Consider the following 72,089-nt stretch of genomic DNA (forward strand, 5'->3'; position numbering starts at 1 on the left):
TTTACTAGGATCTAGAATTCACCATGAATTCTTGAGTTTCACTAGAAGCCAAGGGAGCATTTAAAGCATAGTAATATATTGACTTTAGGCCTAGATTTAGGGGAGAAATCATAGGAGTTAATTGAGGAGATTCTTAATGTCTTCCATACTTGTACTTGGCCTATTTAAGAGGCATTCTCAACAGTCGCCTATAAATTTTGGGAAAAAGTCGATCTATAGCAGTCCCCTCTAGCATTCCCTAATTCCTCAGAGCCCGAAGGGTTCCTTTAGGTTCTCTACAACGTGATGGTGTTTGTTTTCACAATGGAAGGCCCCAACATGGAGATCCAAGACTCTGTAAGGTCTACAAAGCTCTTGTGGTAATACAATGCTTAATCCATGCTTTATTTGCTTAATGTCATGATTAATGGTTTTGAACTAGAGCTAATCCACTGCTCCTCAAAGGTCTAAGATCATTTGAGCTCATTCAAAGCACAACCGTTCAAAATAAATGCTCTAAGATGCTCTATATTTTGCATAGCTTAATAGTGAGTTAAGGTCACTAATTAAGCCTTAATCAACTCTAATCTCATTGTTTTCTAGTCATTGGTGGTACATCCATGCCATTGGGATTTTTTAGAAGCTCTATTAGTTCAAATCCCAAAAGCCCCTTAATCACTAATGCAACTCACACCCAAGCATGAAAGTCATCTCTATAAGAAGGGTATCCTATGTCTAAAATTCCAAGACCTCCCTTTAAAATTTAAAAAAAAACTTAAATCACAAGGACAAAGCTTAAGGGACACGTAAAATAGAGTCTTACGCATGCATCATGTTTGACTTATAGACTAGGCTTTTTAGCAAAAAAGCTTATTGATCATAAACAACTAGATGCACAGATATGCTTGTAAATTAGTAATGTCATGATCATAAACAACTAGATGCACAATTATAATTATAAATTAGTCACACCGATGATGAAGCACAATGTCACTTTTGTACAAAAGGCATATGTGTGGAAAAGTATAAATCAAGAAATCTAATGACTAACGGTACAAGATGCTTATGTCAATTCCTCTTAGTAGTTGAAACTCAATATCGAGCCCAAACTTGATTTTTGATGAGCCCCCTTGCCCTTCAAAAATCATGGGTTTAACAAAAACATAGCAAGTTTTTTTGTGTTTTAGTGTAATTTTTTACGAGCATTTTAAATTTTGCAAGTATTTTACAACCAGAATGCTCACAAACGGACGTGACGCTCAACAAAAAGCACCTATGCCAAGACCGACATGGTCGAGGATCAACAAAACAAGAATCTCAACCATTAAATCTGCCTACTACAAGAAAAATCAAAATTTTCTCCAAATAATTGAAGCTTAGAAATTGTATTAATCTATCAGCTAGTCATACCTATGTACGTCTGACAAGGCAATCAATGACAAAGCTTGAAAATGACCCCATAAGACCTTTGCAAACAAGGACATTTCTGACCATAAAACTCCATAAGGAGTAATTTGACCCATCTAATTTATCCTTTTTTGAAAGATTAACAAACAAATCATTTACAAAGTTATTGGCCATACTTAACTGTGCTGATGAATTTGAGAAGAAACGATGAAATAAAGCTTGTACTGAAGTCACGTGGTACTAATGAATAATTTGCAAATTGCTAAAAATTAGCAGTAGAATTGGTCGATTTAAGAAAGTTGAATTGGAAAATCCGAGAAAGTTGAATCAAACGTTTACTAGCCTAATCTGCATCTACGTACCCATGTATTTTTATCTGCATCCCAGTTTTATAAAAAGGTTCATAAAAACTAATAGTAGCACTTGTAGGTTGCTTCTTTTGTTGCCACAGCTAAAAGAAAACATAAATCCGCTAGTAGTTCTCATGTCTGAGCCACTACCACCCTAATCTGCATCTATGTACTCATGTATTTGTACCTGTAATAACCCTAGCCTTATTCTAGCTTCTTTTATTCTTGAAAAAGCACTTGTAGGCTACTTCTTTTGTTTCTAGCTAAAAGAAAACATAAAGCCGCTGGTAGATCTCATGTCTAAGACACTACCAGCCTAATCTACATCTATGTACCCATGTATTTATACCTGCATTGCATGTCTGAGACACTACCAACCCAATCTACATCTATGTATCCATGTATTTGTACTTGTATCCTAGCCTTATAAAAAAGTCCATAAAAATTTCCATAATGTACTATAGACTTTATATACCAGAGTATCCTCCTAGTAGGATCTAAGTGTAGTATGCACCTAAGTGTAGCCTCATCAGGCCTACATAAATTGACTCACCAATCCAACAACATAGCTCAATTATATAGTGGTGATTGTTATGTAGATCAAAATCCCTCCTAGTAACATCTAAGTGTAGGCCTGCATAAAGTGACTCACTAATCCAAGAACATAGCTCAAATATAGACTGGTGATAGCTATGTAGATTAAGCTCCCTACTATGTGCCTGTACGAACAGTATGATCCTCCAAAAGATTACCAACATCTGCAGACAATGCCATTAATGGTATTGAGATTGTTTTTACAACCTATCATCCCATACTTTGACATTATGCCTAAAGCAGCATATTACCTTTGCAAATGCCAAATCCCATCGTGATCCAGTCACTTCTATGCCCACAAATTATCATAGTACATCCAAATAGTTCATCTCAAACTTCTTTTTAAGAAGCATATTCACTTCTATGCCCACAAATTATCATAGATCATCCAAATATTTCATCTCAAACTTCTTTTTAAGAGGCATCTCCACTTCATGAATATCATCATCACTATCACCTATGATAATTAAGCCATTAACATAGATGACCACTAGCATAATCCCCTTGTTAGTCTTTATCACATACGTTTTCACATATAGTGAGAATTAGGTTTAGATATTTGGAGTCCAATAGTGAGAAGATACTCTCCTACCTTGTCTAATCATGCTCTAGGTTCCTACTTCAAGCTTCAAGCCATTTTGCAAGAAAAACAAATACATAATCCTCATATTGAGCATGCAATTGGTGAGTAACTTGCTGTATCATGCTAGAACAAAGAATATTGAGATACATTATCATTTTGTGAAGGAGAAGTTTCTAGCAGGTGATGTGGATTTGGTATATGTCAACACAAAGGATCAGGTAGTTGACATCTTCAGACAAAGGCATTAGGTATAGAGAAGGTTCACAAGTTTAGGAGCTGACTTGGTGTGCAAAGAATAGAGTTGAGCTCAAGGGTGAGTGTTGAGATATTGAGATCAACCAGTGCAGATATGAATGACACACCAGGATGACAACTCTACACTTACAAATATTGTGAGCTGTGCTATGATGTCTGTTATGCAAAGTTGAATGTCACCTAATCCACGTCATGTATTGCTCACTCTCTCTCTCTCTCTACCAGGTGCTGCTGGCTCTTCTCTACCAGTTGCTGCTAGCTCTTCTCTAGGTAACGTTTGATGTTGTTGGCAATCGCTGCCTCTCTATATTATAACATTGGACACTTCATTACTGCATTTGTAGACTGAATGGCTACTCTTTCTTTTGCTTTGTTGCTTTGACTAGACCCACTTGATGAGGTTAACCAACCATCAATATGTCACTAACCATGAGCACCCCTGACCTCCTTACTTGCATGCTTCCCATCCTTGCATGTAACTTCTTCCAAGGGTATGCTTAATTCCCTTTTGCTTTGTTTTTCTTCACAGAAAATTGGTATTGCCAGATTCCAATATTCCTTCAAAAGGATGTTATCTTAGCATGGTATGAGCTCACAAAAAGGCTTTCAAATAGCCTTCTAACTTCATGCTGCAAAACTCCATCCTACCTCCAAATTGAGGCACCTAGTCTTGGAAAAATCCAAGATAATAAAGCCACTAATGGAGAAAGTTGAAAAACATATCATTTCTCAAAATTTTTATTATAATAAAAAACTCCAAATCCAAAAATACATCACTTTTTAAAGTCATAAAATAGAACACTAGGCAAAATTTGGAGGCAAAAAGGGTCCTCTAAGAAGAGCCATGTCATCACTTTTCTAGGAAAAAGAGGACCGTGGGCTACCTTTATGAATCTTATGTCAAAACCCCCACATGTGACATGTTGTTGGAAAGCCCTTAAAAAGTAGATTCTAAATCTACCACCTCTGACAAATTTGGAGTCACTAAAACGGTAGATTCTAATGACTGTGACATCCATGTTACATGGATGCCACGACTCCAGTTAAAGAAACTAGAGTCTTTTCTTGTAAATAATAAGGACGACTTCCCTTATTATATTTGAGCATCTTTCATTGTAAACAAGGACATCCCTGATCATCTTTGCACGTCTTTCCATCTTTCTTGATCTCTCCACTATATAACCATTTGATAAACATCCCTTATCATGTTTGAATGTCTTTCCATCGTTCTTGATCTCTCCAATATATAACCATGTGATAAACTAAACATTTTACATAATAAGTATAAAAACTTGTTACAAACACATTACTATATATATCTATTTAAAAGAGTGAAACTTTAAGATAGTATAATGATGCCTACCTTTTCTTTTGATGCATACAAACACATTACTATATCTATTTAAAAGAGTGAAACTTTAAGATGGTATAATGATGCTTACCTTTTCTTTTTACTTTGTCACACCTTTGATGTCATTGATCATTGTCCATATAAGATCCAAGAAATTCTTAACTTTTGCACATATCATGGCCTTCAACAATTTTATCATATCTACATTCACACTAGCCATATCAAACCTACAGAAAATTCATCTAAAAGAGATGCAAGTATCAATCAAGAACTAGTAACACACAAAAACATAAATACTATAAAAACAAGCCAATGACTTTGAACAAATTCTTAAAGAAAAACAAAGCTATGATTACCACTTGATTGAAATATCTTTACTTCTCCCTCAATTATCATGTTTCTTATTTTTATTACTTTTCACTTAGCATTGATGGATACCCATAAACTTTCCAATCATTGTCTTCCATCATTACCTTCCATCTCTTTTCTTGTTTATGAAACATGTCCAACCATGCCACTTTCACTTGCTTTATTGTGTAATCCACAGCCTTGATAATAGCATATTTTAAATTATTTGAGGAACATAATACATTAAGGTGAGACATCACTTGAATAATATCACTCTCTTCCAACCAAGGTGGAATACATCCAACACAACCTAGCTCAATTAAGTGCCTTCTCAATCTTAAATCTTTGGTCATGTATGCAATGAAATTGTTTCTAAGTTGAAGTGGAATAAACCTGTGTAATGGGACAAACGACACTCTCTGGGAATTCAAAATCAAAGCCATTATAGACTCTTATGAGCTTCTAAAAACTGTTCTAGAAATGGATGAAAAACCAGTGGGAACCCCCGATTCCAACAACAATGAACACATCCACCAAATGCTACACTTCTTCGGGCATGAAAGAGGCGCAATGCTGACGGACTTTGTGCCGTCGTCATCAGCAGTGTAAGTGGTTTTGTTCTTACTCTGATTCAACACACAACTAAGGCATCAGAGGCTTGGACTATACTAAGGAATCAGTATTAGACTCGAGATTAGACCAGGATTCAGAACCTAGAGAATGAACTTACTGCTACAAAGTTTGCTGAAGGAGGAGTTGCTAAAGCATTTACAAAAAATATATGAGATCAAATGGAGATTACAAAGACCGAACCGGAACTAGCCCAGAGGTACATCCAAGTTATCAACAAAAGTATGATGGCTTGGTAGCAACACTAAACACTCAGGTTATAGTACCACCTCTATAATTTGAAGAATTTAGTGTTACGTTACTTACGGAGGAGATGCAACTCAAAACCTGCAATGATAGTAATACTGCATTTTCGATCAATGCTAAAGACAAAGATGCGGCATCTTTTGATGACAAGAAGAAGCAGCCAAAGAAGAAAAAGTTTTAAAGGAGCTACTATTACTATGACAAGAAGGGTCACGTCGTCAAAGAGACTATAGAAAGAAGCAAACTGACCCCAGAAGAACGACACCGTGAAGTCTCCATGGAAGGAAAAGGAGTCAACTAATAATGCCATGATCGAGCTTGACCTTTGGGTTGCCATTGAAGAGATATCCTCATCTACTGAGGCTTCAATTGTTAATGATTCATAGATTTTCAATAGTGGAGAAGCCGGACACATGACCAGTAAAAAGGGTTGGTATAGCTCTTGAAATCCTCTACAGGAAACGATTAGTGTTGTTGATAATAATGCTAAATGTCCAACCGAAGGGTTGAAAACCATCTCTTTTGTAGGTGAAAAGAAAAAGTTGTCATACGTGCTCTCTGTACCTCAACAAATCAAGAGGAACCTGTTGCCAGTTGTTGATATGATGACAGATCGTGGGCTTAAAGTACACTTTAAGAAAACTGAAGTAAAAATTCTAGATCTTGTTGGCAAAGAAGTAAGACACAACAACCTATCCGAGTTAAGTGTCCTTTACAGCAGCGACTGCAGTACGAGCAATTTAGTACTAAAGGAGATATAAAAAAAGGGAATGGTAGTTAATTTGCCACATTTTTAGAATTATCAGAACCATGCGAAGCTTGCATGATAGGCAAGAAAAACCACAAGCCATTTCCACAAGAGAGCAACAATAGGGCAAAAACTCCTCTAGGATGGTACATGCTGATCTCTCTGTGGTAAGATGTCTACTACTGCATTGGGAGAATCTTCTTACTTTATGTTGTTAGTCGCTCCGCAATGACTACAGTAGAAAGATATGGGTTTATTTCCTTTGGAATAAGGCTGAAGCTTTTGGAAAAATTAAACAGTGACATAAACTTGTGGAGAATGAGACAAGAAAGAAGATGAAAAAGTTATGTACAGATCGAGGAGGAGAATTCCTTTCAACAGAATTTCATAGCTGCCACCACAAGGACAATGGCTTCAAGCACCAACTCACCACAGCAAAACGATTTTATAGAATGTCGTCTCGGACCCTCGTGGGGAGATAGCTCGATGCATGCTAAAAGGGAAAGGATTACCAAACACTTTTTGGGCTGAAGCAGTGAGCACATCAGTTCGCATGCTCAATCGGAGCTACACAAAGGCGCTCATGGGCAAGAAACCTTCAGTGTCATTTCAGAACATTTGGTTGTGAATGTTATGTGCATATACCAGATGCATCCATGAAGAAGCTTAACGCCAAAAGCAAGAAGTATATCTTTCTTGGATACATTCAAGAGTCAAGCTTATCGACTCTATAATCCAGAGATGATGAAGATAATCACTAGCCGAGATATGGTATTTTTGGAGTAGCCACACTCAATGAATGAGACAGGTCCATCCACTCTATTATCAGACGGAGAAATAATCCACCATGAGCCCACCTCACTAGCTAGATTTCCTCTTAGGGAGGAGGAGCGTTCAGAGAATGAAGACTCTCACACACCACACCATCCTACTGCTACAGCACGTGAAAAGCCACTTTCGAAGTGGGCATAATAGCTCTTTGATGAGCACAACAATCCAATACCTAAGATGCCAAACCTTCAGTGGATAGACCACGCAAATTAAGGAGAATAGAGGAGCAAAGAAGAGCATCTGATCTCATTGTCAACATGGCCTGGCTGAGATAATGGGAACAATGAAGGAGCCAGTCACCTTGGACAAAGCCTTAGCACATCCAAAGTGGAAAGCTACGATAAAGTCTAATGGGGTTTGGCTTGGTTCAGCTAGTTGAGGTGCCGGATCCACTAGGGATAGGGCAAAGTTGGTTGGCGTAGTTTCTTGAGCAGGCATAAGGTATGTCAATTGTTGCCGTTCACTTTGTATTTTGCTCGTACTTTGCTCATGAGGTAATTGGCAACCTCTGGTAAGTGCTCAACACCTTTTTTGGAGACATCGAGAAATAATAAGATTTCTTGCCAATTGATATTATATAGCTATTGGGTAGCCAAATCCATAAGAACTTGTTTCTTAATATTGTACTAGCAGTCTTGGGTCTTGAGCAATCCATTTGTCCAGGTGCTTAAGTGTCCTCTAGAAGTTGGGCTAGCATTGGTGGAGGACATGGTTGAAGGGCTAGCCTCTGGTTGAGTTTATGTTTGCCATTGATGCACATATCTTTGGTGGGAACCCCGACTTAGATGCCAATAGGGTCATTATTGTGACCATTGATGGTTGGGAGATAGTCAGGGGTTCGAGCATTAGCTAAGCCCAGGACATTAGCCCCGATTGGGGAGTCCCAAGAGAGCAGGGGTCCGGAGGTAGAAACGCCCGGCCCAACAGTATAGATTCATTATTAGTGAGCGGTGATCGGTTGGGTGTATTTTCAAGACGGATGGTCCATGCCGCATAACCGCCCGTGTTATATACACACCTACTACACCACCTGCAATAGCACTATATATGGACATAGTTATCACAAACTAAGGTATCCAATGCTTGTGAGTATCCCTCTACACTAAGTACATCCTCCATCCAGAGTCTATCTAAATTGCTATCTAAGCTCTACTTGAGAATGCAAGGGTGGACAGCACCATCAAATTGTACCTATTTCAGAATTTTAAATTATCTCCATTCTCTATCTATTGCATGGTGTATTACATTTTGTTTTGTTGTCTATCTTTACATTGTGCTATATTCCTACACGCCATTCCGCAAACGTTAATAAGTCTCTCTCTCTCTCTCTCTCTCTCTCTCTCTCTCATATATGCGCAAGAGTGTGCCCATGCATGCACACATTTTTTCGAAGCAAGCTTAATGAGAAACCTTGAATTGTTTTGAACTACTAACTGTTTTCTTTATAAAAAAAAACAATATTGAAATGGACCAAATTTTAGGAAAGAACTCTTATTATGATAAACTTAACCTGCAACCACTGTTTCACAAAAGTAAGTTCATTGTAGAGCGACCACTCCCTGCCCACAGAATGAGAGAGGAGTTGTACATTCCAGATGGACAACTTACACAGGGCCCCATTGATGGGTGGTGGTTACCTAAGCAGCCTAAAATAAAGAATAATCAATACAATAGGTAATCTCACTAAAGTGAAAGAAATTACCAAAAGCTGAGGATGAAATCCAAGAGAGCTCCTGAAATATCTAAAAGGAATGTGATCCACGTCCAAGGTGAACTTTACAGAAAAAATTACAGCTCGACACAGTTAAGAAAAGGATTAAAAAGCCTCAGTCTTCATCAGTGGCCAATGTATCAATATACTGATTATAATATTTTTGGGCGGCATCCAGTTCACCAAGTTCACAGTAGCAGTCTGCAATAGATCCAAATGCGTCCGCGTTTCCTTGTGTTGCCCCTGTTCTTGTGGAAATCTCCAGCACCATGGTGTGGTAGTCTATTGCCTCACGGAACTTCCCTTGCCGCTGGCATGCTGCACCTGTGGGAGTGTTGAGATTTATGAATCAATATATGACCAATATGCGAACTTAACAAAGGTTTTGGGCAACTCAGGGCTTACAGACTTATGACTCATGGGCACATATAATGGGTATATCTCCCCTCTCCCTTTGTCACTCATGGAAGGGGCTATCTACCCCCCACCCAAGCGCCCCGCCCCATGGAAGGGAAAGTGGAATGGGGGGCGGGAGCGGGGGGAACCTGCCTGCCCAATGGGCGGGGATCGTTTTGGGGCAACTTAGGGAAGCCCATGAGGAAAGGGCAACGCTGGACAGGGCTTCTTCCCTGTCACAGCCCCTGCCACCCCTCCAATCTCCCCCGTCCAAGCACCGACCTGTCTGATGGGCGGTGTGCAGATTGTTAAGTCGCTCGCATGAAAAAGATGCAAATGTGGGTGCCAAGGGTCCAAGCGTCCTGTCACCATGGGCATGGGAATGGTATGTGTTGTCCCTTATGGAAAGACGCAAATGTAATAATCACATAGCAGAACTGTAAAGCAATCATGGGTTTACCCAGTCCACTAGCTGCCTTCTTTTCCTCGATTGGATCACCAATTCGCTGAGCAAGTGGAAGTGCTTGTTTGAATTCTTCATAAGCAAGCTGAGGCTTTTTCTCTCTGAGTAACTTTTTTCCAGACTTCACGAGGTTTTTAAGCATTTCCCTTTCAGTACTTAACACCTTGTCATCCACTGGCCTACCAACTGGTGCATATACTAGACCTGGGGCATAAGTTTCCATCATTGCCTTGCTCCTTAGATACTCATTGATTTTCCGAAGCTGAGAATTTAGCCTTTGAAGCTCTTCTTTTCTTTGCCGAGCCAAAGTACCTGCAAGAATAATCAAGAGTGCATTTCTTATCATCTCTCTCTCTCTCTCTCTCTCTCTCTCTCTCTCTCTCTCTCACACACACACACACACGCACACGCACAGCACTGTTAGCTATTTTTTTTCCAAGTTATTTTTTCCATGACTCAGTATTCTCATGGACTCGTACTAAGTTTTTGGTTTCGTAGACCCTTGGGGTTTTTGGAAGGCATTAAAACAGACTTTCTTTCTTTCTCAGGGAATGCTTTCTTGGGGCCACATTTGGAAGTGGAGGATTGGAGAAGAGTGGAGAGATTTCGGGTTCTGATGCTCTCACATATGTTCAGGAGTGAGCCCTCTGTGACACATGCTACAGCATTGGCAGTGTTCGGATCAGCTGCTTTGATTATCGATGCCATGGTCTAAACTATATCACATACCTGCAGCATGCAGAGTATCGAGAGGACAGCCCATACAAGACGTTGCCCATGCCCCAGAGATCCATCACTGATTTCTTCACACATGAGCATCCACACGCCACCCGCTACATCAACATCAGCTCATACCAATACGGCCTTTTCTTGGTCAAATCATGTAATGGCAAAGCAATTTCAGCAAAGTGACTAACAAAACGACCGTAATATGAGCACAATCCCAGAAAACTTCGAACTTCATGTACGATTCGCAACTCTCGCCAATCCTTAATTGCTTGCAGTTTGACTAGATCCATGCGTACCCCTTCCTTGGATACAATGTGACCAAAATAGTGGATTTTTTATAAGAAGAATTCACTCTTTTTACCCGTTAATGTAGAGCTTGTGACTACGAAGCTCTTCGAACACAATAACCAAGTGCTCTCGGTGTTGTTCCTCATCCTTGGAAAACACAATGATATCATCAAAAAAAGTACCTGTAAATTGTCTATGTTTTCTGAAAATCTTGTCCATCATACGATTAAACGTGGCCAGTGCATTGGTAAGTCCAAACGGCACAACTAGAACTCATAAAGTCCAAACTACGTACGAAAGGTAGATTTATGTACATCTTGTGATGCCACACGTATTTGATGATACCCACTCTTCAAATCAATTCGGCTAAAGCAAGTTGTACGGTGTACCTTCCAGCTCATCTAGAATGTCATCAACGCGTGGAATGGAAAACCTGTTCTTTATCGTTACCTTGTTAAGAGCACGATAATCCACGCACATTCTGTATGTACCATCTTTCTTTTGCTGGATTTTCCTGACCATCTACACCATGAGGGAAATCTGATGCAAGGTTAGAGACATCCAAGGGCATCACCTCGCTCTTCGGGTCTTCATGCTCCTTCCATGCTCCCATGACCCACACCATAACCATCCGCAATAAGGAGAGGAGCTGGGTTGTATCAATCCTTTCTCAAGCAAGTCATTTACTTGCGCCATAATCTCTTCTTGCTAGCTAGCACTTACCCTGTATGGAGGTCAATTGGGCGGTGTGCTACCAAGTATCACATCAATACGAAGATCTTCAGGATGCTCAAGTGGTAACTCACCAGGCAACGCATCTCGAAAACAATCACTATAGCGATGTAGGAAGTCTACTCGCTCTCGAGTTAGTTGGTCAACATTCACTCTTTCATGCTCAGCACTCTCTTACAAAAACCAAGTAAGAACAAGCTGACTTCTTTATTACTTTATTGACCTGTATATGACTGACAATAGGTATGGTACTTCATAATCTCTCTACCTCTATGCATAAAACTAATCTTCTTGGCTTTGTATGATTTATTTGGCTCCATGCAAGCATGCCAAGGTATTCCTAGCAAAACATCACAGCCTGTGAAAGGAGCAACAATAAAACTCTCATGATCAAGATAGCCCTGTATGTGAATGCGGAGTTTACATTAACTCCTTTACCCTAAAAAGCTGCATCTGTATCCATTTGAGTGCCATAGTCTGATACATCCAACCCTATGGCAACGGCCATCTGCACAGAAATGAAATTGTCCGTGAATGCATCATCAAGAAGAAATAGTGCAGGTTGATCTTTCAATTGTCCCCATGCTTTACATATGAGTCTCTCAGTAGAAGTGTGTTCTATGTTTCCTTGTGCATCCGGTACAACATTTACATGAGGCTTTTCTACACCACTATCTGCATTCCTTGGGTTTCGTGGGCACTTAGGATAAATGTGATCTTTACTACCACATCCAAAACATTTTCCATCAAGTGCATAATCTATCCTTTGTTGTTTTAATAGCCCATGGTCATTACGTTTGCCCCACGGCTTCTTGAATGAGTGTTCCTTTGCATCCTAGGTATCTTTCTGATCACTTTTAAAGGCCTGTCTCCTAGGTATCTTTATGATCACTTTTTAAGGGTCGTCCGCCCTTTCTCTAGTCATAAGCAACCCTCTTCTTACCCTTCAAAGAATCTGAAAATGGCTTAGATTTGTCCTGCTTAATGTGTAACTTTTCAGCTACAGTAGCCGAATGTGTTAGTTGTTGCGGAGTTTGCTTCGGATACACCTCAAGACTCTCTTGAAGGATCGGATGCAAACCAGACTCAAACTTTCTTTTCTTCTCTTCGTCAGAGAGTGTCATGAAAAGAGTAACTTTCAACAATACCTTCCAATACTTAGCAATGTAAGTCTGCACCGACTCCCCATCTTCCTGCTTTAACCAATCCCATTCTTTACGCACATTTTTAGCAAAATTTGGCGGTAGGAATTGAGCATAAAAGAGTTGTGAACTTCAACGTTCGTGGCAACGGCTGAGCCCTGTCAGAATATGCAGCGGAAATGATATCCAAACTTGGGTAGACAAGAGCAAGTAGACTGCAGAAAATAATCAGCACAAGAAACACAGAGAAATGTGTGTAAACTCTTCTCTATACACAAGATCCCGAAGATACTGAATGAGAAAGTGGAGGAGGATGGGGGGCAATATATACAAGCCCATGAGGGCAGTCGGCCAGCACTGGAAAGGGCCCATGACTGAGCAAAACTCCCACGACTGCTGAATATAGCAGTCGGCCAGCATCTGATGCCCCACACCTGGACAGAACAAGTCGGCCAGCACTCAGACAGCCCACGACTGATACAGATGCAGTCGGCCAGCTTCAGAGTGCTCCTGGCATCAACTGGCAGCCCTCCAGCCACTAGAAAAAAATGGAAAAAATAGGGAAAAAATACGGGGAGTGTGGAAAAATGATATACGGGCGGGCACACCCACAACAGAGGCCCTGGTGTATAAAACTGGACAGGAGATGACTTCTAACACCCCCTCTCAGCTCCTGGCTGTGTAACCAACCACTGGGAGCTAGGGTGCCGCCTGAGCAAATCCTGAGAGCGACTTCGTGAAGAGGTCCACCGTACTGTCCTCCGTCGAACAGAACTCCAGCAAGATGTCATCAGCAACGATATGTTCACGAACAAAGTGCCTCTGGAAGACCATGGGTTCCTCCAATGGAAGCCCAAACCTGCCATGCAACCTCCTCCTGCTGCTCCGTAGAACTGCTCCTGGGCCTGAAGTAGATCCCCTCGTGTCCTGATCTCCTCCCCAAACCGAGTCACTCCAACCGCGGAGTCTGACTCCATCCAACAATCCCCCTCCTGTGTACAAGAGTCCATGATCCTTCGCATGCCGCAGAAACCACAGGAAACGCGATCCTGCCTCCCAAAGAGACATCTGCAACCAAGAGCTCAACTGCCTCATCAGGAAGCTCCCGTCCAATCCGGTGTCCATCAACCAGATCAATGAACCATACAGCTTCTGAGTCATAGAGCCATCACACTGCTCACAAGGATCAACACCTGTTACGGTGCACAAGCAAGTCTTGGAAACCTTCTGAAGACCACGCAAGGCCTTCTGAAACTTATCAACCACCCCCTCTGAATCCGGAACCACAAAGCCTGGAGAAACCACCTCCTTCTGCAAATAAGCACCTGTCACCTGCCTGGCTTTCCGAAAGGTCCCCGTGGAAAGAACATCCTCAACTACTGGAAGTTCTATGTCCCGAACACGACGAGACATCAGAGCATAAGTGACCTGTTCAGCTTCCTCTGACTCACGAACACAAGAACTACCAACATCAGTACTGGAAAGTTCCTGCCAACTGCTGCCATCTACTGGCAAGCTATCCACCACCTGGTCTCGGAAAGCCCGCTCCTGCAGCATATCCACACCTGAGTAGCTAATACCACACTGCCACTCATCACAATCTTGAGGACCTGGGAGAGAGAGTGCTGAAAGCCTGTAGACTCCATTCTCCACTCCGCCTTCCCAAACCACTTGGCCTGTTACTTTGTCCCGGAGAGCAACAAAATGCTCATCAAACTCCACCCGTACGCCAGTCTTGCAAACCTGATGCACTGACAACAGATGAAAACCGAGTGCCGGAACATACAACACCTGGGAGGAATGCTTCCCCCCTCTGCCATCGGGGACTATCTCCATCCTGCCCTCACTGTGAACTGGGATAGTGGACGTATCCCCAGTAAGAATATGACCAGAACACCTGCAGAGATCCTGTAAACCGGAACGGGAAGGAGTCATGTGCTTGGAAGCACCACTATCGAGAATCCACTCCCGAGTATCCGTTGCGGAGAGTCCTCCAATCTCCTCCCTGCCTGACGAAAATGAAGCATCGGTGTCCATCACCTCCACGTGCACAAAAGCCGGAGTCTTCATGATTGCTAAGGAGTCTTCACCCTTCTCGGTCTTCCGCTTGGGACACTGCCTCCAGTAGTGGCCTTTCTCGCCACAATCATTACAGGTCCTCTCTGCCTTTAGTTTCTCGCGGTCAGCGTCGGACATCTTCTCAGGAGACTTCTCCGATGAAGCCTTCCCCTTGCCCGAGTTACGGCCTTTCGACCGTTGGCCAGTAAAGGCCTCCAAACCTCCACCCTGAGGAGGGTTCGTGAATCGTTCCTCCTGGTCCAAGACCATTGGCACAAGCTCCTCCCAAGTAATGGTGCTGAGCCTGCCACTAGTGATCAACGAGGAGTAGAAAGCAGAATACTGACCAGGCAAGTGGGAAAGTAACGTGATGGCCATATCTTCGGACGATATCTCTTTCCCAGCTTGAAGGACTTCCTGCTGAAGGGCCTGCAGCTTGTTAATGTGTTCCCGCATCGTCGAAGACTTTGCAGGGTTCATAACCCGCATCTGCACTTCCAAGGATATCCGCTTCATGGGTGACACCCTGTTGTACAAAGAAGCCAAGTGCTCCTATATGCCTCTCGCCAGCGTCATGTGCTTCACATGGTTGATCACCTGTGGTGTGCAATTGAGGAATATAAACGACCGGACCCTGGCGTTGACACGGTCCCACATTTGTGCCTGTGCCTCTCGGTCCTTCCTCGTCGATAATAACTCCCCTTCCTCAGCTTCCGGCCTTGGCACCCCTTTGATAATAAAATCAGCAAGATCATATGACTCCAAAACTGACTCCATCATGACCTTCCAAATGCCGTAATTGGACCCGTCCAACTGCCGATCCACTGGGAACGTGGGGAGAGTCGGAATCTTCACGTGCTTCTCAGCCATCTCGATTAAATCTGCCATCTCGGAGAGTAACCTGAAAGGGTGGGTGGGTGGGAAAAATCTGAAAATCAGAATATATGCAAGTGACTGTCCAGCCCCTCTGCCCGCCTTCCTCTTGCACCTTCACTTCCCGTTCAGCCCGAAACAGTCCACCGATCAGCAACCTGTTGCTCCCCCTCTTGCTCAGAAAAAACGCCCAAGATCTCCTAGAGCCTAGGGCTCTGATACCATGTCAGAATATGCAGCGGAAATGATATCCAAACTTGGGTAGACAAGAGCAAGTAGACTGCAGAAAATAATCAGCACAAGAAACACAGAGAAATGTGTGTAAACTCTTCTCTATACACAAGATCCCGAAGATACTGAATGAGAAAGTGGAGGAGGATGGGGGGCAATATATACAAGCCCATGAGGGCAGTCGGCCAGCACTGGAAAGGGCCCACGACTGAGCAAAACTCCCACGACTGCTGAATATAGCAGTCGGCCAGCATCTGATGCCCCACACCTGGACAGAACAAGTCGGCCAGCACTCAGACAGCCCACGACTGATATAGATGCAGTCGGCCAGCTTCAGAGTGCTCCTGGCATCAACTGGCAGCCCTCCAGCCACTAGAAAAAAATGGAAAAAATAGAGAAAAAATACGAGGAGTGTGGAAAAATGATATACGGGCGGGCACACCCACAACAGAGGCCCTGGTGTATAAAACTGGACAGGAGATGACTTCTAACAAGCCCCCCCCCCCCCCCCCCCCCCCCCCCCCCGCGGGGCTCCTTTCGCGTATTTGTGCCCCCCCTCTCTGGTTAATTTATTTCTTCTTTTTTTTCTTTTTCTTTTTTCTTTTTTTCCTTTTTTCTTCTTTTTTTTCTTTTTCTTTTTCTTTTTTTCTTTTTCTTTTTCTTTTTTTCTTTTTTCCTTTTTTTTCCTTTTTCCTTTTTCTTTTTCTTTTTCTTTTTTTCTTTTTTTCTTTCTTTCTTTTTCTCTTTTTTTGATTTTTTTTCTTTTTTCTATTTTCTCATTTTCTTTTCTTTTCTTTTTTCTGCCGCCCCCTCCTCTTTGTCCTTTGCTCCTGCCACCCTGCCTTGCCCGTCTTCCTTTTTAGCTTTCAACCCTTTATCCCCTCCCATGCAGGTTGAGTTTTCAGTTTCTCCGGGGTTTTTTGCTCATTTCAGCAAGCTTCGGTCTATTCAGGTCTTCACCCTCATAAGGACTCCATGGCAGCCGCTCCATCATCCCCGACCGAGGCTGCCATTGCTTGCATTTCCTTTTCCGAAGCGGATCTTTAGATTCTCGCCACGACTGTTGCCTCATTAGAGGCCTCCACCTTGGTTTGTATAAATTGTCGGTAGCCGCCCTGCGCGTGGACAGCTCAAGGATCTTTACAAGCGACCCTCATTGGTGAGCCTGCAAAGAGATCACTGATATTCACCCTCTGGTGCACGGATACTACCAGGTGGAGTTTGACTCGCCAACGACGTCAGATCGAGTCATGCAATTGAGCCCCCTTGCACTGCGTACAGCACACGTTATCTTTGCACGGTGGCATCACGGCTTCGATCCTGCGTCTGACCCTCTAGTTGGCACGTCGGGCTTCCCAGTGACTGTTTGTTTTCCAGGCTTTAGGAAGGAGTACCTTCCTCTTCTTCCGGTGATTGGTGGTGCCATCGAGAGAGTGATGGAACCCCCCCCACTGCTGCCTCAGCCCTCACACGAGCAGCTGGGTTTCCATCTCTTCGCATATGTGTTGCCTCGCCAGATATTGTACCGCATTGTATATCTCTTCCTAGCCTCTAGGGCGACCCCATCCAGCAACACGTGGTGTATTCATGCCTTCCAGGTCAATGCTTCATTTGAAGGCAAATGGGTCATTTAGCCAGAGCTTGCCCTTGACGGTAGTCCAAGAGGCCGCCTCCGGTGGTCCCTCCCCCTGTTTCTCGTTCAAATCCTCACCAAAGGGAGAGACAGGTTCTTAGGCAGCGGAGCATCAGGTCCCGAATACTACAGACGATCCCACTACCGGCGACTGGCAGACGATTGGCTTGCACCCGGGCTGCTAGCCGACCACCAAAGCTGAGCATCACCACCGCGCGCACCAAGCTGGCAGAGCTCAAGAGGATTCGGTTCTGTCAAAGAACCGTTTTAAGCGCTTATTTCAGCACCTTCCTGTTGGTGACACGGCCTCTCCAGTCACGGAGCGTGCCCCTCCAAGTGTGGCGGCCGATCCCTCGCCGGGACCCCCCCCCCCCCCCCCCCGAGTGCTCGGTGAGGCCGACAGACCTCTCTAAGCCCCCACTGGGCCCCTCCCCGCAGCCTACCTCTCCGATGGATCTCTCACAGTAGCACCCCTCTCCGGCCTCTCCGCCCATCCTCACCGGCTCCCCTCCTCCTCCATCCTCGCCACCAACTGTATCTGCAACAGTTCACTCTGCCCAGTCCTCATCATTCGAGCCCTTAACCCCCACCCCCCCTTTCTGCCTCTCCAGAGCACTCTCGTCGCCCCCCAGCAGCCCCCGACCCGGAGCAAAGACAGCCGGCGAGCTCCATCCGCCGCTTGATTCACCACTTTTTTTGAGCGGGTTGAGATGACCATTGCCACCTCCCCAATGAGGGCGCTCCCGCCAGAGTCCCCAGGTGGGGCTCCCAGGATCTTGGGGCAGCCTCTGGATTTTAGTTTCTTCCGCTGTCTGCCGGCAAAAGGGACTAATATGTTTGAGGAGACAGTAGCCCCCATTTGGGTATGTGTGGTTTTTCACCACTCCATACCCTCTACGCCAGATAATGGCGCGATGATCTTCTCTTTCCCATGGACGGAGTGGGATTTTGAGTTGGTGGCAGCCGCCATCCAAGGGCAAGTAGTTGAGCTTTCCCACCATCTCCACAATCTTCGCATCACCGACATTCTCACCCCTTTTTGGCCTTTGGCTAGGATGGCGCTTGGAGGCTCAACCCATCGAGGCCAGGACAAAGAGATGGTGGCTTCCAACCTGGAGGTGTTGCTTTTTGTATTCATGCATACTTCGGCCACAATACCTCTTCCCCATTCTTACAGATACCTCCATTGTGATCCATGAAGTCCGGTGTATGCATACGCTCACGCTCGAAGCGAGTGGCATCACATGGAGGACAGGATCAGTGCACACCTGCTGCACCTTCGTCCTTGGACGAATTGTGACTATTCCCCGTCTAAACCCTCGCCCAAGACTCTTCGAGTGGAGGGCATTTCCGCTAGTGCCGCATCACAGAGATTGATATGAGGATTGTGTTAGATATCATCCCCTACTTGCTGGCTTCCTATTTGGTGTCCTATTTTACCCTCTAGGGCTGACCATGTTAGTCTGAGGGGCTGGTCACCCCTCACATGTATTTTACCCATATTTATTCCCCATTTATGGTCCTGGGTATTTTTCCCAGTCGTGGAGATATTTATCACCAGTTGGCTGCCTTCATGTAGAGGTATATATAGCCGGCATGCCTCCCTCATATTTCATTGCTTGCCTAGCTTGTCTAGCTGCAGTCCCTCACTTACGAGGTTCTCCCCTCTTGCTCGGGACATGTATTCCTTTTGGTGATGGTATTGAGAGCAGGTTCTCACCTGTGTTTCCTCTCCATCTTTCTCTCTCACTCTCTCTCTCCTGTGTTTCCACTTTCCCTTCTTCCGCTGCACATTCTATCATGGTATCAGAGCGCCGGTGATTTTCAGCGTTGGATGCTCCCTCCTCTACCTCTTCATATCTGCATTTTTCCGCCCATGGACAGATCTGCGTTTTTTCTCCAGTTGAAGCTTGCGTTTCAGATTTTCAAGGGCTGATTCATCACCACTTCAGTGGGCTGCAGTTTCTTCTCTTCAGGGCGTCAGTTTGCAGCCTGTAGGCAGCCTGACAGGGGTATTTTTTCTGGACAGCATACCTGCCCATCTTGGCGGCACCTTCCAGGGGTTCTTAGGCATTTTTTTTCAGGTCTGGACAGCAACATAGCTGTCCCAAACAGGCTGCGTTTTTTGGCATGTTTGGGCTTGCTTTCCCAGCCCTGATCTTGGAGCTCTCTGGGCTCCCTTTTGCCTATCCTTTCTGGTTATCTTGTGCCATCCCTCCCACCCCCTGATTGTTCTCTGCAGCAGTTCTTGATCTGAGGCTTCAGCGTTTCCATATTCAGCCCCTTATACCTCTGCGTTTTCAGATTTGCAGCCATGGTTGCTGCGTTTTTCTGAACCGATCTTGCTGGTAGCTCTATCTTCACTTGGGCTTCACCTGTTGGACCCGAAGGTACCTTCTCTTCAGCGTTTTTCCTCATAGGAGGTGTGGGCACTGGTTGACATGAATTTTCAGGTTTGTAGCCCTTGTTTGGCTGCGTTTTCTTCTCCGGTGGACACAGATCACTTGTAGAGGAGGTTTCTTGTTTGGATTGTGGCTTTGGAGGCAGGTTGGTACTTGAGGAGGATTCTGAATTTCAGATTTCAGTCAGCGTTTTTTTGATTTTGGAGCATCTCTACCTGTGTTTTGTTCCTAGCCTACACGGTTTCCCGGTTTCTACATGTTCCTTGCCTTCTGTTGGCGGTGGAGTGCTATTTTTTGCTGGATAGCAGTGTTTTGGCTGCGTTTTCCTTCCCACAGGAGTTTTCTACACTCAGAGGGGCCCTTTCTCCAGCTACTTCACTTGAGGATCAGTTTCGGGAGCTGTGTTGTATCTGTGGAGACTTTCTTCTTTGACAGGAGTTTACAGTTATTTGGAGGAGAGTAGTGATCTTTTCAGAGATCCTGAGCAGAGTTTATTTTGTCCGAGGCTCGAGCTTGTGTTCTTTGCAGTATTTGCAGAACAAGGAGGGTGTTTTGCACTTTTGCGGTGTGATCCTTTCAAAAGGATCCTTTATTTGTTGCTGTTTCTTGGGATCTGGTTCTACTTCTGGAACAGTCTTCTGCTATCTTTGAAGCTATTGAGGACTTTCTTGCCACTGCAGTTTATATTCTTGCTTCCTTTCCTCACTGTGAGGAGTCTATCTCTTCATCTCTTTGTGATGCTTCTGAGGATGCCCCTCCCCTTGCCAATTCTGCTGGCTTCTTGTTTTGGAGGATGGTTTTTTGGACCCGGTGGGATGCTTTGGATCTGTGGTTGCTAACCGTGCCTTGAGCACAGTGGTACTTCCAGAGTTTTTTGGATTTGGATCAGAATCAGGTTAGACTTATATCAGTTCGACGATATCTTTTTTCAGAGGGGGATGTGGAGTCCTTTCATCTTGCGATGCCCACCTCAGTGGCGTGTACTTATGTACAGCATTGGGCAACTCATGTTATGGAGTTTTAGCAGATGACCCCATCTTTTCTCCAGAGTCTTTACATCTTGTGATGCCGACCTTTTCAGAGGATGCTTTTATAAAGCATTTGGCTACTCTTGGTACAGAGTTGGAGCATATTTATTAAGAGACTAAGGTTATGTAAAAGGGGAGGAGAAGAGTGTGTGTGTGAATGGACTTATGGTCCACTAGCTCACCTATTTAAAGGTGGAGCTAGAAGGCATTTCATAGAGCATGAAGCTTAGTTGTATTTTGAGCAACTTAATAAGCAAGATCTTTTCTTGTATTTTGTGAGTCTCTCTCCTCCACATATTTATCTATTTCATGAGCACCACGAAATTCTAACATGGTATCTAGAGCTTGGAAAGATTAGGTTATTTTTGTGGTGTAGAATAGGTCAATTTTATTCCTTTTTTTTTGTGGAGCTGAACCTCCTGCCAGTGGAGGAGCTCTAGCATCTTGTGGAGGCAAGAACTCGGCGTGTTTCCATCTAGGAAAGTGTAGAGGAGGTCTGGGCGCTCAGAATCGTACAGCTAATTGCTGGATTACACTCCCCTCAGCCGCGCCATTGCACACTGAGTAGGCCGGCGCACGATTTCAGCAATGCAGTTTATCGTACAATAATGCGCAGCTTGTGGACAACCTCAAGCCACACAAGCTTGGGACTTTTGAAGCCCTAAGTCTCAAGGGTCTACAATCAAGATTTCAGCCCTAATGGTGGCCTGAATCAAGCGCTGGAGACAAAATACCAATCGGCTGTCTGGTTTTCAACCATGGAAGCTTGTATAAAAGCTTTTTATAAAAGTGTTTTAAACACTAATTAGCTTTCATGCTTATCATTAAAGGAGTACTAATCTGTTAGTGCTCTTGTGAGGGTCTTTTTCCATATCCTTGAAGTGGTGGGCATACACCATGGGGTATTCATAAGCCTCATTGTCATCAAGCTTCATCAACATCTTCAAGTCCACAAAGCTTCTCAAAGTGTGCTTATAAGCACTAATAGTGTTGATTAACACTAATGAGGCTACTAATCCAGCAAAGGGGAGCCATTCCAAAGTGTTTCTAAACACTAAGAGTGTTTCTAAACACTAAGAGTGTTCTTAAACACTAATGGTAAATCTAATCACCAATGCAAGTGTCATTAGACGCTAGAAATGTGCTCTTAAGCACTAATAGTGTTGCTAAACTCTAATGGTGATCTTAATCACCAAACAAAGTGTTCTTTGACACTAATGAAGCTAATCTCCATCAGAATTAGTGATTGGGCACAAACCCTAAGTGCTAAACCATAAACTTCACCATCTTAATCTCCTTTTTTATGCAACATCCTTGGCTTGATTAAGAGTTGTTGCACTCTCATAAGCCTTTTTCTTTCTACTTAAGCCAAAACATCACAAATTTCTGGTTTTTTCTTCTTCATAAATCAGCCCATTACTCTCTAGTAATCTCCTTCATTTGTGAGTCTCTCTCCTCCACATATTTGATCTATTTCATGAGCACCACGAAATTCTAACAAGATTGACTCTATTTCTTTTGAGGGTTCCAATGAGGAGCAGTTTGCTTCTCCCAGGATTGATTATATACAGGATCTGATCTTGGTTGGTTATGAGGTTTTTCATACCTTCTCCAGGCTGGATACACGACATTCGACTTCGGGGAGTGTTCTTACACTTGGTTTGGAACCATTATTTGGAGCAGCACGTCACAGCCTATATGGTTGTTTTCTTCCAGTGGAGCGGTGTACCTGGCAGCTTGTTCTGTTGCTTTTGTAGCTGAGTTGCTGAGGAGATTGCTTGTGGAGCTTTCTTGGTACCTGTTTCTGCAGTCTTTCATCTTTGATCGAGGACGGCGTCTCTGGATTCTTGGAGTTTGCTCAGCATCCGGTGCTGAGACGGGGTGTTAGATATCATCCCCTATTTGCTGGCTTCCTATTTGGTGTCGTATTTTACCCTCTAGGGCTGACCATGTTAGTCTGAGGGACTGGTCACCCCTCACACGTATTTTACCCATATTTATTCCCCATTTATGGGCTTGGGTATTTTTCCCAGTCGTGGAGATATTTATCACCAGTCGGCTGCCTTCATGTAGAGGTATATATAGCTGGCATGCCTCCCTCATATTTCATTGCTTGCCTAGCTTGTCTAGCTGCAGTCCCTCGCTTACGAGGTTCTCCCCTCTTGCTCGGGACATGTATTCCTTTTGGTGATGATATTGAGAGCAGGTTCTCACTTGTGTTTCCTCTCCATCTTTCTCTCTCACACTCTCCTGTGTTTCCACTTTCCCTTCTTCCACTGCACATTCTATCAGATTGTCTCATGGAACGTTCAAGCTTTAGAGGGGCCCCACTGCTTGCAGAGACGAGGCGTCCTCACAGGCGAGCTTGAAAGAGCCATAGTTGGGGGACCCATCGACATTTTATTCCTCCAGGAGCACTACCTCTGAGAGGGGCGCACCCACCGATGCGGGAAGATTCTTCCAGGAGTCACACGTTCTAGTTAAGGACCTAGGGAGGTGTGTTTTTCTGTCAATGAGCAACTGTTGCCAACAGTGAGACAGGCTCAGGAGTCATAGTCCCAGGGCGTGCATAGTGGATTACCATTCTAAACGGAGAGGATAGCGTTGGCTTCCTCAATGTTTATGCTCCGAACGCCACTGCAGTAGAGCCCTCTTTTGGAGCACAGTCCGACAGGCCCTACCCCAAGCTGACATTTGGTGCTTGGGCGGTGACTTCAACATGATAAGAGGTAGCAGAGGACAGACTTGGAGGTGGCACGACCACAGTCTCAAGGGCAGAGCATTCGGCCTGGAAGGAGATGATTCTAGCACTCAGGGGACAAGACCCGTGGCATCTTCCGAAGTTTGGGCGTAGCCCTCGGAACCTCAGCTTCTCGAGATCGAATAGGAAGAGCACCGGCCCCAACCTCTCTGGACTAGACAAGTTTTATGTTGATGTGTGGGCTTGTAGCCGCCGCGGGGGCATGACTGGTATCCTGGCCGGAACTACCTTTCTAATCACGCCCCGGTTATTTTGTCCTTAGAGGACCCCTGGATGCATGACAAGCATGCGAGCTGGAGGAGCCTCATTTAGGACCCCGAGATATGCAAAAGGATAGAGTAGATATGGGCGGCATTGGACTTTATCTCAAGCTCTACTGCGTGCACATTGGACTTGGACCTACGTGAGATCACCGGTTTCTTGCAGGAGGCGGCCCACAGCCGATTGGAGGGATTCCGAGAGCAGGAAAGGAGTTTGAGGAGTCGTCTAGCCTCTTTACAGCGGCTTCGGGAGAGGTCCCCAGATAGCCAGTGGATCAAGAGTCAGCTAGCTACTGCCCGGACGGAGATCAGATCCATCGAGGAGAGGAGGGTGGAGTACAGGTATCATGCCAGGGCTTCATTCTGGACTCAGGCCCGTAACAAGGTCATAGGGGATTTCTTTTAGACAGCCGGCCCCCACAGGAGGAGAGACGGCATTCGTAGGCTGCGTGGCCAGGATGGAGCTATTGTCTCAGATCCCCCCCATGCACGAGCCATCGCCATGGACTTCTTTCGTTCTCTTCTCATAGGTGCCCCATTATCTCCACAGGTGGTGGATGCGCGCAAGAGGGTTTAGCAGCACACGAGGGAGGTGGTTCCCCCTTCTCTTCTGTCCTTCTTATTGCCACCATTCATTGCTTAGGAGTTGGCAGAGGCATTGATGGCACTCCCTAGGCCGAGGGCGGACGGGCTCCCAATCTCTTTCTTTCTTCCTCGTTGGGACAACATGGAAGGCTGCCTTCAATGAGATCATGATCACAGGTGCCATGCCAAAGAGTATCTCAAAGGGCTTGATTCCCAAGGAGGGTGGTGACAGATTGGAGATCCGACAGTGGAGACCCATCACTCTTCTAGGGACAGACTATAAGATCTTGGCCAAGACCATCAGCAGGATACTTCAACCTTTCCTCCCAAACTTAATCCATGACAGTCAGTCTGGCTTTGTTCATGATCGGAGCATCCCAAAAAACATCTTTACCTTTTGGGAGGCGACAGCTTCGGCTAGGATGCCGCTACAAGACCTCATTGTGCTACTAGTAGACTTTGAGAAAGCTTATGATAGGGTGGATTGGAGCTTTCTCGAGGGCACGATGAGTCAGATGGGATTCCCCATGGAGTGGATTCGTGGAGTCTCAGGACTTTACTCAGCCTCACACAACCAGGTTCTCATTCAAGGAGCCCGTGGCAACAGATTCCCCCTTAGCCGCTCGGTTCATCAGGGCTGTCCTTTGGCACCTTACCTCTTCTTGTTCGTCGCCGAGGCCATGAGTAGTTTTCTCGGCTTCAGAGATTGCATCTTTCCCTCCGCACGAGGAGCTGCTTGATTCAGAGTTTACAGACGACATAGCAACTTTCCTTTCAAAAGATGTTGGGAATCTCCAGAGATTCGCGGAAGCAATAGAGATGTTTTGCCGCGCATCAAGAGAGCAGATCAACTAGCACAAGTCGTGTGGATTTTGGGTAGGCTCAGCACCCGAACTTGGTGGCCAGTTGAGGCTTTCCAGTGGATCCCGAGGGGCACTCCAGTTCGTTATCTTGATTGCCAAGTGGGCATTGATATCTCTCCCAAGCAGCAGCTCGCCCCGCCTTTTATACTGGAGTTCAGCGAGGCTTTCCCTAGCAGGCAGAGTGGTGGTGGCGAACCAGGTACTTCTTGCCACCATGCGGTGCATCACTTCCTGCTGGGCCTTTTCTCGGGCATGTATTGGCCAGGTACAACGATTGATCCGGAACTTCTTATGGGCCGGCAATGAGACAGGAGGCCAGCCAAGGCCAAGGTGGCATGGAGAGTGATCATTCAGCCACGTAGTAGAGGGGAGCTAGGCCTCATTAACCCTACTATTCAGAGCCGTGCCCTGTTGGGATAGTTGATTGTTAGAGGACTCCTTCCCAGTGGTGAGCCCTGGAAGGATTTCCTTCTGGCCCGGATTTCAGCCCGCACTCCGAGTCTTGGGGGCCCTTGGCCGCAAAGTACCTGATGGATACAGAGATGCGAGCCCGCAGTTTTAGAGGACAGATTTGCAGCCAGCTTACTTCAAGCTTGGAATCACCCCAGGCCGGCCCTCAAACAGATAGCCCTAGTAGCCTCAAAGGAGCGGCTTCGACAGCCTTTGGTTTGGAACCCCCTGATCCGTCTATTGAGTGGCCACATGTTGGGGGCCCGACCACACGTATCATCGACATCGCCTCAGCTATCCCTCAGGAATGAGTATGGCTAGGCGTGTTTACTAGACACGATATTCTCGTGGCAGTCCACAGAGCATGAGGGCAACGGTCTGCTTACTTTTTCTATTGGATCCCATGGCAGACTAGAGAGATCCGAGCTTCCCTTAGAGGATTTCAGTGGCTGCACCTTGCAAAGGGTGAGGGTGATTGGTTTTCGGGCACGGGAGTGGCACATAGACCTAGCACCGCCAAGGTGGCCAGGGAGAGATTTTGGTAGCTATAGATATGGGAGTGCCGACCCCTCACGCACCTACAGTGGAGCCCGGGAGAGTGGACTTGGCATGACCCCACGAATCGGGAGGAGACTCTAGATGCCCCCTTCTTTGCATATACAGCGCGGCTAGGCCGCAAGATCCAGATGCCAGAGATAGATGGCACCCCGGCAACACCACATTGGCAGTCACAGGGCCTCTCACAACGCTTCCTTTCAAATTTCTGGAAGAGGCTGGCATGACCCCACGAATCGGGAGGAGACTCTGGATGCCCCCTTCTTTGCATATACAGTGCAGCTAGGCCACAGGATCCAGATGCCAGAGATAGATGGCACCTCGGCAACACCACATTGGCAGTCTCACAGGGCCTCTGACAACGCTTCCTTTCAAATTTTTGGAAGAGGCTTTGGGGCAGCTTTCGGCCTAGAAAGATCACTCTCTTTCTTTGGTTGATGGCACACAGGAGTTTGGTGGTCGGTGCTTGGCTGGCAATTGGAGGTCCGCCAGCAGCTTGCCCACGGTGCGGCCACCCTCAGGAGTCTCAGCAACATTGTCTTTGGGATTGCCCGAAGGCCCAACAGATTTGGCAACAGATTCTCCGCATCTTCACTATGGACAGGGCATCGACCCGGAACATTACATGGGGCACTGTTGCTTGGGCCACAGAGGCTGGAGTGGTCAAGGCTTATGAGGAGGATGGGGGAGGGCAAGCCCTTCACGTCTCTCACCATCGTATTGCAGCAATAGGATCATGCCAGAGATGGGATCTAGGATCATGCTAGAGATGGGAGATTTGCAGTAGCATAGTAGCCTGGCACATTTGGCGAGCTAGATGCAGCGAGGCCATTGAGGGTACCCACACTCCACCGGCTGAGTCCATCAGGAGCATATGGCTCGATATCATTCACACCCTCCGCGGTCAGTGGGGGAAGTTACACAGAGGTTCTAACCGCATGCGGAAGCGGCGGGAAGCTTTCTTGAGGCTTTGGAGGCCTGGCCCATTTCTCACAGGTAGAGGTGGTGACCCCACTTGGCATTACAGACCACCTGTGTGGTTGTTTCCCCCCCCCCCCTCCCCCTGTATGAGATAGCCTTCTCCTCACAGAGCGGCCAACCAGAAGAGAAGTGTCTCTTTCCATTTTGATCATTTGTTTCCCGCCCTTAAATGAGGCAAGTTTGTATTTAGCCCTTCGTGGTTGTATCTAGCCCTTTGTGGCTGCTTTTTCATTAACTAATAGAAGGATCTTTTTCCCGGAAAAAAAAATGAATTGAGCATAAAACTGAATTTTAAATTCAGCCCATGTGCGAGCAGCACTATGATCCAAAAGTTTTGCCATCCACCAGTCGCTAGCTGGGTCTTTAAGATGTATACCCACATGCCTCAGTGGTTTAGACTTCTTCGAGAAGTCTTCATTGCAAAAAGCAATTTCAAATTGCCAAATAAAAGCAAGAGCTTTAGTAATTTCCATCTTTCCAAAGAAATTTTCAAATTTGATGTCCTTATCCCTTGACTTGAACTCTTTAGCTCTCTTCTTTGAATGAGATCTGCCATGCACATAAGTTTTAGAGTTTGGGTACTTGTAGATCGAGTAGAATCAGCATGACATGGAACAGTATGATGGAAATGAGATATAGTGTCTTCTGGATCACCCGAATCTGCATGTGCTTCCAGACGAGAAGCCCTTCTTCCACTGAAGTCCTCGAATACATCCTTTTGTCCTTTCAAATAGGACATGGCGAATTCACAAAGCATCTTTGTATCCCATCTCTGCTACCATAGCCTCAACAAACTACATCATCTGGTGAAATTTTCCTCTTTGTACTCAAACCTTTTGCACATGAGGATCTTTTCTCAAAGATCGCCATTCTACTGTCTCATCATGATAGCATCTAACTTGACGCCCAAGGCCCTCCAACTCAGACCTTACATCAACAGAATCTGTATGAGCAGTTCCAACAGTCCCTTCTGCATATGCCCTCTGTGACTGTGGACAACTCTAAGCTAGAGTGGGATCATGTACTAACACCCGCGAGAGGCTTGACACATGCCCCGAGGTAATCAAGAAAGCAATTGGTAACTGCTTTGCCTTGGGTCGGTGACCGAGGGACTGTTTTCTTTTATGTATTTCACAGATTTGGATTAAATCTCCCAATTTGCCATCTTGTACACCAAAATAATCACGACCATGGGCACCGCCCATGCAGGATCCAAGTACTGTACTCACCAGAGCAACTGCCCTTCCATGAGTTCAGATAACTCACTAGGGTTGCCACCCTTCCATGAGTTCACATACTCACCAGGGTTGCCACCCTTCCATGAGTTCACATACTCACCAGGGTTACCACCCTTCCACGAGTTCAAATAACTCACCAGGGTTACCACCGAGTTTGATTTTTTTGCGAGCTTTATTTGGCAAGCTTTTTGGAGATAAGATAGTTTTATGCGAGCTTGTAAGAAAAATGATACATTTTGGTGAGCTTTTATATAGTAAGTATTTATGAAAGAGAAATAAATACATTCACATACATACATACATATATACATGCATATTCTCAAACCTACCTACCTACCTACCTACCTTCCTACATATATACATACATACATATATACACACATGTGTACAATACATACATACATGCATGCATGCATACTCCCAAACATATACATGCATGCATACATACATACCTACATACCTACCTACCTACCTTCCTACATATAAACACACATTTTATGTCAAAGAAACTTAAATATAGACACAAACATACCTATCTATGTACCTTTCTTCCAATACATACAATTTATGACAAGGATACTTCAACTTTTCATGCATACTCAAAAACCAATATTTATTTCAACGCAAGTAAAAACAAGTATACCCGGTTCATATTTTCTTACAAAAAGATTGAGTTCACATTTCCTTACAAGAAGGTATATGGTTGGTACAACTCCTTTACCATAGCGTCGCAAGCTACCTACAATAAGACTTTAGAGTACGTGACAGTATACTCCATCCCAAAGCAAGACAAAAATATTGGGTTCAAATTTTCTTACAAAAAGATTGACTTCACATTTCCTTACAAGCTTAAGTAGGCACAAACATGAGAGGGGCTTGATTAAAGCTTAAGTATAGGCACAAACATCCTTGCTTCGAGGACGTGATAGTATATTGCCCACATCCTCTGGTGATAGTGTCGGTTGATGGATTACCATATCCTCATTCTTATGTAATCCCAAAACTCGAAAGAAGACAAAATAGATATGCTTACATGCAACGTAAGACTTTCCTCTAGATTCTCTTTGCATGAAATCAAGACATGTACACCAAGGTTGTACCTTGATGTGTATAAAATAGTCCTCTCTACTCTCACATGCCAAATGAAAAATAGAGTAGGGGGACGGCTGCATTGCACTCTCATTAAGGACTGTCGCTGTCATGGCCTCGGCACTACCAATCCTCTTTTCTGCTTCTTTGGAAATCCAATGCCGCCACTTGGTTGATCTCTTTGTATTCTGTGTAGCATCATGTGGCCTCTTGTCACTTTCTTTGTTGCCCGCTGCTTGTGTGGACGTTTCTCCCACCCCTGACACAAAAGGTTCTTCATGAGTAACATCTAACTTGAACCCTGCCTTTACTAATTTCTCTACCTTTTGGGCTAGTTATGTTGGTCCCAACATCCACTTTCCACATATCTGGATATGATGGCTTGTATATTATGTTTGGATCTACATGCCATGTGTGTGAAACATCTGAAGAACAAAACCACATCATTTGAGCCTTTGGCCCTCCCGGACCAGGATGTCGTCGCTCTGAGTAGAAGCTAGGAGCAACAACTCCAATAGAGCTTCCCTGTATGTATGAGTTGCACTTAAGTCTTCCATCAACACCTCCCAAACATTTGACTTTTGAGTTCAATGGGGTTCGTCTAATGGCCCACATTGTGCGTCCAGCGGCCTCTTCCTTTACATGCATTTATCCTCCGCTCATTGTGCCATAATGTTGTTTAGGCTCTTCATGTCCTACATCTTTGTTTCCTCGAGTCATTGGACTTTTTGGTCCTCCCCTTGAAGCGTGACTTGCTACACTGTTTGTTCTAGATCTATCTCCAAAACTTACTCTTCTTGCTGTTCCCCGGTTTTGACGATATCTGCTCTGCATGACATAACCTGGACGATGTGAGCATTGGTCTACTTCCGTTGTCCTCACCCTCTTCCGTTGAATAGTCTCCTTATCTCCATGTAGAGGCCTTGATTCCTCATACATAGGAGTATTAGCTACTGTTTCATGGACCATGCGAGCCACTTGTGGTGGTGTCGGTCTTGACCTTGCTGCCACCCTGTCCAGCAACTTGCTCAAGCTTGGTCCCTCACCTTTGTGCTTCCCCATCTGATATGCATATTGCTTTGCACTTTGTAGTAAAGCGTTTGCCATATCTGAAATGCACGCATTATACAAGCTAACCTTTTCCTTATATCCTTCACCAGCAAGCCAACTCCCATGTACACTTTCAGATAAGTTTGTTCGAGGGGTTTGTGCTAAATCCACCGAGCTTAAGACCACCTGCACACAAGAGGTTTCATACATGAATTCACAAAATTGACTCCAATGCAAATACATCCATACAACATATCATTTCTCCATAAAATTTCTCACCCTTGACATGAGGTTGCCCCAATGTGCTATTCGTACTTCCCACCAACTCATCCACGTATCCATTACTGATAGTTTTCCTTCATGAACATGTCCATTTCTCCACCACTCACAAATCTCTTTACTTTTTAAGAAAGCTGACTCCTTATTGGTTGCCAATCTCCATTCTTCACACAAGTCAATATGGTGTTGTCGACTTTCTTCCTGCACGCATTGTTTAGCATGCTTCATCAAACTTTGTTTCCAATAGAATAAGCACGTTCGCTCCTTGTCCTCCATAATGTTGTGCGGACCCCCATTGAAAACGGTCCTAACTGCACACCAATTTGACCCTGCTTCATCAGCCATAAACCCATAGAAGTGTGCGGGTGCATAACCGCATTGCTCCATTGTGCTATTCAGCATTTCCCAAAATAGTACTTGGCTTTTTGTATCCTCCTCCTTCATTTCGCATGTGGTAATTGTCAACAGCTCTTGAACACTATAGGATTTTGGAGAGAATTTTTTTCAATCAGCAATCATTCAAGGTAAATGAAAGAATGGAAAAAATAGAAGTACGTAGTCTCACCTTGGGTCGTAAACATGACAAGCCATTGTTGACTAACCAAAAACTCGATGAGTGTGATCAAACGAAATCCAGGACTTTGCCAAGTCACCTCCACTATCACACCGCATGCGATTCACCAAGTCCACGCCTGATGCTGGTCCTCGCAAAGACATCTTAAAAAGACATAACATTTATCATCAAGGCCACCTTGTCCTGGGAAACGGCTACCTTGTATAAATGAATAGCGAGATCTTCTCTGTATAAGAAGGATGCTATCAAAGCCCTCTCCTACCGGCATCAATTTTCTTTTCTCCTGGGATACAATGCGTCTAAACCTAAAAAACATAATTTCACAATAAAGAGAGGACCAAATGTAGAAAAATACATCCAAATATAATTAAGTTATAGAATGAATACTCAGCTCTGGTTTTCCACAAGAGGACTCAACTCCTCCAAAAAATTGCAGAGCGCATGATCCCCAATACTTGTAGGTAGCTCGTTATTTTGATTCATCATGGAGGAAAACAGCATATCCTTCACAATATCCATCTGTATTTTTCGAGGACCTGCACTTCTCTGGGCTTTCAACACTTGAGAAACAAACATTTTCACGCGCTCCAACATTGACCTTGAAGTTCCTGGCTGAACTGGATGTTCATGCAGCCCAGTGTTTGTGGAGCATCATTCTTGTAATAGTTGTGTCACGAGGCATTACGTAATACACAACACATCTACACACTTGCACACAGTGTGCAGTTTTGCGACAAAAGTGACAAACTATTTTAGTTTTCTCATCCTCTGTCAGAAGTCCAACTGCAATCTTTTCTGTTAGATGTCCATGAAAGAAGGTGTTGTTATACCTTTTATTGTTCAAGTAAAAAGGACAGCTGAGCCTATGGCACTCCAAAGCACCAACACAATAGCTAATACGCACAGTACAACTTACAGACATGTTTGATGTTACTGGACGTGTCCATAGGTGACCATCATATTTTTGCTCCATTCCATCCATATTTCCTATTTTGCTATATGTTGGTGGAAACTCTAGGATGGAATCACCATCGTAATGTCTTGGCACCCTCCTGGACTTGGATGACTCAACTTTTTCCAGCAATGAACATAGAAGAGAAGGTTGCTCCTTCTTACGAAGAACTGAAAGTATACTCTCCGAAGCAATACATTCATCTTCAGAGATATTGTGCTTAGAACCTTTTGGATTGCTTGTGCCTTCACCTGGTTGCAAAACAGTTGCTGAGCCATTCAAGTCACTCTCAGAGGAGGAGCTCGAGATATGAACATGGGTGTTTTGTGTCCCTAATTCTTTCTCCACTGAGGTCTCCAAATATCGGACATCTTGGGCACTAGAATCAAGACTATCAACAGCATAAAGAGGACTACATTGTAGCATATATGTTTTACTTCGAGTAATATCTACAAGGTAGTTTTTATTGCCCTCCATGTCATAATGAGCGATGATTTCCTGTAGGCTTCCATTGGTCCTAGTAGCTTTCACTCCAGAAAGGGCGTGTGATGAAGGCAGAAACCCTTGTAGATATCCATGACTGACAAGCGTGGTCTGGTGGAGAAGTATTAAAGTTTAAGATTTTTTGCTGCAGCCATCAAGCTCCCACTCAAAGATCACAGTGTGCTCCAGAGGGAAGGCAATACGAAGATGCAGAAAGGACAGGAGAGACGAAAATGTGAAATGAAAATAAAAAAACGAAGGAACAGGTGGACTTTATAAAACAAAAATAGAAGATCAGGTATCTAGGCCGAATCAAGCTCCCACTCAAAGATCACAGTGTGCTCCATAGGGAAGGCAATACGAAGATGCAGAAAGGACAGGAGAGACGAAAATGTGAAATGAAAATAAAAAACGAAGGAACAGGTGGACTTTATAAAACAAAAATAGAAGATCAGGTATCTAGGCCGAATCAATCATTGTCAGGTACGGCTGAAATGATAAAACAAGGTGGAGCAATCACGATTAAGAATGGTCATGACAAAAAATTTATAAAAAATATACAAATATATATAAAAATTCTAAGTTAAATATGTATCTTTTTATATTAATTTATTATATATATGTTTTAAATTATACATTTATTGGTTCTAAGTATTATATGTATCTTTTTATATTAGTTTTTTATATGTAAGTAACCTTTAAAATGAAAATAATATGTAACTGGCTATAGGCCCTATTTATTCATTGAGTTTGAATAAGAGAGAAAAAGAGAGAGAGACCGAGACCAGAGAGAGAAAAGAAAGACAGAATCTAGAGAGAGGTGGAGAGATTTGCTGACAAGGAGGGATGTGGAGGGAGGTGGGAAAGAAACACTTCTTTCCTGCATGGGCTTGCTTATTTTTTCTTAGGCTTTTGTTTCTGTTTTCTCCATCTTCTCTGGCTATAGAGACCACCTCTGCGAAGCTTGGGACAGCAGATCTTGATCTTCTCCTCCAGTTCCGAGCTTGGGCCAAGAAGGTAAGCGCTCCAGCAACTCCAGATACCGTCTAAACACACCCTAAAGGACGTGGAGGGAGTGGAAAAATACTTTAAATAGTAGACGATTATTATTATTGACATCAAGGTTTATAGTTCGAGTTCCTATATGTATCTACATCTAGATTCTAACCAACAGTATTAATCATCCAAATGGAGACTCTCAACTCAGCTGGCGATCTAACCCATTGTACCGAGGATTAGACTTCCGTGCCTTTTGCAACAGATCTGTGAACTTCGAACAGGTACTTCTCTCACTATTATCATCTATTCTCTTTTTTGAAAATTTGAAGTGTTCACAGCGTTCTCAATAACATACAAATTTTATAGAATTGTGCTTTTGATGCTGCACCTCGTGAGGGATCCTGCCAGAGGTAGAAAGAAGCTTTTTTTAAGGGAGGAGGAGGGAGGGGAGATTTTTTCCTCCTGTTGTACTGAGCTGCCTGTGCAGGATGGGAGGAGTCCCTCAGGGGGGCTGAGAGGGATGGCGGCGATGGTGAGGGGGAGGAGGCGGGCGGCGATGGAGGAGGTGGAGGTGGAGGTGGAGATGGAGGCAGCCAGGGTCTACCTCCAGGCAGGTGTGATCTCCCCCCTTGTCCCCCGTTGCTCCGGCCAGTCCATGCCCCCGGCAGAGCCGGGGGATGGTCTAGCGCAGACCATCCCCCGGCTCTACCGAGGGCCTGGACTGGCCGGAGCAACGGGGGACAAGGGGGGAGATGTGCAGGATGGGAGGAGTCCCTCAGGGGGGCTGAGAGCTGAGAGGGCCGGCGGCGATGCTGAGGGGGAGGAGGCGGCGGCGGTGGAGGTGGAGATGGAGGTGGAGGTGGAGGCGGCCAGGGTCTACCTAGCGCAGACCATCCCCCGGCTCTGTCGGGTGCCTGGACGACTGGCCGGAGCAACGGGGGGCAAGGGGGGAGATCACACCTGCCTGGAGGTAGACCCTGGCGGCCTCCACCTCCACCTCCACCTCCACCTCCACCTCCATCTCCACCTCCACCGCCGCCGCCACCTCACCATCGCTGCCGGCCCTCTCAGCTCTCAGCCGCCACCTCCAGCTCTCAGCTCTCAGCCGCCTCCTCACCATCGCCGCCACCTCCACCACCGCCGCCGCCCCTCTCAGCCCCCTTGAGGGACTCCTCTCATCCTGCACATCTCCCCCCTTGCCCCCCGTTGCTCCGGCCAGTCCAGGCACTCGGTAGAGCCGGCAGACCATCCCCCGGCTCTGCCGGGTGCCTGGATTGGCCGGAGCAACGGGGGGCAAGGGGGGAGATCACACCTGCCTGGACCGCCTCCACCTCCACCTCCACCTCCACCTCCATCTCCACCTCGCCCTCCACCGCCACCTCCATCTCCACCTCCACCGCCGCCGTCGCCGCCTCCTTACCATCGTCGTCGGCCCTCTCAGCTCTCAGCCGCCTCCTCACCATCACCGCCACCTCCACCACCGCCGGCCCTCTCAGCCCCCCTGAGGGACTCCTCCCATCCTGCACATCTCCTGTCGGTGCCTGGACTGGCCAGAGCAACGGGGGGCAAGGGGGGAGATCACACCTTCCTGGAGGTAGACCCTGGCCGCCTCCACCTCCATCTCCACCTCCATCTCCACCTCCACCTCCACCTCGCCCTCCACCTCCACCTCCATCTCCATCTCCATCTCCACCTCGCCCTCCACCTCCACCTCCACCTCCACCGCCGCCGCCTCCTCCCCCTCACCATCGCCGCCGGCCCTCTCAGCTCTCAGCCCCCCTGAGGGACTCTTCCCATCCTGCACATCTCCCCGCTTGCCCCCCGTTGCTCCGGCCAGTCCAGGCCCCCGGCACGTTGCTCCGGCCAGGGGCCTGGACTGGCCGGAGCAACGGGGGGCAAGGGGACAGATCACACATGCCTGGAGGTAGACCCTGGCCGCCTCCACCTCGCCCTCCATCTCCACCTCCTCCGTCGCCACCTCCTCCCCCTCACCATCGCCGCCGCCCCTCTCAGCCCCCCTGAGGGACTCCTCCCATCCTGCATAGACAAGAGGGGCTTGGTGTGTGTGTCTTACAGACAACAGGGGATACTCACTTAGATCTGGGCGTGTTTGTTTGACTCTTAGCGAGGAAGCTCAATCACGGACACCTGTGTCCTCACATGTATCTCCTGTTAGAGAGGAAACAGAAGCGCATAATTCTCTTGTTCATGAGGAAGAAGCGCTTGTGTTGGAGAACGAAATTGGCTCAATGAGCTCACCTCCTCCAACTCACACGGAGATGCCTGAATCTAGTACTGGTCAAAGGGAGACCCATAGAAGGCTTCTTGGAAAATCTATTGAATTGGGATTGCTTGGTGATGTATTCACTAAGTTTTTTGTGCAACGCAATTCCTCTACCCCATTGGTCCCTTTATGCAGGCTGATTCCAAATGAAGCCATCCGTACAGTTTCTAGCCAACTTGATTCGTGATTCCTTTGACTGCCACGGCTATGTTGAAGCATCTCCTCCTTTTTTAGTTTCACTTACACGTCCCGGAAGCTCTATGCATTTCGCGGTCACACAAATAGACTTGCAAGAATGGGGACCATACTGGGTGGTACAACATGACAGATTTGAGGATGAAATCAGAGGAACTGATTTGAGGATCAAATCAGAGGAACTGAGTGGGAGGATCTAAGTGCTAAGAAGTTTCTTGTTTGGGATAGCAATCATCGTGTGAAGGCATGGATGTCTCGAATGTGCGAAGCTATGTTCTTTTGAATGCCATAGAGTGATTTTATGCAACATTAAAAGTAATATATTGTAATATCTTTATTTTGTTTTCTCTAGCTTGGTCTCATAGCCCCTCATGCCATGTCCAGGTTAAATGTCAATTTTTGGTGGTAGACAAGAAGCAAGAAGGAGAATTGCTATTGGCTTTGCAATCTCAAAATGAGTAAGTGATCTCTCTCTACTTAATTACGGACATTGTGAAGTCATTGTGAAGTTCTTGGCTCATTGTGACTCTTTACAACAGATTGGTGCGCACTAGTGTTACACCCACATTGTCACATGAGATCTTCATGTTTCAACGATTTGAAATGGCGGACAAATCTTTCATATTGGACTACCTTGGTGAAGACGTAAGGAGGTGGGCTTTAATGGAGCTTAGTTTGGAGCGACGAAGTGGAGAGCAATGGTACAATGCTCCAGCTACAATCTTGGCACAGTTTGTGTGGAAGGTAGTGTTTGCATTTCCCATCTTTTATTAATAAACGGATTATCAATGTTTTTTAATCGTGTGAGTGATAATGAGTCCTTTTCGTTATACGTAGACATCGTTTGAAAATGCGGTGAAGCAAGCTATATCATGCATTGATAGACATGCCATGGGGTTGCAAGAATATGAGACAAAATGTGAGAAAGCCAGACGTGTTGTAGAGCAAACATTTCGAGATAAAGCGTACAAGATGCTCATAATTGCAAACCCATCCAATGGTGATGCATTCTTTCAACTCGTATATAACTATGATTGGTCTAAGAAGAGATTGGTTGCTCTGACCAAAGAAAAGCTCTACACAGTCGCCATATCTCGGATTTCATCTCAAAGGTATGTCACATGTCAATTAACCTCCCTTAACATAAACTAACCTTAACATCTAATCTCTTATGGCTTTGGTATGATGCTGAAATAGGAAGACGGAATTGCTTCAAATGCTTATGACCGGGAGGGCGAAGGACAAGGTAATTTCGAAGATGTTTGGGGATAACAAAAAGACGTTGCTGCATATGAAGAAAGAGTTGTATTGGGAAGAGCTAATAGGGGAGGCGGACTCTATTTTGGAGGGTTTATTGGTATATGATGATGTTATCTACACCCCACCATTTATGCAATGGGTAAAAGAGGAGCGATCGAAACACATACCATGGGTCTTCCATGAGGTGTGGGCAAAGATTGAAAAAGTGAAGGAAGGCCAAAAGCAACATGAGGTGGAGAATGCCGCAAAGAGGGTTGTCTACAGGTATATATTTTCTAATGCCATTCTATTTTTACAGAAAATATATATACGCATTAAAAAAATATTTTAGTGCTATTTGTTTTATTTTGGATATGTAGGTGGGTCCAGCTACTCATTGGCCGAGGTCTAATGGACGAAGAGACGGAAGCAATCAAAGAATGGGCAGATCCAAATTCCTCGGAAACAATGTACCCGAAGGAATGGGTTGAGAGAGGGATTTCTGATTGGGAATATAAGAGATGTCCTTGCTGAAAATACATATACGCATTAAAAAAATATTTTAGTGCCATTTGTTTTATTTTGGATATGTAGGTGGATCCAGCTACTCATTGGCCGAGGTCTAATAGACGAAGAGATGGAAGCAATCAAAGAATGGATAGATCCAAATTCCTCGGAAACAATGTACCCGAAGGGATGGGTTGAGAGAGGGGTTTCTGATTGGGAATATAAGAGATGTCCTTGGTGGTTGGACTATCCTCTAAATCATGTGCCTCCAAGTGAGGAGCTCCTAGAAAAAGGTACTTTTTTGCTTTCTACTGAATTATATGCATGTAAATGTATATGTATATGTATATGTAAACCTTCCTACCTATACAAATACATACCTATGCATACATATAAATATATATAAACTATCCATATGCATATACATATTAGATACATATACATACATATATATACATATACAAATATATATGTAAACATATATGTACATATACATATGCATACATAAATGAATTCCTACATACATACACTAAATTATATACTGAATTCCTACATACATACAAAGTTCATGTTACATTTAAGATTTGGCATGTTAGATTTTAAAGAAACATTGTTAAGTTTTGAAGTTTATTTTGGGATTTTTAAAGGATTAAAAATCCCAAAATAAACTTCAAAACTTAACAATGTTTCTTTAAAATCTAACATGCCAAATCTTAAATGTAACATGAACTTTGTATGTATGTAGGAATTCAGTATATAATTTAGTGTATGTATGTAGGAATTCATTTATGTATGCATATGTATATGTACATATATGTTTACATATATATTTGTATATGTATATATATGTATGTATATGTATCTAATATGTATATGCATATGGATAGTTTATATATATTTATATGTATGCATAGGTATGTATTTGTATAGGTAGGAAGGTTTACATATACATATACATATACATTTACATGCATATAATTCAGTAGAAAGCAAAAAAGTACCTTTTTCTAGGAGCTCCTCACTTGGAGGCACATGATTTAGAGGATATTCCAACCACCAAGGACATCTCTTATATTCCCAATCAGAAACCCCTCTCTCAACCCATCCCTTCGGGTACATTGTTTCCGAGGAATTTGGATCTGCCCATTCTTTGATTGCTTCCATCTCTTCGTCCATTAGACCTCGGCCAATGAGTAGCTGGACCCACCTACATATCCAAAATAAAACAAATAGCACTAAAATATTTTTTTAATGCGTATATGTATTTTCTGCAAAAATAGAATGGCATTAGAAGATATATACCTGTAGACAACCCTCTTTGCGGCATTCTCCACCTCATGTTGCTTTTGGCCTTCCTTCACTTTTCCAATCTTTGCCCACACCTCATGGAAGACCCATGGTATGTGTTTCGATCGCTCCTCTTTCACCCATTGCATAAATGGTGGGGTGTAGATAACATCATCATATACCAATAAACCCTCCAAAATAGAGTCCGCCTCCCCTATTAGCTCTTCCCAATACAACTCTTTCTTCATATGCAGCAACGTCTTTTTGTTATCCCCAAACATCTCCGAAATTACCTTGTCCTTCGCCCTCCCAGTCATAAGCATTTGAAGCAATTCCGTCTTCCTATTTCAGCATCATACCAAAGCCATAAGAGATTAGATGTTAAGGTTAGTTTATGTTAAGCGAGATTTATTGACATGTGACATACCTTTGAGATGAAATCCGAGATATGGTGACTGTGTAGAGCTTTTCTTTGGTCAGAGCAACCAATCCCTTCTTAGACCAATCATAGTTATATACGAGTTGAAAGAATGCATCACCATTGGATGGGTTTGCAATTATGAGCATCTTGTACGCTCTATCTCGAAATGTTTGCTCTACAACACGTCTGGCTTTCTCACATTTTGTCTCATATTCTTGCAACCCCATGGCATGTCTATCAATGCATGATATAGCTTGCTTCACCGCATTTTCAAACGATGTCTACGTATAACGAAAAGGACTCATTATCACTCACACGATTAAAAAACATTGATAATCCGTTTATTAATAAAAGATGGGAAATGCAAACACTACCTTCCACACAAGCTGTGCCAAGATTGTAGCTGGAGCATTGTACCATTGCTCTCCACTTCGTCGCTCCAAACTAAGCTCCATTAAAGCCCACCTCCTTACGTCTTCACCAAGGTAGTCCAATATGGATGATTTGTCCGCCATTCCAAATCGTTGAAACATGAAGATCTCATGTGACAATGTGGGTGTAACACTAGTGCGCACCAATCTGTTGTAAAGAGTCACAATGAGCCAAGAACTTCACAATGACTTCACAATGTCCGTAATTCAGTAGAGAGAGATCACTTACTCATTTTGAGATTGCAAAGCCAATAGCAATTCTCCTTCTTGCTTCTTGTCCACAACCAAAAATTGACATTTGACCCGGACATGGCGTGAGGGGCTATGAGACCAAGCTAGAGAAAACAAAATAAAGATATTACAATATATTACTTTTAATGTTGCATAAAATCACTCTATGGCATTCAAAAGAACATAGCTTCGCGCACTCGAGACATCCATGTCTTCACACGATGATTGCCATCCCAAACAAGAAACTTCTTACCACTTAGATCCTCCCACTGAGTTCCTCTGATTTCATCCTCAAATCTGTCATGTTGTACCACCCAGTATGGTCCCCATTCTTGCAAGTCTATTTGTGTGACCGCGAAATACATAGAGCTTCCGGGACGTGTAAGTGAAACTAAAAAAGGAGGAGATGCTTCGACATAGCCATGGCAGTCAAAGGAATCATGAAACACCTCAAGTTGGCTAGAAACTGTACGGATGGCTTCATTTGGAATCAGCCTGCATAAAGGGACCAATGGGGTAGAGGAATTGCGTTGCACAAAAAACTTAGTGAATACATCACCAAGCAATCCCAATTCAATAGATTTTCCAAGCCTTCTATGGGTCTCCCCTTGACCAGTACTAGATTCAGGCATCTCCGTGTGAGTTGGAGGAGGTGAGCTCATTGAGTCAATTTCATTCTCCAACACAAGCGCTTCTTCCTCATGAACAAGAGAATTATGCGCTTCTGTTTCCTCTCTAACAGGAGATACATGTGAGGACACAGGTGTCCGTGATTGAGCTTTCTCGCTAAGAGTCAAACAAACACGCCTAGATCTAAGTGAGTATCCCCTGTTGTCTGTAAGACACACACACCAAGCCCAAGTAAGTATATCTAAAAACATAAAAACACAATCTCAGTAGAATCTTGGCTATTCACATCATATACCTTTCTTAGTCTTTGCCTGTTTTTTTCTTGCTTTTCTTGGAGCCATCTCTCTCTCTTTTACCTTGAATATGAGTAGCAAACACTTTGAGCTAAATGACAGACAGGAGACGAAAGGTCAGTACATCTCTCTCAAGCCACGGCGGTTGGCTGTGGGGGCCCCTCAGGGGGATGGGGGGGGATGGGAGGAGTCCCTCAGGGGGATGGGGGGGGATGGGAGAAGTCCCTCAGGGGGCTGAAAGGGGCAGTACAGGCCTGGACTGGCCGGAGCAACGGGGGGCAAGGGGGGGATGTGCAGGATGTGCAAGCCCCCGGCAGAGCCGGGAGCAGCGCAGACCTGCCCTCGGCTCTGACGGGGGCCTGGACTGGCCGAAGCAACGGGAGGCAAGGGGGGAGATGTGCAGGATGTGCAGGCCCCCGGCAGAGGACTGGCCGGAGCAACGGGGAGCAAGGGAGGGATCAGGCCCCCGGCAGAGCCGGGGGCCTGCACATCCCCCCCCTTGCCCCTCGTTGCTCTGCTGGGGGCTTGGACTGGCCGGAGCAACGGGGGGCAAGGGGGGAGATGTGCAGGATGTGCAGGCCCCCGGCAGAGCCGGGGGCCTGGACTAGCCGGAGCAATGGGGGGCAAGGGGGGAATCACCAGGATGTGCAGGCCTCCGACAGAGCCGGGGGCAGGTCTGCGCTAGACCTGCCCCCGGCTCTGCCAGGGCCTGCACATCCTGCACATCCCCCCCCTTGTCCCCCGTTGCTCTACCGGGGGCCTGGACTAGCCGGAGCAACGGGGGGCAAGGGGGGAGATGTGCAGGATGTGCAGGCCCCCGGCAGAGCCGGGGGATGCACCCGGCTTTGCCGGGGGCCTGGACTGGCCGGAGCAACGGGGGGCAAGGGGGGGATCGCACCTGCCTGGAGGTAGACCCTGGCCGCCTGCTCCAACAGCTTGTTCTTCAGCTCCACCTGCGACACGTCACACCACAGCTACTCCGGCGTCTGGCCCTTGCTTTCACTAAGCAAATCCCGCAAGCTCGTGTAGTGAAAGATTCCCCCGCCCTCGCCCTCCACCTCCACCGCCGCCGCTGCCGCCACCGCCTCCTCACCATCGCCGCCATTCTTATCAACTTGCACATCCTGCACATCTCCCCCCTTGCCCCCCATTGCTCCGACCAATCCAGGCCCCCGACAGAGCCGGGGGATGGTCCAGAGCCGGGGGTGTGGACTAGCCGGAGCAACGGGGGGCAAGGGGGGGATCACACCTGCCTCGAGGTAGGACCTGGCCGCCCGCAAGCTCGTGTAGTGAAAGATCCCCCCGCCCTCACCCTCCACCTCTACCTTCATCTCCACCTCTACCGCCGCCGCCTCCTCCCCCTCAGCATCGCCGCCGCCCCTCTCAGCCCCCCTGAGGGACTCCTCCCATCCCCCTCAGGCCGGCCATGGCGGCTGGCTGTGGGGACCCCTCAGGGGGATGGGAACCACACAGATGTCGTCTCCAAAAGCAGCTCAGAACAGCAGGAGGAAATCTGGAGTGCTTACCTTCTTGGCCCAAGCTCAGAACTGGAGGAGAAGATCAAGATCTGTTGCCCCAAGCTTCGCAGAGGTGGTCTCTATAGCCAGAGAAGATGGAGAAAACAGAAACAAAAGCCTAAGAAAAAATAAGCAAGCCCATGCAGGAAAGAAGTGTTCCTTTCTAAGGAGATTGTATTAAAGTTCGCCACCTCCCTCCACATCCCTCCTTGTCAGCAAATCTCTCCACCTCTCTCTAGATTCTGTCTTCCTTTTCTCTCTCTGGTCTTGGTCTCTCTCTCTTTTTCTCTCTTATTCAAACTCAATAAATAAATAGGGCCTATAGACAGTTACATACAAAAAACTAATATAAAAAGATACATATAATACTTGGAACCAATAAATGTATAATTTAAAACATACATATAATAAATTAATATAAAAAGATACATATTTAACTTAGAATTTTTATATATATTTTTTATATATATTTGTATATTTTTTATAAAAAAATTTGTCATGACCATTCTCAATCGTGATTGCTCCACCTTGTTTTATCATTTCAGCCGCCTTACCTGACAATGATTGATTCGGCCTAGATACCTGATCTTCTATTTTTGTTTTGTAAAGTCCACCTGTTCCTTCGTTTTTTTATTTTCATTTCACATTTTCGTCTCTCCTGTCCTTTCTGCATCTTCGTATTGCCTTCCCTATGGAGCACACTGTGACCTTTGAGTGGGAGCTTGTTGGCTGCAACAAAAAATCTCAAACTTTAATACTTCTCCACCAGACCACGCTTGTCAGTCATGGATATCTACAAGGGTTTCTGCCTTCATCACACGCCCTTTCTGGAGTGAAAGCTACTAGGACCAATGGAAGCCTACAGGAAATCATCGCTCATTATGACATGGAGGGCAATAAAAACTACCTTGTGGATATTACTCGAAGTAAAACATATATGCTACAATGTAGTCCTCTCTATGCTGCTGATAGTCTTGATTCTAGTGCTAATGACATTGCCCAAGATGTCCGACATTTGGAGACCTCAGTGGAGAAAGAATTAGGGACACAAAACACCCATGTTCATATCTCGAGCTCCTCCTCTGAGAGTGACTTGAATGGCTCAGCAACTGTTTTGCAACCAGGTGAAGGCACAAGCAATCCAAAAGGTTCTAAGCACAATATCTCTGAAGATGAATGTATTGCTTCAGAGAGTATACTTTCAGTTCTTCGTAAGAAGGAGCAACCTTCTCTTCTACGTTCATTGCTGGAAAAAGTTACTCGAGTCATCCAAGTCCAGGAGGTGCCAAGACATTATGATGGTGATACCATCCTAGAGTTTCCACCAACATATGGCAAAATAGGAAATATGGATGGAATGGAGCAAAAATATGATGGTCACTTATGGACACGTCCAGTAACATCAAACATGTCTGTAAGTAAGCTTTCGCTCCCCCCCTGCTCGCGCCGCCGCCTGCACGCACACCCTCCTCCCCGCCCTCGCGACTGTTTCCCCCCGCCTGCCCCGTCCTCTCCGCCCTCGCGTCTACTCCTCCCGCCTGGTCTTCTCGCGCCCCCCGCCCCTTCTCTTTCGCGCCCGCCGCCCCCTGCTCCGTCTCCTTCGCGCCCCCTCTGCTCTTCCCCTTCCTCCGCGACCCACCCCCTCCGCCTGCCTCCGCCCCCCCTCTCCCCCCCCCCTTTCGCGTTTCCTCCGCCCCCCCTGCCCTTTCGCCACCTCTGCCTTACGCACCTCCCCCACCCCTTTTCACGTTTCCCTCCGCCCCCCTCTGTTTTCAGCCCCTTCCCCTCTGTCTCCCCCCCCTCTGTTTTCAGCCCCTTCCCCTCTGTCTCCCCCCCCTCTGTCTCCCCCCTCCCCCTCTATCTTCCGCCTTTCCCCCTCCGCCCCTCCCTGCTCCGCCTTTTGTGCAGTTTTTGGGGGGGGATGGATCGATCAGAGAGTGGAGTTTTTGGGGCTCCCGAACCAGTGTTTTATATGCAGGCAGGTCAGCCACATGGCAAAGGCCTGCCCTCGCAGGAGACCCCGACCTTCACCGCAGCAGCAAGCCCCCGATGGCCCGCCCACAGATGCGGCTCGGCAGGCAGCCTCCGGGACACCTGCTCAGCCCACAGAGACCTCGGAGTGGCAACCTGGACAGGAGCGCCGTAGAGGGAGACACCCACAGTCGCATGCTTAGAGACCGATGCAGCAGCAACCACAGTCTCAGCATCACTGGGTTCCAGTGAGGAACAGCTTTGCTCCCCTCCAGGAGGAGACCCCAGCGCAGACTGAGGATCAGGAGATGCCAGCACCCCCTCCTTCGCCCCCGTCCCCCCCTCCCGCCTCGCTTCCACCTTCGCCTCCTCCCGCTCCCGTTTTGTCCGCGACCCCCCTCCCCCCCCCCCTCCCCCTTCGCTCGCCTCAGCTCCCAGGGAGGCCCTGGCAGCACCCTGGCGCTCACCTGCAGTCCGGCGGGCGCTGAGCACCGTCCTTGCAGAGGAGACCTACCATGCCGATTCGGGCTTCACGGATATCCTCTATCCGCAGTCGGCTGAGTAGTCTCGACACTAGACAGCGCTCGGAGGCTTTTGACTACTCCACACGGCTTTTTGGAGCGGAGGGCCCCCATGAGCTAGCACCCATCAGAGTTCATGTGGTGATACCTCCGGCCCGAGGGGAGGAGGCACTTGATTCAGCGGTGGCCTTCTCCTTCCCTCTCTGTGGCCCTAGCGACCGGGAGTGGACTCTGGATCTCGCTCTTAGCATTTTGAAGACTCAGGCAGTTGAGTTTTCTCACCATGTGAGCGATCTGGAGATGACAGACGTGATAGGCCGGCTCTTGGAGTTGGCTCATTTCTTTGATACCGGGAGTGTGGATGCCTCCGGGATTCGACATTTGGTGGTTCGCATAGTGGCAGACCTAGCACGCGACCCTGGTTATGTATGCATACACGAGGTTGCTCTCTCTAAGCGGGAGGCAATCGCCATGGGACACAGCCACCACTGGCGCCTCATCCGAGATTCCTGCAGCACACCGGGTGGGCAGATTCGTAGCCGCTCGGATGGGGACTATTCTCCATCCAAGCCGCTTGCGAAGGCCTGCCGTATGGCTGAGACAGCCTCCACCTCAGCAGGTCATCCATGAGGATCATCCCATGGAATGTACAGGGCCTTGGCGGCGCACGCTATGTACGTTATCGTGGTTGCTTGAGGCAGGAGCTTCAGAGATGCCTGGTTGGGGGCAGTATTGATATTCTGATGATGCACGAGCACCATTTGAGTGAGAGCAAGATTCGGAGATATGGTTCGGTGATGCCTGGTAGATGGGACACATTTTGGTCTGCAGGGTTTGGCCCCTTGGGTGGGCAGGGAGGAGTATGTATGGTCACTGCGGATGTATGGCGGCAGGCCATTGTGGAAAGTCCAACTCGGAGGTAGCTTTAACTGCATAGACACCTCATTAATCTTTTTCCGGATGGGAAAAGGTCCGAAGCTCCTAAAAGACAACTTTGGGCATCGCTTGCCCACCTGCTTCAATCTTTGCTTCATTATCCGAAGATAAACCCAATCTCCTTCCGAAAACTTCATATCCCTTCGGTCTTTATTAGCCTGTCGAGTGTAGGCCTCTTGCGCTTTAGCCAATCTGTCCTTTACTGACTCTAAAATCTCCTAGTAAGACTCCGTCACTCTATTCGCCTCTAGTACTGAAGACAAAGTCCTGGTTAACAACGACTGGAAAGGTCTTCCAAACGCTGCCTCATATGGAGTCCTGCCAATAGCTGAAGAAAGAGTCATTCAAAACAGCTTGAACTAAAGGCAAATACGATTCCCACTTACCTTGCTGATCGTGGACATAACACTTCAACACATCAAAGGCCAACTGGTTGTATATCTCTCCCTCGCCATACGTCTGTGGGTGGAATGCACTGGAAAAATTCAACTTAGTACCAAAATTATCAAACAATGCCCTCCAAAAATGACTGGTAAACTTGGCATCTCGGTCTGACACTATGGTTCTAGGAATCTCGCCAATTGGGTACCAATGCCGAATGAACAACTGGGCAACATCCTCGGCGGTCACATTGGCCCTGCAAGGAATAAGCATAACAAATTTGCTAAACCTATCAACAATAGTTAAGCACTGCGTATTACGCTTACTCGGACTCGGAGCTTTCTCATACTGTAATATGCGGAAGCTTCGGAGAAAGATCGGTAACTTCAAAAACTCAGGATTCAACACTCTTTTCGCGACGGAAATTAACGCACAAACTTGAAAGGAGAAGTGCAGAAAATAGAGAGAGAGAGAGAGGGAGAGATGGAGAGGACACAGTATTGGGTCCCAATTACCCTCTATAGGGCCCCCACCACGGATGGTGTATTTGCTTTATTAGAATGATGAGAAAACTGAAAGAAAATACAGCAATCTTAGACCTTTTCTTGGCTGGGAATACCCTGCCCTTGACCTGAATCCTTCACCCCTTTTTGCGTTAGCAAACCCTTGGCTGTCTTGGCCCCTTGGATTGCTTGAGCACTTGGTGAATGATGAGATGGTGAATGGGATTGTGGCCTCCACTATTTATACTTCCCCATCAGGAGCAGTCGGCTGGTTTATTTTTCCTCCACGACCTATTTTAATAACATTTAATGCTGAAAATGCCACGCTTTCACACTGGACTGTCCTGGCTGCCTCTGTGGGCTGCTGTCCAGCCCAGCGCAGGCTGCTGGGCAGCACCTGGGCACTGGCCGCCTGCAGTCCATGGGCTAGCCAACTGGCTGGGCTGGCCCAAAAGCCAATCGGCTGCTTGGCCAAGCCCTCTTGGGCTGGCCGACAGCCTGCCCAGCCCCTCCTTGGGCTGGTGGGCAAGTCTTGGGGCTGCTTGGCCCCCCTTGGGGTGGCCCATAGCCTTCCCCGCGTCCAAACCTGCTGCATACCTATATCTACACAGCTGTCTGATATCTGGTGGCAGACCAAACATACAGAACAACTGACATCATTCCAGAGGGAGACTCACAGCGCGGACTGGCACTGTTTCATGTGCGGGACAGTGCACACCTGACCTTGGACTCATGTGCAGGACAATGCACACCTGACCTCGGACGACTGAGATGGATCCCTGGCTCTGACTCGTCCCGGACTGGGCTCACATGGGACCAGTTCACCATCCCAGGTCCTGCACCTTCTGTATAGAAATGTCTACGTGGCATCCAAGGGCGAGATGCACGTGACATCCCCTTCTGCTTAACTTGACGGAAGCTGCATAGCCTCCAAATAATCCGTCAATAACGCCGGATAGTCTTCGAAAAACTCTTTGTCGAGCCATACCGCTTCATGAGTTCCTCGGTCCTGAAACTTCGTGAGGAACTGTCGTATTCTTCGGCCTGAGCCATGCTTGAAACGGTGCAGAAGGATCTGTTCTAGAACCATTACTTCTGCTTCATCAACAATGTCTGGTTCCGCTTCGTCTTTGACCTCTGAAGGGGGTGGACCTGCATATGGCTTTAACCAACTGACATGAAATACATCGTGCATAGTCCAACTCGGAGGTGCATAGACACCTCATTAATCTTTTTCCGGATGATGGGAAAAGATCCGAAGCTCCTGAAAGACAACTTTGGGCATCGCTTGCCCACCTGCTTCAATCTTTGCTTCATTATCCGAAGATAAACCCAATCTCCTTCCGAAAACTTCATATCCCTTCGGTCTTTATTGGCCTGTCGAGTGTAGGCCTCTTGCGCTTTAGCCAATCTGTCCTTTACTGACTCTAAAATCTCCTAGTAAGACTCCGTCACTCTGTTCGCCTCTGGTACTGAAGACGAAGTCCTGGTTAACGGGCGACTGGAAAGGTCTTCCAAACGCTGCCTCATATGGAGTCCTGCCAAAAGCTGAAGAAAAAGAGTCATTCAAAACAGCTTGAACTAAAGGCAAATACGATTCCCACTTACCTTGCTGATCGTGGACATAACACTTCAGCACATCAAAGGCCAACTGGTTGTATATCTCTGTCTGGCCATGCGTCTGTGGGTGGAATGCACTGGAAAAATTCAACTTAGTACCAAAATTATCAAGCAATGTCCTCCAAAAATGACTGGTAAACTTGGCATCTCGGTCTGACACTATGGTTCTAGGAATCCCGCCAATTGGGTACCAATGCCGAATGAACAACTGGGCAACATCCTCGGCGGTCACATTGGCCCTGCAACAAGGAATAAGCATAACAAATTTGCTAAACCTATCAACAATAGTTAAGCACTGCGTATTACGCTTACTCGGACTCGGAGCTTTCTCATACTGTAATATGCGGAAGCTTCGGAGAAAGATCGGTAACTTCAAAAACTCAAGAGAAGTGCGGAAAATAGAGAGAGAGAGAGGGAGAGATGGAGAGGACACAGTATTGGGTCCCAATTACCCTTTATAGGGCCCCCACCACGGATGGTGTATTTGCTTTATTAGAATGATGAGAAAACTGAAAGAAAATACAGCAATCTTGGACCTTTTCTTGGCTGGGAATACCCTGCCCTTGACCTGAATCCTTCACCCCTTTGCGTTAGCAAACCCTTGGCTGTCTTGGCCCCTTGGATTGCTTGATCACTTGGTGAATGATGAGATGGTGAATGGGATTGTACCCTCCACTATTTATACTTCCCCATCAGGAGCAGTCGGCTGGTTTACTTTTCCTCCACGACCTGTTTTAATAACATTTAATGCTGAAAATGCCACGCTTTCACACTGGACTGTCCTGGCTGCCTCTGTGGGCTGCTGTCCAGTCCAGCGCAGGCTGCTGGGCAGCACCTGGGCACTGGCCGCCTGCAGTCCAGGCTGCCCTATGGGCTAGCCAACTGGCTGGGCTAGCCCAAAAGCCAGTCGGCTGCTTGGCCAAGCCCTCTTGGGCTGGCCGACAGCCTGCCCAGCCCCTCCTTGGGCTGGTGGGCAAGTCTTGGGGCTGCTTGGCCCCCCTTGGGGTGGCCCATAGCCTTCCCCGCGTCCAAACCTGCTGCATACCTATATCTACACAGCTGTCTGATATCTGGTGGCAGACCAAACATACAGAGCAACTGACATCATTCCAGAGGGAGACTCACAGCGCGGACTGGCACTGTTTCAGGTGCAGGACAGTGCACACCTGACCTTGGACTCATGTGCAGGACAATGCACACCTGACCTCGGACGACTGAGATGGATCCCTGGCTCTGACTCGTCCCGGACTGGGCTCACATGGGACCAGTTCACCATCCCAGGTCCTGCACCTTCTGTACAGAAATGTCTACGTGGCATCCATGTGCGGGATGCACGTGACATCCCCTTCTACTTAACTCGACAGAAGCTGCATAGCCTCCAAATAATCCGTCAATAATGCCGGATAGTCTTCGAAAAACTCTTTGTCGAGCCATACAGCTTCATGAGTTCCCAGGTGACAGAGCCTGGAAGCCTCTGGCTCCAAGAACTCGAACAATGTGTCAAAGCTTACTCCAGATCAGAAAGCGGAGGCAGGCAAGACAGGTGGCAAGTTGAGTGCTGAGGAGCTTTCTCAGTACAAGAAAGAAAATACAGCAATCTTGGACCTTTTCTTGGCTGGGAATACCTTGCCCTTGACCTGAATCCTTCATCCCTTTGCGTTAGCAAACCCTTGGCTGTCTTGGCCCCTTTTATTGCTTGAGCACTTGGTGAATGATGAGATGGTGAATGGGATTGTGGCCTCCACTATTTATACTTCCCCATCAGGAACCGTCGGCTGTTTTACTTTTCCTCCACGACCTGTTTTAATAGCATTTAATGCTGAAAATGCCACGCTTTCACACTGGACTGTCTTGGCTGCCTCTGTGGGCTGCTGTCCAGCCCAGCGCAGGCTGCTGGGCAGCACCTGGGCACTGGCCGCCTGCAGCCATGGGCTAGCCAACTGGCTGGGCTGGCCCAAAAGCCAGTCGGCTGCTTGGCCAAGCCCTCTTGGGCTGGCCGACAGCCTGCCCAGCCCCTCCTTGGGCTGGTGGGCAAGTTCTGGGGTTGCTTGGCCCCACTTGGGGTGGCCCATAGCCTTCCCCGCGTCCAAACCTGCTGCATACCTATATCTACACAGCTGTCTGATATCTGGTGGCAGACCAAACATACAGAACAACTGACATCAATCCAGAGGGAGACTCACAGCGCGGACTGGCACTGTTTCATGTGCAGGACAGTGCACACCTGACCTTGGACTCATGTGCAGGACAATGCACACCTGACCTCGGACGACTGAGATGGATCCTTGGCTGACTCGTCCCGGACTGGGCTCACATGGGACCAGTTCACCATCCCAGGTCCTGCACCTTCTGTACAGAAATGTCTACGTGGCATCCAAGTGCGGGATGCGCGTGACAAGACATCTTTAAGATAGGATTCCGCACACGGTATTGCCATTAGGAGTTTCTCGTGTTACCTTTTGGGCACACAAATGCTCCTGCTACTTTCCAACAGATGATGAATGATCTCTTTAGAGATTATTTAGGGAAATTCATGGTTGTATTTCTAGATGATATCTTGATATACAGTCGTACTCTAGAGGAGCACGTCAAACATCTCCACATCGTCTTGAGGATTTTAAGATGGGACAAAATGTGAGTTCTTCAAAAGAGCGCTCATCTATCTAGGATATCGGATTTCTCGAGCTGGGATGAGCATAGATCTTGAGCGGATACAAAAGGTTTTGGATTGGCCAATTCCTCAGACTGTGAGGCAACTTAAGGTGAAGGAAGCACCTGTATTGGCCTTGCCGGATCCTAGCAGACCATTTGTGGTCGAGACAGATACTAGTGATTTCACGATACCCGCAGCATTGTTCCAAGATGAAAGACCTGTGGCATTTAAAAGCAAGAAGCTTGACGATACCCAATTCAAATGGCACACTTAGGAGAAAGAGCTGTATGCGATTATACATGCTCTAAAAACTTGGTGATGTTATCTTTATGGAACCAAGTTTGTTGTGCTGACCGACCATGAGTCGATCAAGTACATCTGTGATAGACCTGAGTTGAGGGGGAGGAAAGCACGGTGGACTGAGCTGGTGCAAGATTTCGATATGGAGATAAAGTATCAAAAGGGTAGCCTGAATAGATGTGTGGTGGCAATACATGAATGAACCTTTTAAAGGGGGGTCTCAAGGACCTTGTACTAATGTTTATACATAACTCAAGAGGTGAACTCTTTGAGCTTCATCGAGATTAGAGTTGATTTTTATGACTCTCTCAGAGGCTTGTGAGACCGACACTCATTTTAGCCGGCATTGGCAGCAGGTCTAGGCAAGGATCTCCATAGATTTAGATCGACACTCAGGATTCATGCCATCCGTTAGTGTTGTAGGTGGTCAGTTCCTTATTCAGAATGAATTGCACTTCCGGAATGAGAAGGTTTGTGTACCAGATAACACTAAGATTAGGAAGAGGATCCTGTATGAATGTCATGACGCTCCTGCAACGGGTCATCCAAGGGTACAACGAACCAGTAAAACGGACGTTTTACTAGCTTATATTCAGGACTATGTGGTAAAGTATCGTCAATGTCAAGTGAATAAGGCTGAATGCCTTAGGGCTGGAGGTATGTTATATCCTCTAGAGATCCCAAGAGGTAAATAGGAGAGTATTTCCATAGACTTCATTGTAGGTTTGCCACGGACCAGCAGAGGGCATGAATCACAACGCTATCTGGTTGGTGGTAGACAAATTGACGAAGATGGCACGATTTTTACCTACAAAAGTGACAGTGAAGGCAACCAAATTGGCGCAACAGAAGGATCGCAAGGAAAACCAACACAAAGTGATGTACCACATGGTGGGAAGGAGAATCTGGTTAGCCACCAAAACCCAGCCTGCCACAAAGAGTCTAGTTGTACTCCAATGCAAGAGCTTTTGTTGAATAATCAAGAGAAGAGGGACTATCTTCTGATATCAATGCAAGAGCTTTTTCTTGAATAACCAAGAGAAGAGGGACTATCTTCTGATATCAATGCCTTTCTATCACCCAAGGGAGTGCCCCATCCATTGAAACGCCTCCATTGTCGCCATGTCGGAGTGGGAGTAATTCCCAGTTAAGCAAGGCAAAACTCCTCAATTGCAACTGTGAAATGCAAGTTCCCCGCTATGCCTGCAAGGTATACTCCCATGTCATCCACAAACATTTGAGTCCAAAAGCCGGTGGCCTGAGGCCTTATAAACTTGTATCCTGAACCCCGAGGTGGTTCACGATCTCCACCACAAAAAAGAAGAGGAAGAGGCCAAGGGTAGCCCTATCAAACTAAGCGGTACATGCTTAGCACTCTCCCCTAGCATTCTGGATGCCAAGGAGTACAGAGCTGACACTCCTAAGTCCCCTCACCCAAGCAATTGAAAATAGGATAAGGATCATATAGTGCCCTCCAGGTACACCTACTCTACACAGTCATAGGCCTTCTCGAAGTCTAGCAAAAGTAACACCAACTCTTGGTAATGGGTCCATGCTAGTGTTTCCACCTCTCAAAATGTTATCCAAGATGCTCCTACCCCAAATGAAGCCAGTCTGGCTACCATGCATCATGTTTGGAAGAAAAGGTTGGAGGAGGCGTCAATTGATGGCTCCGGTAAGGATTTTGTAAGTTGTTCCTATCAGGGTGCCAGGTCTCCAAAAAGCCCTCACCCTTGAACACATTTCACTCAAAGAAGGCCACAGGCATTCCCAGGATATGATTACGTTCAGCAACGCATGAACACAAGCACTAGGTCCCAATGGCCATCTACAACCCTAGGTGTAAGAAACCTTAGAAGGGAAACACAGAAACATCAAAGGGGGGAAGCTTCATCCATAAAGTAAAAAACATTCTGAGCATCCAGAAGGTGGAGTCTAGAGCAAAAAGTTCTGAATTCCTCGACAGGTTAGAAACACGTTCCAAACAACCAGTGGCCTGCACAGGATATTCATTCATTGTATCCCATGACAATTCTGCACTATGGATATAGCTACATTTCAATTAATTCTTTTTTTCCATGAAATAAGAATGATTAACATATTCTAGAGCTTGATGGGGACCAAACTTTTTTAAATTTCAAAATATTGCACAGGACTCCAAAATAGATGAAGCACCACAAAATAGGCAAGCTCACTACCTCCAACGGCTGCTCCAATGAGAGCGACTGCTTCAATAGCAAATATTACATACATGACTTCCGGATTAGTTGCAAATAATCCTGTTGATGCTTCACCCACATCTTGCAAAGCAAAAGCCTGTTTTGCACCTGTCAAAACAAGTGCAGCAAGTGATGCAAAGCATGCTGTTGATTTCAACCTTGTCGAGCCCTGCAAAGAAAAAAAAAGAGGAAGAAAGTCGCACTAAATAAGCTTTGAGAGAACAAGAAGGAAACACAAAGAGGTCATGTACATTGAGGCTAGTTACACAAATTGGGATGGGTGGGGAGTTGGATGCGCAATCATCATGCATGGGCCACCTAAATGGACTTTTTCTCTAAAAAGGCAAACCTGTAAACCACTATCAAGCGCCTTTTGTGCTTCACTTGTTGAAAGGGCTAGAAATGTAGTGGCTGAAAACGAGAACCCTAGCTATGTGCACGTTGAATGTCATGTGAATGTGACAAGTCCTCTAACTTGGTTTGTTGCACCACATAATACAATGGCAAGTGATTTGACAAAAGCAATTTATCTCTCTGAGATTTATTTGTTGCTCTGAATCGTTTCAGACAGCAGCAAAATCCAGATCATTCACAACAGTGCCCCCCCCCCCCCCCCCCTCTCCCCCTCCCTCTTTTGCCTGCCAGGTATTTGCTTTCCTGATATGAAAATGAGAAAGTACAAACAAAATCTGGCTGAAAACTGAAGAAATACCTCACCGTGCTGTGTGTGCATATGCAGAGACCGGGAACTGAACAACTTATCTGCCTCTTCTCCTACAGCTCCAACAACTGTGTTTTGAGGCCCTCAAGAATTTGTCTTCTTTGCTGCTGCTCCAGGGCTAGATCTGGGCTCCATAAGACTACTTCTGAGGGCTGAAAAGGTGCTCTGGGGGTTGAGAGTGGAGAATGATGAAGAAAATGAGGGAACTTGAGGGCCTAGTTATAGGAAAAACTCCCCCCTACTACTGCTTGTTGGTCTGCCCTAAGCCCTTGAAAAATATCACAAATGTCATTAAACGCATGCAAACTAGTCCTAATAAAAGGTGCCCAACCTTATTAGGACACATGTCCAGGGATAGTCTGAACACACTTAAGTTGCCCAAAAGTGGTCAAAAACTGCCCCAAACCTGTCCATACTTCTCCAACTTTCAGTAAAACTGATTTTGCCCTAACACTCGTGATACTGTGTTCGCCCAAAACTCGTCAAAAACTGCCCCAAACCTGTTCATACTTCTCCAACTTGATTATATACTGATTTTGCCAAAACACTCGTGTCCATCTGTTGCTCTATTGTTCCCGGATAGGCAGCTTGCCTTTGGACACTGATTATCCCTTCAAATTTATGCCACTAACCCTGTGAAAACCCTATTTTTACTGTCTCTCAATCACCTTGTCCTTTTATCAATAGGGCTCGCAATGGCCAACATCTCTCCTAATCTATCCTGTGCATGGCCTCAGGAATCATGGCACATGCATCTGACGCCTGCTGATCCATATGACATACAAACTTCTTCAGAGGCTTACAGCACTCAACAAGGGTGCATAATTCATCACTAGCATTCTACAGACAAGAATCTCGCCCGTGCAATCTTCAGCCTTGCTGCCTTGGGAAACAGCCACCGATATGCGATCTCGGTTGTACTGACAAGAAATATCTGTGCAGGGAGGCAAGTGCATCTACGACCATCGCACTGTTGGACAGATGTTGCTCAATAATCTCATAGATGGATGCCTGATGTACAACCACGCGAGGCTGTTGTAGGTGCTGCTTAGAAGGCTACACAACAAAACTGCTTTTGCAATGCAGTTGAAGCTGATTCTATTTGGAAACTCCAAGCTTTCTACGTCACTTACAGTTTGCCCTAATGGAATGACTGACACTGTTTGCCATCTATAATTGCACCAAGTCCCGTAGCAGCTGATGCAGAGCTAGAAAAGGGCTTTTACACTAAAAACACCATAAAAGAGGAACAGCTCAGGTCTGGTCCCTAGTGTAGTATGCTTCTCACAATCTTTCACATGTTTTATCTTGCACCTTCTCACATGCACTCATGCATAGCATGCTTTGCTGTACAGTCGTGTAATTTCTAATTCAGGTATTGAAGAGTCAGATGCTCTCTTGGAAACACTTACCTTTCGATCGCACAAGGAAAGTAAATACAGCCAAGGAAAGCAATCTCACAACACATGCACTAGGTCCCAACAGCAAAAACACCCCACAACCACCCCCCCTTTTTTTTAATGCTGGAATCTTCTAGAGACATTAACCTCTCTGTGCTCTCAATCTTCTCCTCCACGACTGCAACTACCTCTGCTGAGTCTCTCAAGTCCTGCAGCTCCTCTGCGATCTGAGGCTGGATCTGCACTATTTTCCACTGTTAAATATTGCTCAATGGAGGCTGAGGGCTGGGAAAGGGTCTGAATTGCTAACCCCATACAGCAGGTCTGCCTATAAGCCTGCTATAGGAGACCCTCAAACCAGAAAAGACCTAGGACTGCCTACTGCTGCCAAAACCCTTGCAAATGCTTGTCTGTGCTGATTCTGGCCCAAATTTGATATCCATGTTACATCATATGGCTGGCATGACAATTTCATAGGTCTGCTGCCTCCACGCATCACATGCGTGCACTAACCCTAGTGCATTCTTACCTGACTGTCAACTAAATGGCCTAGCCCCTTTACACAATGCAGATACTAGAGAGCCACATCAGTCATGGTGCAGCTTGATGCAAGTGGCACCCCCTCCTACTTATCTTCAAACAAGGTCCTAAGTGCAGTACTTCATGATGGAGTCAAACTCCATTTTCATGGGTGCAATCAGTGTGGGTCAGCTTGCACATTGACAAGGGTTGTTGGCTCCCCAAGTGGTTTCGTTGTGACAAGGGTTGTTGCCTCCCCAAGTGGTTTTGTTGTATGTTTTGTGTTGTGTGCTGTGTGTTGTGTTGGTTTTGTGTTGTCTTTATCTCTACTGTAGAGTAGTGGTTGTGTGCCTTTGAGAAGCGCTTACGAGTAGAAAAAATGACTACAGGCGTGCATATGAGGGTAAGGTCCATCCATCGCTTGCTATTAGGATGGGATTCACAAATAATTAGAGTTGTATTAGCAGATGATAAAGGACGGAAAACAGTATTTTTGCCTGCTCTCAGTAAATTAGGGTTTTGATAGCAGAGAATTATACCTTAAATTTGGTTTAGACAACCCGAATAGAAGCAACATTGCTGTGAGGATTGATTACCTGAGGGGAGCAGCAGGTGATGACACGCACGCGGAGATGCGCACTGTAATTGTGAGCATATCTCGTTAAAGGCGAACGTAAGGCCTTCGTTGGAAGAAGAGGTGAAGGGGTACTTGGCAGGTGTAAGCATGCAGCCATGGAAAATTACACAGATCACAATACTAAAAGCTCTTGTTTTCTTTAATTTCCTTTTTTTTCACCTCTAAGAAGGTAATTCGAAGTATAGACAGTATTTTTGCAAAAGTAATCTTTCTTTAGGATGGCATTCAACTTTTGAAAAATCCGTCTCATCTTAACACTAGAAGGAGAAAAAAAAATGTTGCCTCCAACTTTTCAGAAGATAGTAGTAATTGGATGAAAAATGCCACCTCCAACTTTTCAGAAGATAGTAGTAGAAAAAATGGGTTCAACAGAAGATGGGTTCCCTTTATCCTCTAGCCTGCTCAACTTTTAAAAAATCCACCTCATCTTGACAGGAGAAGGAAGAAGGAAAAATGCCACCTCCAACTTTTCAAAAGATAGTAGTAATTGGATGAAAAATGTCGCCTCCAACTTTTCAAAAGATAGAAGGAAAAATGGGTTCAGGAGAAGATGGGTTCCGTTTATCCTCTAGCCTGCTCAACTTTTCCCCTACAACACATGGTGAGAAGGATTCATATCAAATTCACTCGAAAATGTCTCTCGAATACTAATAGCATTGTGTGCATCCATGAGGATGTGACTTGACTTGTGCATACAGCGTGTGCAAGGGAGGGGGTAGACACCTCTCCTCGGAATGAGAATGGGCGAGCAAGATCAAATCGCCTTTTTCGGGATTCTTCCACTTTAAAATCAGTTATAACCATGGTTTATATATACGTATGTATGCATATATATATGTATATATATGTATACATATATGTGTACACACACACACACACATGTATATGTATGTGTATATACCTACACATATGTATATGTATATATACCTATACATGTGTGAGTGTGTGTGTGTGTGTGTTTGTGTGTGTCTGTGAATAGCCATATATATGTATGTGTACATGTGTGTGTGTGTGTGTGTGCATGCATGTACACACACACACACACATGTATATATATGTGTATATACCTACACATATGTATGTGTATATATACCTGTGTGTGTGTTTGTGTGTGTCTGTGAATAGCCATATATATGTATGTGTACATGTGTGTGTGTGTGCATGTGTGCATGTATATGTGTGTGTGTGTGTGTGTGTGTGTGCATGCGTGCATGTATATGTGTGTGTGTGTGTGTGTAAATATATGTATATGTTAACCCCAAGTTAACTTAGCATCTCTCCGTAACATATGAGAGATAGAATAATAAGTGTCGTGAAATGGCATTATAAATGCTGTAATTATGAGAATGGCTAGCCATGCCCAAGCCTATGTAACTCTTGTAGTCATTTGGTTCATTTCTTTTTAAGTTTTGGGTGTCCAAACGTGAATAAGGGCCAGTTGTATAAATATCACATTCTCATAATGCAAAGACACAATCCCCTTTTGTGCTAATTGAGTCCAGTCTTATCTCCTTACTCTCTTATCCTTATGGTGGTGAGAGAGAGAGAGAGAGAGAGAGAGAGAGAGAGTTGAGAGGAAAGAGTACTTCATTCTTGGTGCATGTTCCTCTTATGCTTGTGTTTATAATTGTGAGAGTAGAGAGAAGTGAGAGTCCTTGTATGGAGAGAGGGCAACCTCTTGGTTAACAGCTTGAGGAAGAAGACAAATGCTTAAAGCTGTGTGATTGGCTAAGAAGAGGGAAAGTTTGGATAAGGTTGTGAGAAAGGAGAAAAAAGAGAAAAAGAAGGGTTGTTTTTTATTATTTTAGCATTTTGAATGGCTGTTTGCATTGTTTAAGAGTTAGAAAAGCAAAAAAAAAACAAAAACAAATCATTTACATCTATACTTGCATGGTAGGAGCTCATTAATCATGTCATGATTATGCAGTGAACACCCATTTTTACATTTTTTTAAAATCTTGAAAAGTTGAAAAAATAAAGAGCCATTGATCCTATTGCTTGTTATTATCACATAAACATCCATGTTGCAAAGGAATAATCTAAAAATTTTGAACTGAAAAAATTAAGGTTTGCACCCCCAAACCGTTGATTTTTTGTCGAAATCTGCAGACTCACATCATCATGATTCTGTAATCTGCAAAATCACGCCTATGATTTTTTGATATTCAAGTTGTCCCACTAACCCCAGGATTACACATTAATTGCAACTTATCTCTAACCAATCAGATTTCCATCTTATCTTATCTTATCCAATCATGATCACGATTCACAAAGATTAGATCAGATTCCATCTTATCTTATCTAATCCAATCATGATCATGGTCTGGACTAAAAATCACACCCATGATTACTGTGCTGATGTCACTAGCCACCATGACACCACGTCATCGATCATGATGACCCAACTTGATAATTTGTTTAGATTGACATCTGAAACAATTACTAGGGACCTCAGGGAACTTATATATACATTGAACTTGTTAGGGTGAAGAACATCACTATGCTTCTGGACCTTATAAAATCACGACCAACTGAGACCTTGAGGGTCATCAAACTAAGCACTCAGGGGTGTTTCTAAGGTCACCTACAAACGATTGAGAGTAAGCATAAATTTTATCGTCTTGATTTCTAGCGTGATTACGCTCATGATTTCAAATCATGTCCATGATTCTACTAAAATCTGGTAATTGCAGATCTGAGCAATTTCAATTGTATGCAAATCAACATTTTTACCAGTTAAAATCTTTTCATGCACTTAAGGTCGGTAAGGCATGTTGGTGATCACATTGCTCCTCTCATAACAGTGCATTTAACCAATCGAGATCCTCCTATTAGAGGAACTTAGGGTCCGTTCGGTCAGACAACGGAAGTAAGCATTGGGGAAGACAGTAGAGGGCAACAATTGATAGAGGCACGATTACAAGGGGAGAGCGATCCTCAACCCATAGTGCGACTTACTTCTAGAATTATAAGGGATTTTATAAGTGCCCAAAGGACAGGTGCAATGTATTTCCCTAGTTCCAGGGAGCTAGAGATTGAGGAAAGAATGAGGGAAGCACAAGCCCAACTCAGAAGGGATTCTCTAAGTGCCAAAAGGATGGGTGCAATGTATTTCCCTACTTTCGAGGAGTAGAGATTGAGGAAAGAATGAGGGAAGCACAAGCCCAACTCAGATGGCTTAAACAAGGATTATATCTCCACAAGGAACTGGTCAAGAGGCATGCCTTTGACATGGCAATGCACGAGGAGGGTTCTTCCAGCCTTAGTGGATTAAGACATGAAGAAGACTTGGTCGCACGAGACAGTGCTAGAGAGATCGAATAGACAATGAAGGAAGGCATGCCACCTCTAGAACCTATTCTCTAAAGTAGTCTCAGGAAGACCTAACCACTCTCGCAGCACCTCTCTCGGGTAATAACAATGACCTATTGAGAGAAACTCGAAGAAAACTTGCACCACCAAGGCAGAAGTAGATGTGATGTTGAGCACCCTAGAGTTCCAAGAGTATATGAAAAGTATGTTATTATTACAGGAGGGGAACCTGGGAGAAGCAGTCTTAGATGATGACGTGAACAAGAATGTGTGTATGCTATGAGCCACCCTAGATCCATGTATTCTAACATGGTATCCAAGCCTCCTAGGGGCTAGGTTCTTTGCAAGTGACTAGCTTAGGTCTGATTTGACTAAGATAGGTAAAAACTCTCTTGGTAATATGTTTTTTTCTTGCTTTCTTATTAGGGTCTAGTCCTTACTACTTGGAGCTTCTTCAATTAGCAAATCAATAAGCAACGTTCATATCTTCTCTTCACTATTAGACAGCTCAAATGAAGGGAGCCAGCACTAAGGGCACCCTCTCCAAGAAGGGGGAAGAAACAATTATGAAGAAAAGAAAGCAGCTAGTCCCAAAGGATGATAAGGCCAAGAAGAGCCAGGCTAGGAAGCAGTGTAAAGCCAAGAAGGACCCGAACAAGCCAAGAAGGACCCGAACAAGCCCAAAAGGGCCCTTAGTGCCTTTGTTGTCTTCCTAGAAGAATTCCGGAAAACCTTCAGTGCTAGCAACCCCAACAACAAATCTGTATCTATTGTTGGCAAGCTTGGAGTGACAAATGGAAATCGATGATTGATGCGGACAAAGATCCTTACGTTGCCAAGGCTGAGAAGAGGAAAGCTGAGTATAAGAAAGCCATGAAAGCTTACAATGCAAATTAGGGACAAGTTGTGGACATTGTCAGGTTGACCCCGTGCAATGACTCAAAGGCCTTTGCAAGAGGGAGGAGAAGGAGGTAAGGAAGCTGGAGAAGTATGCACTAGACAGGGACCCACACTCCTCACCATCAACGCCACTATTGAGAAGATGAAGAGGAGGTTCGATTTTTCCAATGATAGCACGTCAACTATAATAGACAAGATTCTTAAAAATAAAAAATAAGAAAAATCCTAAGGTGATGAAAAAAATGTATGGTGTAAAAAGGAGTGTTCACATGGAGGGCTTACTCGAGTGTGAAATTTTGCATTAACCTCACCAACTCAGCCCTTGTATATCAACACATGTTTCCACAATATCGGAGGCATCTAGTTCTTACATGCATGCACCCCAAGATGTAGTGCCCTAGAAGCGTCATTGCAAAAAGGGTGGCATCATCGGCATCGCGGGAGGAATCTTCCTCAAAATCCTTTTTTTAATTTTATATATGTGTGAATGCTCAGGGGTCAAGATGATGAATGGCTCATGATGATGGAGCCGCATGAGAAAGAGGAAGACCAAGTTAAAGAGTATGATGCTAAAGCAATCATGTAAATGGAGCTCAAGATAAAGACAAATATGGAGCTCGACATGAACATAAATATGAAGATGAAAACCATGAAGCCAATGATGGATGTGTTCAACTGTGTTATTATGTGATGACATGTATGTTTATGTTCGCATGTATTTCATGTTATGTGTATGGCCGCCCCATTATGAGGCATAGCGGCTAATGTCCCCATGTATAATGTCTATGTCAACCTTGGGATTGGGCAACCCTTGGTGAAGATATGCCCATATGTGTGGATGTGATGATGTCTATGTTCACGTCCATGATGTTTATGATGGTGATGTCATGATATGGTGGTATCACAATGTATGGTTGATGTATGCCAACAATGTCATGTTTATATATGTTAATGACATGATATGCTGGTGTCTATGTCATGTATGTTATGCCAACCTCTAAGCTCAGTGTGAGTGAGACAAGTTGCAAATGGGTAGTTATACCAATGTATGTATGTATGTTCATGTTGATGTAATCACCTCTAGCCACCAAATGTAGTTATACCAATGTATGTATGTATGTTCATGTTGATGTAATCACCTCTAGCCACCAAATGATGTAGGGTAAAAAATGTATGTATGCGTCTCCATCTAAGCATGCATTTGGATCAAGCTAATGCAATGAGATTATTGAGTTTGTGCCTTAATCATTGTATCATTGATTAATCTCTAACTTAATCTTATATTAACATTTTCCTAGTCTTTCATTATGGCCTTGATCACTTGCTATGAGCTGCCCTAGATCCATGTATTCTAACATTGTGTGTTGACATGAAGGAGGTGATGACACGAAAAGAAGTAGAACCAGCCAATGAACCTAAAACACCTAGAGGAGTGTGTGAGTACCCAAATGAAAATAGAGAAATTGGAGGCCGAATGCGCCCTATTTTAGGAAAGCGAGAAGAAGTTTGAGAAATGGTTGCAAGCCAGCTTGGCTACCAAAATAGTCTATCCTAGATGAAGCACTATGGGGGAATCAAGATAGTTAAATGTGCCAAAGCCTATGCCAGAACACAACAAGGGTGAGACTGACTCTAAAGAACAATTTGTTGTCAAGGATGTTTGAGGAAGGAGGAGAATATCCTCTGGTATAACTTTATAAATCCTAATATAGGATCATACGATAATGATGTTGGTCAAGTCCAAATGCCCAAAGATGTGGCAGGGTTGACATCTTTTCTCTCTGTAGAGATAAAAATGCCAATTGGAACTTTGCTGAGAGGAAATCCCCAACTTTGGACTAATTTAAAAGACTGGGTGGAATGGAGAATGCAAGCCAATCCACCAACCAAAGAAGAATTACCCTTGTCTCTCATAGAAGATTTGGAATTGATTAAAGGAAGGGACGACCTACCATAATTAGTATTGCTATACGTTTATGATCATGAACTTTATTAGGCACACAAATTCATACAATGCGATTCTTGGTAGACCTTTTATGAGGAGTGCTAAGCTATTTCACGACTGGGCATTTATCTACAAAAAGGACTCACAAATCTTGAAGGTAGAAATTCAAACATGGAAGACTCATCCCACGGACATAGAATTATTTGGAAATGATTCTGAAACCACAAAAAGGGCAACCTCAATACCATTATGTGTAACCCATGAACTACTTGAACAATCATAGGAAGAGGACTTGTATGCCCTGCTTTCAAATGATGATTTTGGCAAAATGCATGTACAAGCCACGATAGATGTCATGGGAAAGTCCGAAACAAAGTTTATGGAACTAAATTGAGAAGATGAAATGACAATCACCACCACAGTGCACATGATAAGAACATTCAATGAAGTTTTTGAGATTTTGAGAACTTCTAAGGCACAATAGGCATGATGTTATTCGATGCCTTAGTAGTGGTTTATGTTTTGTTCCAAGTGATGCTTATGGTTTAGTGCTTCCAAATGGAAAACTAGCACTATATGTTTCTTTGTCGTAGTACTTAAGGAAAATATAGGTTGTGCTTCCTATTTCCCTTATCGTAGTTCTTCGGAAAGTCACAGGCATAGATGACCATACGATCTTCACACATAACACTTGTTTATAGTTGTCTTGATCGTTTTTGTGGATAGAAACTCTTCTTGAAGGGAAGAATGAATAGGTTGAATAAGATGGCCAAGTTTATTCCAAATTAAAAGGATGTGAAAACATCCGAGCTTGCTAGGCTCTTTATCAAACATCTCTACGAACTATATGGCCAGCTACTCGTGCAGATATAGCATCTGATAGAGATAGGAAGTTCAAACGTCCTTTTGAAGGAAAATAGTCAAAAAGTTGGAAACTACTCTAAGTATGAGTACAACTAACCATCCATAGCTTGATGGTGAGGCAGAGAGATTGAACCAAGTGCTAGAGGATATGCTTTGTGTAAATGTTAGCAAACAACCCAATTAGAAGGAGATCCTGCCATATTTGGAATTTGCTTAGAATAATTTGAAACATTTAGGATTGGATTTATTCTATTTATTTTGATATATGGATTCCAATCTAAATCTCCTATAGCTATAGAGCTATAGATGGTAGCATAGCCTATAAACTTGAGTTATTGGAGAGCTCTTTAGTGCATCCAATTTTTCATGACAATGTGAAAAACAATGATCCATCAAGACAACATAGTTTGTTCTAAGTTTTGGTTGAGTTCTTGGAGCCACAAAATCACTTCCACATGAACCATAGACGATTCTTGTGTTCAGAGATCGGAAACACGAGGTATATTGTGTATCGATAGGCACTTGTTAAGAGAAAGGATAGGCCGAAGAAAGCCTCAACATGGAAACAACTAAGAATGTTTACCGAATCTTTCCTTGATTTGTTTTTACACGGACAAGAACTATTCTTAAGGGGGGGTAATGTAAAGTAGCCTACAATGGCACGTGAGAGCTTGACTGGATGCAAAGCCTGAATGCCGGATTGTGGATGGCAAGTGCATCCAAGGTCTAGGGGTGAGGACACCTTGGTCAAAGCATCGATTAAATGTAGAGCCAGGTGGCTAAACGATTGGACTAGTGCGGACGATAGGCCATATACTAGTTGAATGAGTGTGTACAGTCATCATTATCCTCTATGGTTGGGTGGTGACTAAAGCTTGAGACCCTCTTGGCTATGGTGAACTCTAGGGGACATGATAGTTGGAGCTTAGGCCACTTGAATTTCGACAGTTTATTAGGCAAGAGATGGTGTTAGAGTACGTCCTCTTTATCTTGTCTATCTAACAAATGCCAAATATTCCCTTGATTTGCATGAGTAGCTTCGTACTCACCATGGATAACTGTGTACCTGTTTGTGAGTAATTATGTACTCCTGGATATACTCTTCCTAAGTTGGAATATCTAAAAGAGCCATCTTTTAAAAGATACTCTATACTTGTTTGTGAGCAATTCTGTACTCCTAGATATACTCTTCCCCCGAGTTGGAATATTTAAATTTTACAAGATGCTCGAGCCATTTACTATACGAAGCACTCATCTAGATTGGACCTAAGACCTTTGGCACTACGGCACAAAGATTGGGGCATTTCAGCACACCTAATCCTTATTCATCTAATGACATCAGATCAACGATAATGTCAATCTCTTAACACTACGATTTAGCATTTAACTATGAGTCCTACTAGGCCGTGATAGTAGCCTTAGACTCAATTTTCTGTGTGAATATAAATAGCAAAGTCCTTTTCAAGAACTTTCCCAAATATTTTGTGGATCCACCTCAAGCATGGTTGCTTGCCATGCTTGATCATAATGTGAAAACACTTCCACACCTACTCAACTACTCAAGCATGGCTTCCTGCCATGCTTGAGAATAGTGTAAAAACACTTTCACACCTACTCAACTACACACTGAAAACTTCCACATCTACTCAACTACTCAAGCATGGCTGCCTGCCATGCTTGAGAATAGTGTGAAAGCACAGTCTTCCACACCTACTCAACTACACACTGAACACTCTTGACAATTTGGACACACCAAATTGACAAGTTTAAGGCTCTATCTAGAATATCAAGTACCTAAGTTTAGATTTTCCATAAAATTTTAGATCGTTGGGAAGCCAACACCCAATATTGGTTAGAATAAACGACCACTTTTTGCTTTGATAAATTTATCATCCCCATTTGACACAAGGTCAATTGGACATAAAGGGTCCACCCCTGAGCACTCTGTCTCTCAGTAACCCAAGAGACTCATCTGATCGCTCTAGATTAGCATTAATTGCTATGGGTTAGCACTCCATTTTGATGAGGAAAGCGACGATTGTTGGAAAGTGTGCACACGTATAGCACTCCATTCTAATGAGGAAAGCGATGATTGTTGGAAAGTGCACACACGTATAGAAAGCCATGCCTGACACTAGAACGATCAAGTTATATGTTGGGCACTTTATACCAGTATATTAAGGTCGAGATTGGATTGTAATCATTCTAGACTGACATCAAATTTCTTATGGTTTGCGGTTAATCTCTCCGAATCAGCTCGAGTGTGCTTTTTGAGGGAGCTTTTAGTGGTAACTCTTCTCTCTTAAAAATGTGGACATTATCTCTCCAATCCTTCCACCACTACCTCCAGCCCCAACCCACCACTATCTCCTACAACCTCCACCACCACCTCCCAGCCCAGACCACTTTCTCCCTTCTAGCCTAACTTAGCTCCTCCCTTCTCTCTCTCTCTCTCTCTCTCACCCTTTTCCCTCTCTCTCTTTCCCTCTCCCACCCTCTTCCCCTCTCACTCTTTCTCCCTTATCCACCCTCCCTCTCACTCGCTCTCCTTCCTTCTGTCTCTCTTTCTCTCTCCCAATCTCTTCCCTTTCTCTCTTCCTCTCTCTCTCTCTCTCCTTCTCCCACCAGCCTCTCTCCTTCCTTACCCTCTCCCTCCCTATGCATAATCTCTCCTCTACTCTTCCCTTTGTCTCTCCCTCTCCCACCATCTTCCCCCTCTCACTCTTTCCCCCTTATCCACCCTCCCTCTCACTCTTTCTCCCTTATCCACCCTCCCTCTCAATCTCTCTCCTTCCCTCTATATATCTCTCTCTCTCTCTCAACCTCTTCCCTTTATCTCTCCCTCTCTCTCAACCTCTTCCCTTTATCTCTCCCTCTCACTCTTCTTCTCCCTCTCCCACCCTCTTTCCTCTCTCCTTCTCCCAACCTCGTCCTTTCTTTCTCCCTCTCTCCTTCCTTGCCCTCTCTTTCGCTCTTCCTATGCATCATCTCGCTCTTCCTATGCATCATCTCTTCTTCCTATGCATAATCTCTTCTTCCCTCTCCCTCACCCTTCCTATACATCATCTCTCCCCTTCCTATGCATCATCTGTTCTACCCTCTCCCTCACTCTTCCTATGCATAATCTCTTCTTCCCTCTCCCTCACCCTTCCTATATATCATCTCTCCTTCCCTCTCCCTCTCCCTCTCCCTCTCCCTCTCCCTCTCTCTCTCTCTCTCTCTCTCTCTCTCTCTCTCTCTCTCGCTCTTTCTCCCTTTCCCACCCACCCTCCCTCCCTCTCCCTCCCTCTCCCTCTCTCCTTACCTCTCTCTCTCTCTCTCTCTCTCTCTCTCTCTCCCACCCTCTTCCCTTTCTCTCTCCCCTCTCTCTCTACCACCCTCTTCCCTTTCTCTCTCCCACCCTCTTCCCTCTCTCTCTCATTTCTCTCTCTCCCCCTCTCCCACCCGCTTTTTTAGAATCAAGAGATTCCCTCCCCCCTTGATCAAGAGAGAGAGGGGCAAAGAGAGTGGAAGAGAGAGGGAGAGAGTCATGAGATAATTATTTGAGAGGGTGATCATGAGAGAGAGCGAGAGGGTGATCATGAGAGAGAGCGAGAGGGAGAGAGAGTGAGAGAGAGAAAAACATGACAAAATTACATCCTCAAGATTGAGGTTATTGCTTCCAAGTGGAAATAAAACCAAGTTCATTCACATTCAACTTCCTAATTCACATGCAACTTCCAAAATATAATGCTTTTGTCATAATTGTTATACACCATCATCTTTACTTCTATGGGCGTATTTTGTCCTTTGGGGCGAAGGCACAAAGTAAGTGAATGGCATTGATTCCCTTCCGCACTTACTCAAGCAAGAGACGCTCAGATGCATCATTAATAAAACATATGGCAATTAATCCCACCACTTTGGTCTTCACTTGAGAAATATCATCATCACTACTAGGAAGTGGTAAGGATGAGAGACCTTTCCATGCTTGTGCACCATCTACTACGGTCTTTTGCTTGACCTTCGCATTGGTGGCCTCCTTAGCGATACACACAACAACTTCAATGCTAATATTTGATGAGGCCATCACAAACAATATGAAGGAGGGTTGTGGGTGGTGTACTCTACTAAGAAGGCTTAGCTAAATGGTGATTAACAAAGTTATATGGAGGTTATCTTTATATTTATATTAGTGGGAGAGGTGTACTCTACTTTTGCACCAAACAAAAAACACATTTCTTCTATTTTAATCTTAATAATAAAGGCATCTTCTCTCAAAATCCTACACCCCAATAATAAAGGCATCTTTTTATACTTTTTGGGGGAAGAGCGAGTATGTATTGTTACATCCCATTTCATATAAGGATTCGTGTGCTTCATATACATAGGTGCTCGTACTAACACGAATACCACTCATTACATGCACTTCAGGAGTATTGCACATCTCTATGTGCATGCGCATGTCATTAGATGCCTTTGCATGTGACTTCATGTTATAAAAAACAAGGAATGATACAAAATTGAAAAGGATAATATTGCAGCCAATTGTGGGCAAAAGGATAATATTGCAGCCAATTGTGGGCAAAAGGATAATATTGCAGCCAATTGTGGGCAAAAGATAATTTAAATCCCCAAAAGAAACTACATCAAGATCACATACTGTTTCCTAAAAACAATAAACAACTTAAAAGTTAATAAGGCAATTAATAAAAATGACAAGGCAAATTATAGTTAAAAGAAGACTTTATTCCAAAAAGGTTGTTACATCATCCTTACATACTGTTTACTAAAGACAATATGATAACCTCAAGTAACTACATAAGGGTTCCTACAACTAAGTACTTTTAACTACATAAGGGTTCCTACAACCTCACGTAACTACATAAGAGTTCCTACAACTAAGTACTTTTAAGGGCTACAACCTCTTAATATGTTTACAAAGATAACCTGACACAACTACATAAGGGTTCCTACAACTAAGTACTTTTAAGGGCTACAACCTCTTAAATACTGTTTACAAAGATAACATGACACAACTACATAAGGGTTCCTACACCTATGTGCTTTTACAAGCTACTCTACTCTTCAACTCCTCTCCGAAGGGACCCCTCCTTTTCTTCAGCAATGTATCCGTAACTTTGCCAAGTGCTGATGGTGCTTCTAATCTTCATATTCTAGACATATAGATCTCTGAAATCGATGGGCTCATCCGCTAGAATCTTGCTCCAAAGATTATGGGCCTTTGTCGTGATTTTCAGATGTTCTTTCACATCTCCACTAGACTTCATGCACAAATATTTGCAAACAACATCAAGGGTGTCCTTGAGAGTACAGTTTGGGCCATTTGAAGAAGACATAATGAGATCGACAAAGATAGAGGATGAGGGAGAAGGTGAGGGTGAGGGTTGGTGAGGTAGAGACTGATGGTGATAAAGAGTTAAGTGAAGAAGAATAAATAGGGAGGGAGAGAAATATAATAAGAGGGAGAGGGAGGCAATGAGATATGGGAGTGAGGATTAGAGTAAGAGCCATGGGGTCATATTTATAGATACATCATGCTAAAAGCAAAAAGGAATTTTGCATGGATATTTCTTAAATTTAGAAAAGTAAATGCATGGATAAATGCTTTGTGTAGGAAAAGTAATTGCATGAATAATTGCCTTATTTAAGAAAATCGATGTAGACATTAACATTGAGAAGACCTTAAAATAATAAATGAAGATATTCCAACCATCGACATCTTTTGGCATTGATAGCCTCAAAGAGCATGGGTATTCAAATCATGAACTGCCTTAGCATACATCGCATAACATAAAAGATACCCTGCCCTCGATGCCCACAGCCCTGGTGCATATCCAAAAATATGTATAGCTTCCTCCTTCTCTATCAACGTTATCTTTTTTGCATTATGTTGTATTCTTCCATATCCTAAGTATGCTAACAAAATCTTTAAGGCCATCAATGGAATGCGTGGATCATCTAAATATTTTGTATGGTAAACAATCAGCATGCATGGAGGTATCCTTGAAATATAGTGGCTGAGGTGTGAGACCCTTGCTCCCTCTGCGCATAGAACTCTCGAGTGCTAGCAACACAGCGGAAGTAGCAACCTCTTACGCAGCGCAGAGCTTCCCACTCGAGGCCTTGCCCAACGGATGTCCAGGCAAGGGACTAGTCCGTCGGTTCTTCCGAAACCGAGATCGGAAAAACTTTCCTCGCCCAGAAAGCATGGGCGATTCCTCCAGGAAAATCTTCTAATAACGAGAATTTATCTAATGGGGTCAAGAGCCCTTCATTGACTTGATTTACGATTCAAAAGATAGGCAGGCATCTTATTGGCCCACCTATCTCACGTGGTCATGATCTAGCACATAATTACTTGAATTTTTTCCTAGATTTATTTCCTAAGATATTTTTCCATTTATCTAATAAAATAATTATGATTTCCAATCGTAAGGGTAAATATCCAAAATTATGAAAATTCATTCTTCCTTAGACATAATAGAACTATAAATAATTCTATTCGTGAAACCCTGATGCTAATAAATAGTGACCAAAAAAATTCCTCTAAAAGGAAGGGGTCAATAATGCTTTTAATGTGAGAAATAGATAAAGAATGATAAATCTTAGTGTTTTTGTACATAGATCTTAGCTTCAATCCAATCCTAAAATCATTTAATTATTGCACATGTAAATCAAGAAGTACTCACATAGTGTTTCTTAATGTTTAAGATGAGTTTCTTAAGAGGGTAGGAGGGGGGCTGGTGTAATTATCCAACAATATGTAATATACCATGTGGGTTTAATAAAAAAGGGAGGGAAGTGATGGGTAGGGGGTGGAATCATCTAAAAATATGTAATGTAGCATGTGGGTTTAATAAAAAAGGGAAGGGGTTTCATTCAAGAATATATAGTATGTTAGCATGTGGGTTTAATGAAAGGGATTATAATAGGTGATGGGTTCATTTATGGGACACATGGGCTACTCGCATGCACTTTGGATGATTACATGGTTTGTGCATGTCACAACATGGACACTCACATGAAGTGTGTGTGCATTGAGTGCTCATGGTGGTTAAGGTATTATATTAATTAAGCCTTACATCAATCCTTTTTGGCCATGGATTAAAGAGAAAAAGAGGCTACTTACAAGCCTTATATTAATCAAACCTTACATCAATCCTTTTTGGCCAAGGATTGAAGAAGAAAAGGGCTACTTGCAAGCTTCTACTCTTTTGTAAGAAAGTCTCCTAGAAAGTTGGCATTCTTGCACATGATAACTTTTTTTACTTTTTCCTTTCATAGATTATACAAAAGTTGAGTTCTTAAATAGAACCAATAGTTTTCACACACATATACATTACAAACATAATGACTAGAATCATGAAATAGAAAGTGATGGCATGTTACATTAGTACCCACTCTTGCCAATTTTTTTTGAAATCATGCAATAAGTTTACTTCAATAAAGATGATTTAAAAAATAATAATATTGCAAGTGCATTCATTTGAAAGTCTAATTATTTTTCCTCCTCCTATTTTTA

General features: G+C 44.8%; 1 protein-coding gene across 1 annotated transcript; it reads right to left on the reverse strand.

The window, feature by feature from the left end:
- Positions 1-8,895: 8,895 nt before the first annotated feature.
- On the reverse strand, positions 8,896-57,765 carry FLU (Tetratricopeptide repeat (TPR)-like superfamily protein). Its single transcript, XM_086825049.1, has 9 exons — positions 57,503-57,765; positions 54,246-54,435; positions 40,721-40,826; positions 40,435-40,639; positions 40,067-40,341; positions 39,655-39,981; positions 39,354-39,559; positions 9,890-10,204; positions 8,896-9,357 (listed from the first exon to the last, which is right to left on the reverse strand). The coding sequence occupies exons 1-9, from the start codon at positions 57,638-57,640 to the stop codon at positions 9,149-9,151; spliced, it is 1,971 nt and encodes a 656-aa protein (XP_086681175.1). The 5' UTR covers positions 57,641-57,765; the 3' UTR covers positions 8,896-9,148.
- Positions 57,766-72,089: the final 14,324 nt, after the last annotated feature.

The sequence above is a fragment of the Cibotium barometz genome, chromosome 31 (genome assembly GCF_041138505.1).
Source record: "Cibotium barometz isolate CiBa-2024 chromosome 31, ASM4113850v1, whole genome shotgun sequence".
NCBI classification, from domain to species: Eukaryota; Viridiplantae; Streptophyta; class Polypodiopsida; order Cyatheales; family Cibotiaceae; genus Cibotium; species Cibotium barometz.

What these genes read in the sequence shown, in the direction of transcription:
- FLU (XM_086825049.1), bottom strand. Translation starts at nt 57,640, where the DNA reads ATGGCTGCATGCTTACACCTGCCAAGTACCCCTTCACCTCTTCTTCCA. An exon ending in GCTTTGCAATCTCAAAATGA is followed by an intron (nt 40,640 to 40,720) that starts GTAAGTGATCTC and finishes TCTTTACAACAG; the next exon opens with ATTGGTGCGCACTAGTGTTA. An exon ending in TGGCACAGCTTGTGTGGAAG is followed by an intron (nt 40,342 to 40,434) that starts GTAGTGTTTGCA and finishes CGTTATACGTAG; the next exon opens with ACATCGTTTGAAAATGCGGT.